The following is a 70884-nucleotide window of genomic DNA, read 5'->3' as shown; positions in this document are numbered from 1 at the left end:
CATGTTTTCTGAACTTTGTAAAATTCCTGTAAAAAAAAAAAAAAAGATCATTATTAAAAATGAAGTTTACAATTTAAAGAGCATTTTGTAACTTAAAAAAAAAAAAATCTGTTTTGTTCACTCCCTTCTATCATCTAACATTTTCAGTGTACCAGGCACTATGCTAGATGCATACCAAATTTTGGAATACCAAAAAGGGTGAGACCAATTCCTTTCCTGAAGAGTTTACAGTCTGGCATTCAGGTGAGGGAGGCAGAAACAGACAATTATAAGGCAATGTGGAAACAGGTGCTAAGAGCACAGTAGGAAGCAGGATGGGGAGAAAAAAATCAAGAAAGTATACTTTGAGAAACAAATACAAAAAAATGAACCCAAGTTAGAGAGACATGGGAGAGGCAGAAATAAGGCTAAGAACCATTAGGCCTAAGAGGAAAAGTAGGAGAAGGCAGAAGGGAAGAGCAGTCCAGGCAGAGGAGAAAGCCTGCTCTAAGGGCACCGAGGCAGGACAGCTCCATGGGCAAGAGACAAACTGCTCAATTTAAAAGAATCTGAAGAAGCTAGAGAGCTAAGTATACAGATGCACGCAGAGCCTTGAATGCCAAGGTAAGAGGCTGACGCTTTCTCCAGAGTGATTCAGAGCCCCAACTTAGAGCAGGTGGGGGTGGAAATCTTAGATTCCCCATTACCATTCCTGCAAAAGTCAAAATTGGGGCTCGGCGCGAATTAATGGAAATGCCAAACTTCAGATTGCAAAGTCCATTTTCCTAAATCCCGGAGCATCAGGAATCGAGACTGGCAAAATATGCTGGGATCAAGTCCTGAAGGGTCCACGGGCCCAAGTAAAAACTGTGAATTTTATCTCCCAAGCAATGGGGCTCAACTGAAAGACTGTGGGGTTAAGAGCCACAGGAGCTGGCTGGCATTTAGACACATCACGGCGGCTGAAAAGAGACTGAAGAAAAGGTAACCAGTTACGAGGCTGTTACAACAGGCAGGTGAAAGGTAAGGACGGCCCTGAACACAGCCTCCAGGCGCGACAACTTTCGAGTACTGACCCTCCCAAGCGACACCTCCATCCCGCCTGCGCGACTACGACCCCAGCCCGGACCCCGGCCCCGACGTGCGCGTGAGATCCAAGTATGGACCCCAGCAGGGCCTCTGCCCGGACGCGCGCCCCCCGCAGCCGAGCCCCACGGCGGCCGGCCGGTCGCCGAGGAGGCGGGTGCAGAGTCATGGCACCAGGGCGCCTCGGTGCCGGCTGCAGGCCGAGAGCGCTCCGCCGCGTCGCTCGTGGTCCCTGCCCGCAGGGAGAGCGGCCAGGCTTCCGCGGACAAAGGCTCACCCAGGGGCAAAGGCTCACCAGAGGGACACGCGGAAGAGTGGAGACCTACAAGGACACTCTCCTCGCGGGACACAACCCGCCGCCGCCGCCACTACCAACTCCGAGTGGCCGCTGCCAATATGGCGGCCACGCGTGCGCAGAGCGCCCCGAGACCCGGAAGTCCCGGGAGCGGGGCCGGCGCTGGCGGCGGGGGCGGGAGCGGGGTCCCAGCGGCTGGGGGCGCGGCCGGGCGGGGCGCCGCGGCCCCGACGGGAGGAAGCGTGGCCGTCGCGAATTCCCCTCTCTGAGCCCGGCGCCCTGTTTGCAGTGTGACCGTGGGTTCCAGTTCCGCGAGATCCGCCGCAGGCCTGGGACGTGCGCTGAACGGCGCCGGCAGCCCCTGGGGGCACCCCTCCCGGGCGGCCGCGCACCCTCGGGGCGGAGAGGTCGCGGGGCGGTGTGGGGGGCTCTGCTCGGGGCGTGGGGGGCCCGGGGCGGACTCGCCCGTCCTGCCGGCTTCCTCGGTCTCTGTGACTCTGTGCTGGTTCCGTAACTAACAGCGTGTTGGGAAAATAACTGGCTGTTTTGCTTTTAAGGTCACAGTAGCAATCGTGCGGACCTGTTAATTGCTTAACTATTCCTGCCCTGTTCTCAAATGGTGCCACGCTCGTAAGACTTGACCCTGCGTCCCACCTCCTTCCTGAATCTGTCGTCTTACTGCTGGCACAGGTGTTTCTGGACACAGAGCAAGTTCTGATAGGATTCACACCTTTGGGGAGAACTTTACCTTGGTCTCCTCAACCTTCTTCCTCGTGGAAAAGGATCCGCTGGACCACCCTAGTTAAGGCAATACCTACATCAACATGCATTTGTCTTTACTGACGCTGCCCTGTCCGTGTGTTCGTTACCCGTCTCTCCTCCCTGCCCTTTTTTCCATCCAGCTTCACTTCAGCCCCTCTGTAAACCACCGATTCACGCTTTAAGTTTCTTTGTGTTACCAGGTTGACCAGACCTGGGTTCACATGTAGTCATGTGCTCTTAGTCTCCTCCAGGAAGAGGCCCAGAGGACAGCGATTTTGTCCTCTTCCTGTTGGGTGAAAAGTTAATACTGGGGGGATCTTCACTTTTAGTTTTTTTTTTTTTAACATTTATTTATTTTTGAGACAGGGAGAGACAGAGCATGAACAGAAGAGGGTCAGAGAGAGGGAGACACAGAATCTGGAACACGCTCCAGACTCTGAGCTGTCAGCACAGAGCCCGATGCGGGGCTCGAACTCATGGACCGCAAGATCATGACCTGAGCTGAAGTCGGCCGCTTAACCAACTGAGCCACCCAGGCGCCCCTGGGGGGATCTGCACTTTGAAGAGGAGGCTGCCTGGGAATGAGTTGTATTTTGAGGCCTTTCCTGTCATTTCTGCTTCCTGGGCACACAAGGACAGGAGCCAAAATGACAAAAGGCCCCACCCAGACCGGTGGTGCTCTGAGGGCATCCTCAGGTGATGCTAACTAACTCAGAACCACCGGGGATTCCTGCCACCTTAGTTCATTCTGCAGAATTAAGCAAGTGTTAGCTCAGAGTTTTAAGTGAGAGGCAGAATCTCAGGTCAACAGAAGACAGATCAGTTGAGATAAAAAGGCAGAAGAAAGGATGAGCCTGACAAGTTTGGGATGGAGCAGTTCAGTCTGGCCAGAATAAATAGGACCAAAAAGGAAGTAAAGGCAGAAAGGCATCTGAGGTCAATTTAGAAGAGGCCTTCAATGCCAGAATTTTTTTCGTCAGTAAGAGGGAGGATCAAAGTGATGTTTTAGGATGGTGAGGCCCCACAATCTCCCAGCCCACGTGTTCCTCTTACAGCGTGGTGTGAATGCTTCCCATTCAGAGGTCCTGTGTCTCCTTGCCTTGAATCTGGGTGGGCCTGTGACTTACAGTGGTCGGTCATAAAAGATGATATATTTCTGCCTTGTCCTCTTGGGATGGTCATTCTTAGAATGCAGAGGGGTATTCTGCCACAAGCCGAGACGAGGTCCCAGGATTACCTGCCAGGTATGTGAGTGAAGATTGCTCCAGAAAGTTTTAGTCCCCGTGAAGTTCCCTCAACCATCAAATCTCCCTTAGTGCTCAAGTCTTCCCGACTGAGGGCCAAGCATTTGTAGAGCAGAGACAAGCCATCCCAGCGCCTGTCTGAATTTATACCTGCAGAATCCATGAGATAATAAAATGATTGAGATTTAAGCCTACGGTTGGGGTAAGTTCTTGGTTAGATTGTCACACGGTAGTATATGTAGCTAGAGTTGTTATCTGCCTCTAGGATGGTGGCTGTAGGCTGGAGAGATTAAGGATAGGAATATCGGAACGTAGGGTTCCCTTGCAGTACAAGAGGGTTTAAGAGCCTGGACAGAAAAAGACACTGGCAAGAGCAGAGTCTCTCTTGTGCATGTGGTACTGATCCCCAAATCTAGGAATGGGTTTTCTCCTCATGGGTCGAAAGGACCAGAGACTGGCACTTGTAGAAACGCACTCATTCCAGCCATTTATTAAGGGTGTGCTCTGAGGGTGAAATTCAAGATTCAGTTCATTTTTTCTGGTCCCTAATTTCCTGAATGTCAAGCTTGATTAACAAACAAACAAAAAATGGGAGTGCCAGTCTGGCTCAGTCAGTTTGATCTCAGGGTCTTAAGCTCGAGCCTCACTTTGGGAGTACAGATTACTTTACAAAATAAATAGAACAAAATCTTTAAGAAAAATACAATGCCTTAAATTGGGAAGTGTGAGTGCTTTCATGTAAGTGATCTCATTTGATCCCAACACAGTCGTGTTCACGCGCATGCGCTTGCATGGGGGGTAGGAGGAGAGGGTTGGGACCCTGGCCCTGGCTGTCTCTGAGCAAATCCCTCGTCTGAAAATGGGGATTAGAGGCGCCTGGATGGCTTAGTCGGTTTAGCACCGACTTTTGCTCAGGTCATGATCTCACAATTCGTGAGTTCGAGCCCCGTGCTGGGCTCTGTCCTGACAGCTCCGAGCCTGGAGCCTGCTTCAGATTCTGTGTCTCCCTCTCTCTCTGCACCTCCCCCGCTTACACTCTGTGTGTATGTCTCTCTCTCAAATATAAACTTAAAAAAAAATTTTTTTTAATGGGGATTAATCATACCACTACTTCTCTCATGGGTTTGTTATGGAGATAAAATGAGATAATGCATGTAAAATAATATGACATAGTAAGAAATACAGGTTTAGTCTTCGTCCAGGTTCTGGCACAAAGCTTCTAGAACCCTCGTAATCTCCGGAATGGTAGGGGATAAACCCCTATCAACTACACACTAATAGGGCGACTGCAGAGGCAGGGAAGCAACAGCTATTCATATAGACTGAAAGGGACAGCTATTGAACGGGGGTTTGCATGGCAAGGGTTGTAGACTTGAGTCGTCTTAGAGAACAGATAGTTAGACCCACAAGAATAAGTAAACAGACACTTAATAAATCACACTGAAGGAGACGTGCAGAGAAATCAGTGAAGGAAACAGTGGTATCATTAACATCAAGTATACAGTGAACCACGGTTCACCAACATCACATTTTCTCTTTTTTTTTAATGTTTTTTTAATCATTTTTGAGAGTGAAACAGAGCATGAGTTGGGGAGGGGCAGAGAGAAAGAGGGAGACACAGAATCCGAAGCAGGCTCCAGGCTCCGAGCCGTCAGCACAGAGCCCGACATGGGGCTCGAACCCTCATGACCTGAGCCAAAGTTGGACGCTCAACTGACTGAGCCCTCCAGTCGCCCCACCAACATCACATTTTCATGTGTAAAGAGCCACAAATGAGACAGGTTTGGGGGACATCTTAGAGACTTTCTTGGTATCAATCGAAAACTGACCGTTGTATTTGTGCCTCGGGAGTCATGGCCCTGCCTGCGTGCCCTCTCACCTCCTGGCAGGTCCAGTATCTTCCAGCATCGGTCTCTAGAGTTCCAGCTTCAAGTGTCCTCTCAAAGGCAGACTTTTTCTCAGGAACACCATCTGTGTTTCCTCCTAAGGCATCTTAGTCTCTGCCTTATCTTCTCCAACCTTTCTTTTAGCATACATGAATTTTGCAAATATTTTTTGAAACCATGGGGAAAGCACTGTATCGGGTGCAAAAGAAAAAAAGACAGGGGAGACAAAAAATTGTTTCACAGTCTCTGCCCTCAAATAGCTCTTGGGCCACGTGACTACGCAGCCATCATCTGTGATACTGAGTGATGTGCCATGGAAAAGACAGCACAGGGTTCTAGAGACACAGAGCAATAGGAGAAGTCTTCGCAGAATTGGTGATATGACAGTGAGGCCTCTGTGCTACACTCGGTAATTTAAAGTACGTGAACATGTCTATGTTTGTGTTCCTTTCAAAGCGTAAACAGTCATTGATCTTGGGGCTGGAATATATACACCTTGAGAGATTGACTGAGTCAAAACATCACTCTGTGTTTTATACATGAGGCAAGCGAGACCCACAGAAAGACACGCTTGCTCAGGGGGCACTTTCTTAGACTTAAAAAGTGGTTGTGAGAGTGCTCAGAGGGTTCATGTGCACCGATCAGTTCTATCAATTCATTTTTCGCTGTGCAGGGAAATCCTTCATAGAATTAGATTTGGTCCTTCTGGGTTCTTCACCATCCAAGCTAATGTGAAATTTCGCCTAGTCACATGGCGATCCCAGAGTCGTAGGACCTGGCAGTTTGAAACCAGATTTCTTCTACAGCTTCCTGGCCCATGTTGAACATCTGTTGCAGGTGCTTCCACCCGGTTTTGGCAGTGATCATGAGATATTCTTTGTTCTCCGGGTGTAGCTGGCAAGAGTGTGCAGCTATGACGAGGGACTGACAAAAGCGACCGCACACGAGGAGGAACAAGGCGCCCCTCTCCACAGGTGTCAGTGGGATGATGCTCTCAAATCCGGCAAGGACGTGGCCTCCCACGTGTAGGGGACTCTTGCTCTCAATCATCATGTACATGATGGTGATGGCCACCTCAAACACATAGTAGCCGTAGCTCATGTCACCGAAGTCTAAAATCCCAGACACGTGATACGTGGCACCTTCAGGGGCTGAGTTGATGGCCTCCACTAAAATGTTATGGTCATTAAGGTCTCCGTGATTGACACCTGAAAGGAGAAACATTAAGCCACGTGAAAACAGGTATTTAACCCCCAGTTCATTCTTCCCACTTCTCCTTTCTCGGGCATGGCCACTCAAGCAATGCGATGAGCAGTCAGAGGTAGAGCTGAACCCTATTTTCCCTGAAATAAAATAATTTCCTCTGAAAAGGAAAAAAGCAGCTAAATTCGGTGGTTAAATTTGCCTTTGCTTCTGATCAGTACAAGGCCAGATGATGGAGGTTATAGTCACTGCGAACACCTGTTAGCGTAAAGGGAGAGGCAGAACCACCCCAAACCAGAAATGTTTAAAAAGAATACATGTATGTTTGTATTATTATAAGAGGAGTCTAGGGGTGCCTGGATGGCTCAGTCAGTAGAGCATGCAACTCTTGATCTTGGGGTTGTGAGTTGAAGCCCCACATTGGGTAGAGAGATTAAACAATATTGGAGAAGAAGAAGGAGGGGGGGGAGGAGGAAAGGGAGGAGGAGGAGGAGGAGGAGAAGCCGCCACCAAGAGTCCTAGAATGAACTAGATGTGTCTATTTTAACTTAGGATTTCCAAAAAAATTTCTTATGACGGGGCACCTGGATGGCTCAGTGGGTTAAGCGTCTGACTCTTGATTTTGACTCAGGTCACAATCTCACAGTTCATGTTCCTTCCAGGATTGCGCTGAGTCGCACTTCCCTGCTCCTCAAGATGTTGGTGTATGGCCATGTGACTTTTTGGTCATTGACATATGAACAGAAGTGATGTCACTTTAGGGCAGAGATTTAAGGGCCAGTGTACAGTGCCCTACATTCTTGCTCCCCGTACTCTAGCAATAGTCCAATTGGTGAAAATCCCATCCATCTAAATCCCAAAGTGAGAATAGTAGAACAGAACTGTAGCCAACCCATGATAGGCATGCAGCCCGAGTTAGAACTAAACCTTTGTTTTTGTAGTCCACATGATTTGGGGGCTATTTGTTACTGCAGCATAGCCTTGCATAGCTGATACACAGTGTGGTATGGGAGGAGACCCAGGCAAATAGAACAGGGGAATAAAATGGAGCCCCAAAACATTTCATTTATAGCAGAGGTGTACCGCAAAACAAAGAGGAAAGATGGCTTTTTTTTTTTGAGAGAAAGAGAGAGAAAGGGTGCAAGTGAGTGAGGGGCAGAGAGAGAGAGAAAGAGAAGTGGGACTCACCTGAGGCAGGGCTCGTGTTTACCCAAAATGGGGCTCATGATCACCCAATGCAGGGCTCAAGCTCATGAACCACGGCATCATGACCTGAGCAGAAGTCAGATACTTAACCAAGTGAGCCACCCAGGTGCCCTAGAAAGATGGCTTTTTAATAAATGTTGGTGGAAAAAAATATCAGCCATGGGAAAAATTCACACCATATGTAAATTCCCGATGATTTATAGACCTATTATGAAATGCAAAAGCTATGACATTTTAGTAAGATCATATAGGAGAATATCTTCATGACCACAGGGTAGAGAAAAATTTCTACACAAGACACACAACACTAACCATAGAGTAAAAGATTGATGTATTTGAAACCAATAAATTAAGGATTGTTCATCAAAATATATCATAAAGAAAGTGAAAAGGGAACAGAATGGGACAAAATATTTGTAACACATATAACCACCGAAGGATTTGTATCCAGCAATCAATGAGAAAAAAATCCCAGTAGAAAAACTGGCAAAAGACTTGCATAGGCACTTCACAAAAGGGTTTACCCAAACGGCCAATAAATAGGGAAATGTATAGTAAAACCCCAACAAGAAATCATCACAGGGGTGCCTGGGTGGCTTAGTTGGTAGAGCCTGTGACTCTTGATCTTGGGTCGTGAGTTCAAGCCCCACATTGGGCATGGAACCTACTTAAAAAAAAAAATCATTACATTCTATCAGATGGGCGAAAAGTAAAACATCTGATGATACCAAGGGTGTAGAGCCATGAAAACTTTCATCCTCTGCCGGCAGTAGCATAAAGTCAACATACAACCACTTTGGAAAACAGTTTGACATTATCTCATAAAGCTGCATAGAGACATGTCCTATGACCCAACAGTCCTACCCCAGGACCCATGACGTCACACACTCAGTAATCCAGATGAGAAATGAGGGTAGATTGGAACAAGTGGTAGTAGTTAAGGTGGGGTAAAGTAGGTAAAAATGGGGCACATTTGAAGTTAGAGCTGGTAGAATTTGGATGTGAGGCGTGAGAGAAAGAACAAAGTCAAGGCTGCCAAGTCCTAGGGTTGTGATCAGACCAACTAGTGAGTGGTGGGTACATTTTAATGAGACGAATATGAGTTGTCGGGGCAGATTTGAGGGCAAATCAACTCTGTTTTCCTGCTACCACCTCGCACTGCGTGTTTGATTTTTTTTTAAGTAGGCTGCACGCCCAGCATGGAGCCCATCATGGGGCTTGAACTCATGACCCTGAGATCAAGACCTGTGCTGAGATCAAGAGTCAGATGTTTGGGGCGCCTGGGTGGCGCAGTCGGTTAAGCGTCCGACTTCAGCCAGGTCATGATCTCGCGGTCCGTGAGTTCGAGCCCCGCGTCCGGCTCTGGGCTGATGGCTCGGAGCCTGGAGCCTGTTTCCGATTCTGTGTCTCCCTCTCTCTCTGCCCCTCCCCCGTTCATGCTCTGTCTCTCTCTGTCCCAAAAATAAATTAAAAACGTTGAAAAAAAAAAGAGTCAGATGTTTAACTGACTGAGACACACAGGCGCCCCACCCCCTTGCATTATGTTTACATAAAGTAAACGCTATGGATTGAAATGTGACTGCCCCGCCGCCCCAACAATTCACATGTTGAAGCCCCACCCCCCAGTGTGGTGGTATTTGGAGATGGGGTCTTCAGGAGGTTGACGGGGTGAGATGAGGTCATGAGGGTGGGGCCCTCATGATGGGATTTATGCCCTGATAAGAAGAGACACCACAGAGCATGCTTGACACCGAGAGAAGGTGGCTGTGAGCCAGGAAAGAAACTGCCCATGACGGCACCCCAGATTTCCAGCCTCCAGGACAGTGAGAAATAAATTTCCGTTGTCTACACCCCCTGGTACTTTGTTAACGCAGCCCAAGCGGAGGCCACAAGGGACACATACTGCCGAGGTTAGGCTTGCTAGAAATGCCCCTTACTTTCTTGTCCTTTGACTAAGGCTTCACGCTCAGTCAAGAGGCTGGTTACACCCTAGAGAAACTGTTCTCCGTGTCCATGAGGAGATATGGACTAGCATGCTCACCAGAGCCCCGTGATGTAGCAGAAAAAAAAAAAAAAGGGAACCCACACAAAATTCTATGAACAAAAGAACAAACCAGGCCAAAAAAATTACAGTATGTTCGGGGAGCCTGGTGGCTCAGTGGGTTTGGCGTCTCGATTTTGGCTCAGGCCGTGATCTCACGGTTCATGAGATGGAGCCCCACCTCGGGCTCCGTGCTGACAGTGTCGAGCCTCTCTCCTCTCGCTCGGCCCCTCCCCTGCTCACACTCATTTTCCCTCAAAAATAACTAAGTAAAAATTACAGTACATTGAAATAAATGGTGGTACGCACATACTCTGGAATACTATTCAGCAGTTAACAACGGTGAACTAAATGAACTGGAACTACAGGTCAAGTGGATCAATCCAGAGACAACACTGAATAAGAAACGCAGGTTGCAGGGGCACCTGGGTGGCTCGTCGGTTAAGCGTCAGACTTAGGCTCAGGTCATGATCTTGCAGTTCGTGGGTTCGAGCCCCGCATCGGGCTCTGTGCTGACAGCTCAGAGCCTGGAGTCTGCTTTAGATTCTGTGTCTCCCTCTCTCTCTGCCCCTCCCCTGCTCATGCTGTCTCCCTCTCTCTCAAAAATGAATAAACATTAAAAAAATAACTTAAAAAAATAAACTTTAAAAATAAATAATATAAATAGCAAAAAAAAAAAAAAAAAAAAAACTTATTTGATCAGAGGAATACTCACATTCTCGAAAATCACCTAACTTGGTCAGGACCTCGCCCTTGAACAGCTGAATGACCTGTGTGACGATCTCTCGGTTTCGGCTCTGGCCCAAGGCATACAGGTACTTCTCCAGAAGAGGAACGTTTTTCAGATTCCAAATGAAGTTTTCTCGACGGAGGCAACTTAACTTTGGGTGATGGAATTTCTAAATCAAAGGCAAGAAACTCTTTAGAGTCTGGAGAGTCGGAGCGACCGCTACCTCGAGCTCCACAAACCCCCCCCCAGTGCTGGTCCCAGGAGCGCACGGGAGGGGCGCCACACTCAACAACTCGCCCCATTTAATCCCCCCACAAAACAATGACTGCATATTTGCACAGGGCCTCGTAGCTCTGAGGGCACGTGCCCATCTCCCTTCGCACCCATGATGGTGTGTCAGGGATTAGCCACAGCCTATGGCAGGGCCGGAGGCGGTTACAGAGAACTCTATTCTCCCCACGTGACCTGCCGGCCCCTCATCACCTCTCTGACTGACTTCACCTTCTGCTGCTTTTGCTGACCGGTTGGAGAACACGCCAAGCACGGCTCCACCTCGCGGCCTCTGCGTGTGCTGTTTCCTCCTCGTGGGATACTCTTGCCCAGACCTCCGTTGGTCCAGGGTCTTCATTGCTACCAGCTCCTTACTCAAAAACCACCTTCTGTGGAGGGCGCCCTGACCAGTCCATCTAAAATCTCAGCCCTCTCTCCAATGCTTCAGATCCCTCTTCTCTGCTTGTTTTTTCTTCTTAAGGTGCGGCACATATTGCTAACATCCACCATACTCCACCCTCGCGCCTGCCTGTCCTCCCTAGAACGTAAGCTCCACAGAGAGGAGTTTTGTGCTTGGTCCCTACGCCTGGAATGGTGCCTGGTGCACAAAAGACACTGCTCAAGCAGTATTTGCCGAATAAATGAGCGTTCTTACAACAGAAAATTCTAGAACTGCCAGGGCCTTTAGATTTTGACCACTCTATCTGAGGTTTGAAATGGCTTTGACCATCGTTGCACAAAAGGGGAAAATGAGGTTTGGAGCAGGATAATGAGTTACTAGTGGGGGGCTGAGGGAGGGCTGACCTGTCCCAGAGTGGGGGGATCACCGGTGGAATAGTGTTTCTCCTGTGAGAAATACACTTTACATGACAACCCAGGATACTGCCAACACATAGAGAGGGGAAAAAAAGTCCATAAACGATACGTAGACTATTATGTGTGAGATATTCTGGTGTTCTCCATTGTATTCTATTTCTTTAAAAATGTGCCTCTAAATTCATTCTAACGTCCGCTCTCGAGACCTGGGGTTCCAAATCCTTCCCCTGACGTCCCTGCTTTTGCCACCACGTCCTTGAAGTAGCCTCGGTTTCAATACCTCGCACAGGAGGTACTTTTTACCCTTGAACGGTTCTGCCCTCTTCCTTCTGCTGAGCTAAACTGTCTCAGCAATAGTGTCCCTGCCGTGGGCTGTCACTGGGACATCCGTGCCAATAGTGTCCCTGCCGTGGGGTCTCGCTGGGCCGTCTGGGGCCGTCTGGAACACGGTCAGTGCTTCTCCCACATGACTGTCTTCCATGTACTCCCGGACAGGGCTCCTCCCCCTCAGAGCCTTCTCTTCTGCAGAGTCAACCTTTCTGGTTCCTTCCGTGAGTCCTCACATGACAGGGTTTTGAATTCCTGACCACTGGTGTGTTAAGTGCCACTGCAGATCACAAAAATACTCTGCATAGTAAGCACTAAAACACTGTTAGAAGCTGTGCCTTCTGGGGGGTAGCACTGGAACTAAGAATGGAGATGATAGGGAAGAGAAACAAATGTTCATTTTATGCCTTTCAGTACTGGGTGAAATTTCCACCATGCATATTTCTTACTTTCATTTTTTTGAGTTTATTTATTTTGAGAGAGAGAGAGAGAGAGAGAGAGAGAGAGAGAAAGCGCAAGCATGGGAAGGGCAGAGAGAAAGAGGAGAGAGAGAGAATCCCAAGCAGGCTCTGTGCTGTCAGCTTAGCACCTGACGTGGGGCTCGAATCCACGAGCCATGAGATCATGACCTGAGCCGAAACCAAGAGTTGGACGCCCAACTGACTGAGCCCCCCAGGCGCCCCTCTTACTTTCATTTTTAAAGAAAGTAAAATATAACACTCTTGCCGAGCTTCCAATGGAGCAACGGTCCACTCAGGAAGGCTCTGAGTCGGCTCCTAAAATGGTGGCACTGTTAGCCATGCAGCCCACAGGACACCCTCTCGGCTCCGGCAGGAGAAGTGGGAGACCACCCGGAATCCAGGCCAGGAGTCACACACGGCTGGGTTTCAACAGGCTCTGCCACTTAATATCTCGGATCTGTTTCTTGACGGTGAAATCAGAGTATCAACACCAGCTTCCCAATCGTCTCTGGTAAACTAAGACGCGAAACAAATCAAGACCTCATATGTAGCGGGTGCTCAGCAAAGGTTTGTTGAACATGAATGTTGCAGCCAATGCGCCCGACTTCTCTGGCCTTTCTCTCCTGGCTCCTCGGTGCGCCATGCCGAGCTCCTGAGGGTTTCATCACTACTGCATTAAATGTAAACATCCCGACTGAAGGGCACAGATGGTTAGACTAGATAAAATAGCAAGACCCATGTACACACTGCTTGCAAGAAGGACCCGTAATATAGAGGCTGTGGGCATAAAGCAGCCAAGCATTTTTTCCACTCAGTCTCAGGAGATTGTAAATATCAAGTCTCTGGGACAGAGGGCATAAAAATCCCCTAAATCTTACTGTTGGGTGTTCCCAGCCCCGTCCCATCTCTTAGTTCCTGCTAAGTCTCCACCTTACTCTTCTCGCTAAAGCACCAGCCGGATGGAAAGAAACTGTGGGCAGAAGCAAGGAGTGACTCGGGCAAGCTGACCACAGTAGCCACAAAACGGGCACAATGTGAGGTCAGTGGAGGCTGCTCTGCTTCGTCTACGGCAAGAAGCCTTTGCCGGCACAGATCTCAGCAACCACCAGCCCCCATCTCTGATAGTTCTCCTAGTTCTCCCCCTCTTCATCCCTCCTGTCCTCTGCTCCGGGCTACAAAGGCCACCTCGTGACTGATGTCAGGGGAGAATGCTGCCTACTTGTGCGCGGGGCTGTGACCCAGCAGACACAGGTGCGAACCCACGTCTCGCTCAGCCCCTCCCTCTCCCACAGGCTTCACATTAAATCAATCACCAACTTGGCTCTGTCTCCAAAAGATATCTTGAACCTTTCCTTCAAGCTTGAGGAGACCTTCAAGCTCTCAATCCACGTTTATCTGATTATTCATTAGCTTCCTAGATGCATTCCCTGCCACCATTCTGGCTTTCTGCCAATCCATCCACCACACTGATCCACAGAGTGCTATAAACTAGAAATCTTTGCCTGTTTAAAAACCCTCCAAAGTCCCTAAGCTCCTCAGTATCGTATATGCTGATGTATCTTATAATCTGACCACGGGATGTTTCCAACTTTATCTTCTGTCTCCCTCAGGCTTAACCCCTGTATTCCAAGCATAACGAATTACCAGAAGTTCTGGAACATGATCATTTACCGGCATGGCTGTAGCCTCTAGCTAGAAAGCCCTCCCTCCTTCTTCTCTGACTGATGGGTTCCTAACTTTTAAGAACCAGCTCATAAGTTGCTTCTTTTTTTTTTAATCCAGTCCTCCTTGAATACCTGCTATGTGTTTCACACTGTTAGACAGCAAGGGAAAAAGACGATTAAGGCATAAACCAGGGGCTCCTCGGTGGTTCAGTCAGTTGAGTGTCCGACTTTGGCTCAGGTCATGATCCCGTGGTTTTGGGTTCGAGCCCCACGTCGGGCTCTGGGCTGACAGCTCGGAGCCTGGAGCCTGCTTCGGATTCTGTATCTCCCTGTCTCTCTGCCCCCCCCCACCTCAAAAATAAATAAACATTAAAAAAAAATTAAAAAAAAAAAAAAGCATAAACCATTTCTTAAGAAGCTCACTGCTTCTGGGGCATCTGCGTGGCTCAGTTGGTTGAGTGTCTGACTGATTTCAGCTCAGGTCATGATCCCAGCGTCATAGGATAGAGCCCTGCGTTGGGCTGCGTACTAAGCATGGACCCTGCTTGGGATTCTCTCTCTTCTTTTCTCTCTCTCTGCCCCACCCCCTGCTCACGTGTGCTCTCCCTCTCTCTCTCTAACAATAATAATAAAAAAAGAAGCTCACTGCTTCTCATGAACCATACGTAACAGGAAGTGCAAATATGCAATAATTACGATACCATATGTGGTAGACTGTTGTTCTGATGTCCCCTATGAATCATGCTTCCTTTATTCACACCCTATGTAGCTTCTCCCAGTTGACTTTGGGATTAGACACGTCACTTGCTTTGGCCAATGAGACACTAGCTAGCATGATTCAAACAGTCTCAATAACTCAATAACAGGCTCAATAACTGTCTGTGAACTGGGATTTGTCCCCTCGGAGCACTTTCTCGGAAACCAGCAGCCATGTTGTAAAGATGCTCAGCCATCCTGAAGGATGAGACACCATGTGACAAGCAGAGGCCACATGGAGGACTGAGCTCCCAGCTGAGTACAGCTGCATGAGTGACCCCAATCAATACCACATAGAGCAGGAGATCCACTCAGTCAACCCATGGAAACATGACAAATAAGTCATTATTGTTTCAAGCCAGTAAGTTTGGGGATGACTTGTTACACAGCACTAGCTGACTGGAACATAGCCCAATAAGTACAGTGATAGAAGGATGTCCAAGTTCAGAAGTAGCAAGAGAAGGAAGTGGTCAATTATGCACAGCACAGGAAGAGAAAAGGTCAGGGGAGATTTCACAGACCTGGGCAGAAAGGAGCCTTACTGTCATAAAATTCATGCATCTAAGACCCTATTTCCTTCATCACAAACCTTAGGAGGCACCACACATAAAAAGGGAGTCTGACACTGGGTCTATCTTTTAAGTAAAATAAATCAAAACTAGGGGCGCCTGGGTGGCTCAGTTGGTTAAGCATCCGACTTTGGCTCAGGTCATGATCTCACAGTTCATGAGTTTGAGCCCTGTGTCGGGCCCTGTGCTGACAGCTCAGAGCCTGGAGCCTGCTTCAGATTCTGTGTCTCCCTCTCTCTCTCTCTGCCTCTCCCTCACTTGTGCTCTCTGTCTTAAAAAAAAAAAAAAAAATCAAAACTAAACAAAAAATTCTTATAAATAAGATAAAACCGCAAATCTTACCTCCAGTGTCTTATCCAAGTTGCCAGCTAGCCTTCCAATTTCATACAGTAGCTGGGGGCTGATGGGAATCTCAGCTATAGGCCTTCCTGGGAGGTAAGTCAGGAGCCTCACCAAGTAGCTTGCGATTTCGGAGCCACTATCTAGATGGATGAAAGGTTATATCCTGTCAATTATTCTCCAGAAAATGGACTTTCTGGCTTTGTAATTATTATCATAGAGAATAACAGAAATCACAGAAGAAGAGAAATGCATGAGCTAACCTAAAACCAGCCAGCAGGATTTTATGAAGCAGGACTGAGCAGATCGGCGCAGACAGAACAGACAAACCTCACAGCCCCGGAACCAGGCACTTACACACCAGCAGTGCTCCAGTCCCAGCTTTGCCGGCCTTAGCACTAAACATAAATTGCCTGGTTTGGCAAATGGACCTAAAACACGTTTTCATAAGTTTATAATTGAGGAAAGCGTGATATAGAGAAATGACAGGTTCAGAGGCTTCTTCAGGGGCAAACGGGGGGGAAAGCCTGTGTGTCGGGGCCTGGATGGGGCCTCACTTGTTTGGAGCCATGCAGATTATGACAGAATGGGTGATCGTATAAGAGAGAAATAATGGTCAAGATTTAACCTTTAACAAATTCCAGGGCTGAGCTGATTTCAGGCTGCTGCTTAGAGAACTCTACAGGTTCAGCTTAGAATTTTGGCAATATTAGAGGGAAATGGGCCAGAGTCTCACAGACGAGGACTCCAGTCTTAGGAATATGAAGCAGTGGGTCCCAGGTTACCATACACAGAAATGACAGAGCTGGGATCTAAAATCCCTGATTTCTAGTCCTGTGTTCTTTCTTCCACACCACAGCACCAAGATACACAGCTGGTCTGATGAATAAAAATCTTTCATTATTTTTCTGTTAAAAAAAATTTCCCCTAACTCCACGTGTCCTTAGTGCCTCATCCATCAAGACCTTCCTAAGGGGAGGAGTTACACCAGATCCCAGCTCTAACCACTTCGGAATCAGAGCCCCTGATCTGCACTTGGGTGATGCTGTGGCCTCCCCCAGCCACTGAACAAATAACCACATCCACGCTGGGAGCTATAAACCTGTTCTTGATATTCCCACCTGTACCCAAAATGCAGTAATGTACATGCACAGGTGATGACGAGTGACATGGTAATTTCTTACCTGTGGACACAAGAGAGGTTAGGTTGTCTCCTTTAGTGCGACACACAGAGGCTGTTGGGAACCCAGCGGCTCTCAGAAACATGATGATGTGACTCTGAACTTCAATCAGCTCTGGAGTTTTGCTCGACTCAGTGTTGCTTATTTTGAGGACATACTCAGTCGGGCCATCTGTAGTGTCTTTGGTTCTTGAAACGCATACGTGAAAGTTTTGGTCATCGTAGCTAGGAAGTGGCTGGATCTTGGAAACTTTTAACCCAAATACCGATTCCACTAATGCAGAGGCTTGGGTTTCACTGAAAGCGGGCTTGGTGAGAGCCTGTGACTGAAGATCATCTCCACGTGACATTATGTCTAGAGAAAACAAAAAAACTAGGAAGAGACATATAATGAATATATTTAATGAAGTGACGTTTCTTAAGACAGACCAATAATGTTGCTCAATATTGATTCTATAGTTCTTACTATTTAAAAAATTTTATTTTGATGTTTATTTATTTTTGAGAGAGAGAGAAACAGAGTGTGAGCAGGGGCGGGGCAGAGAGACAGGGAGACACAGAATCCGAAGCAGGCTCCAGGCTCCAAGCTGTCAGCACAGAGCCCGATGTGGGGCTTGAACCCACAAACCATGAGATCATGACCTGAGCCAAAGTTGGACGCTTAACCGAGTGAGTCACCCAGGCGCCCCAATATAGTTCTTATTATTAATTTTCACTCATAAAGTTAAAAAATCACATCAGCAAATGAGATAAAGAAGTGGGTGTTTTGGCAGGTGAATAAATTTCCTTGCACCACAAATTACTTTTAAACTCACCTTGCAAACAGAAGGTATGTTTCCAGGGACAGGATACAGATGAAGAAAGCGCCTGGTATCACCTCATCCAATTCCTGCTCTGCTCCCCCACTTTATTTATGGGGAGATTTGGGTCCTGGGAGGTGAGAGGCCTCACCCAAAGTGACATACGATGTAACAGTAAGGACTCGGCTCTTGACACTCCTAAGCCAGGGTTTTGTCCCTTTGACTATGTTACCATCAGTTTGGGGCTAAAATATAAGCTGAAACACGATGGTCTTACTCTCCTAGCCCCACTTGGAATTCTAAGGCTCACCCTCCAGCTTACCACGCATGCTCCCGGTACGCCAGTGTGGGCTGGCGCGCAGAGCATCATGGGAGGCACAGGTGGCGATGTGAAAGCGCCCCTAGCGGGCTCTGTAACCCCAGAAACGTGAACTCTGGCTTACAAATATCCGAACAATAAAAAACTTAAGAGCTATTCAAAACAACAAGTTATAAGGCAGTAAGTTATAAACGGAGGGTGCCAAAGAAACCCTGGGTTAAGTACAAACCTGACGTGTCTGAATTGACACTGAATGACTCCATTTACCTTAACTCGTAAAGAATACATTTTCTCCGGCTAAGAGGAATAAGGGCTTGAAATAAAAATGTTACGTGGGGCACCCGGCTGGCTCTGTCAGTGGCGCGTGTGACTCTTGATCTTGGGGTTATAGGTTTGAGCCCCACGTTGAGGGGGGAGGTGAGTAGAGACCACTTAAAAATAAAATCTAGAGTGGGGGCGCCTGGGTGGCTCAGTCGGTTAAGCGTCAGACTTCGGCTCAGGTCACGATCTCACGGTCTGTTGGGTTCCAGCCGGGCTTCGGGCTCTGTGCTGACAGTTCAGACCCAGGTGCCTGCTTTGGATTCTGTGTTTCCCTCTCTCTCTCTGCCCCTCCCCTGCTTGCACTCTGTCTCTCTCAAAAATAAATAAACATTAAAAAAATTTTTTTAGTTAAAAAATAAAATAAAATCTAGGGGCACCTGGGTGGCTGTCGGTTGACTGTCCAATCCTGATTCTGGCTCAGGTCATGATCTTACGTTTCATGAGTTTGAGCCCCACATCAAGCACTGTGCTGACAGTTTGGACCTGGTTGGGATTCTCCCTCCTTCCCTCTCTCTCTGCCCCTCTCCAACTCTCAATGTCTCTGTCTCTCTCAAAATAAATAAATAAATAAAACTTAAAAAAAAAAAAATCCTGGGATGCCTAGGTGGCTCAGTCGGTTAAGTAGCCGGCTTTGGCTCAGGTCATGATATAGTTTGTGGGTTCGAGCCCCACATCGTGCTCTGTGCTTGACAGCTCAGAGCCTGGAGCCTGCTTCAGGTTCTGTGTCTCCCTCTCTCTCTGCCCTTCTCCCGTTCATGCTCTGTCTTTCTGTCTCTCTCTCTCTCTCTCTCAAAAATCAATAAACATGTTTAAAAAATTAAAAAAAAAAGAAATCCTTTAAGTTCTAAAAAAAAATTATGGGCAGTTACGTAAAATGAAGTTACAACTGAGTTTCTGAAATGGTGTATGAAATTAATATATGATAGCAATTCGAAGGAGAGAGAACTGATACAGCCTGAGGAAGATATTCTTGACAATAGGGATCTGAACTGAGCTACTGAGTATGACTTGGGCAGACAGGATGGGGGAGAGCGTTTTCTTCTCCTTGGTGACACGGCCCTCTGCTCACACGCCCGGCATCCCCAAAGCATCTCGTGACACAGATACAGCGATGTGGGGCTTCTGAACACACTTCAAGGGCCAAGTAGCTAGGGTCCTTGTATCCTCCCTCCCCTCTTTTTATAAAATAGTTTTATTTCAATCCTCCCTTCGTACTAAGTTGTAAATAATTAATAACATCTTGGGGTAGGTTGCATTTTAGGGCACGATTCTGACTGTTGTTCAAGGGATGTAGTGTCATATAAAAAGAATCTCATGGGGGCACCTGGGTGGCTCAGCCGGTTGAGCGTCCGACTTCGGCTCGGGTCGTGATCTCACGGTCCGTGGGTTCGAGCCCCGCGTTGGGCTCTGTGCTGACGGCTCGGGGCCTGGAGCCTGTTTCCGATTCTGTGTCTGTGTCTCCCTCTCTCTCCACCCCTCCCCTGTTCATGCTCTGTCTCTCTCTGTCTCAAAAATAAATAAACGTTAGGGGCGCCTGGGTGGCGCAGTCGGTTAAGCGGCCGACTTCAGCCAGGTCACGATCTCGCGGTCCGTGAGTTCGAGTCCCGCGTCGGGCTCTGGGCTGATGGCTCAGAGCCTGGAGCCTGTTTCCGATTCTGTGTCTCCCTCTCTCCCTCTGCCCCTCCCCCGTTCATGCTCTGTCTCTCTCTGTCCCAAAAATAAATAAACGTTGAAAAAAAAAAATTAAAAAAAAAAAAATAAATAAACGTAAAAAAAAATTTTTTTTTAAATAATAAAAAATAAAAAGAATCTCATGAACAGTTAGCTCTTATTGATAGAAATAAGAAGCTGTTGCTTCTGGCAGGGAGGTGGCAGGAGAAAACTTTCTGGAGGAAAATGGCTATATTTTTACTGTGCTTTGGTTACATGGGTGTATACATTTGTCAAAACTTAGCTTAAAACTTAAGTGAGCGTAAGATCTGTGAATCTCACCAAATGTAAATTTACATTAAAAAAAAAAAAAAGCCTGTGTGAGAAACTGGCTAGGAAGAGGGTTGAAGGGGCCTCTTAGAGCTTTCTCAGAGTCCCCAAATCACCATATGCCTGTTAGTGTGCAATCACTTCAGATCTATGAAACCCAAAGCCCAGCCCACCGCGGTGAGGACAGCGAGGTAAAATTCAGGGAGGCACACACAGGATGTGACCCCTTCCTGCCTCAGCCCCACACTGTTGCCTGATGACTCCAGCGATAACAGGAATATTCGTCTAACACGCCATTCCCCTCCGCGTCCCCGCCTTCCTCGACCCTCTTTCCCGCACTGATTTCTCCCACCTCCAAGCCCGCCCCAGCTGCTCAGTTTCCACCACCTGTTATAGTTCCTACGGTCTTGCTAATCACTTCTCATGTTTACTTTCTGACCAGAATATTTGCTTTCAGATTTTGTTCACTAAAGATGTTGTAAAAACGCCTGAATGGGGTTTCGAAACTTAATCTTTGCACCTGAAACCTCCGGGAACCAATATATCCTACCACACTGCGTTTGAGCTTTAAAACTACATGAGATTTTGAAATTCCGGACGAAACAGGGGAGTTATTCTGCATTTTCCCTCCTCTCCAGACGTTACCCCAGCGCGCCCTGCACACACCCCCTCCGATTCCTTCTGCGCTGTCCTCGCGCCAGGCCCCGTGCAGCTCTGCACCCCAGCACCCAGCCCAGCCCCACAGCGCGCCGCCGGGGATTCCGGTGGTCTTCCCGCTGCGGCAGGGGACTGGTGGGGGGCGCCGGGGCCGCGGAGGGGACGAGGAGGAGGGGGCTGCAGCCCCGGACCCCGCCCCTCCGCCAGGGGGCCCCCGGAGCCCCCAGTGCACCCCCAGGCCGGTGCCTCGGCCCAGACCCGTGCTCTCCCCGGTCGGCTCACCCGCAGCGACCCCGGGTCCCGAGAGGACACAGCTGACCCGCACCCCGCGGTCCTGAGGCGGCCCCGGCCAGCGCGAGCCTGCAAGCCCCAACTTCTGATTGGCGCCTCGCCATCCCCCTCCGCCAGTCAGTACACAGTGCTGGGGGGCGGGTCCGCCACGCCCCGGCCCGCGCTATCCGGCTTCTGATTGGCCCCTCGCGATCCCCCTCCGCCAGTCAGCGCAGAGTGCTGGGGGGCGAGGCTCGGCCGCCGGCCGCACCGCCCCGGCCCGCGAGATTCGGCTTCTGGAGTGGCTCTCCGCAGCTCTGTCCCGCCTTCCCTCGGTGGTGACCCCACTCAGAATCCGTCTACCTCTCACAGAACGGCATCTCTTGTTTCTGATTGGCTTTTGTGGATTCCGCCCCGCCCCCTTTCTGCCCCGGAAGAGCACCTCGCAGTTGGGTCGAGTCCCTCCGCGGCTCAGAGCGCCTTTTCCACCAGACTTCGGGGTAATCTGCTTTCCCTTGCCTCGGCCTCCGTCCAGCTGCCGCCGGAGTGCGTTCCCGCGCGGCCCGAAGTTACCTCCCTAGTGCCGCGGGCCCACGCGCCCCTCCGCCGCGCGCCGACCCCACCTCCGGCTGGACTCGGGCCGCGGCTCCAACTTGCACTCGCTCCCAGGCCCGCGGTCCGAGCAGCGGATGGAGGGGGCGAGAGGGCGGGCCCCGGCTTCCCGCGGCTGGGCCCAGGTCGGGCCTGAATCCCCTGCAGGAAACCGCCGTGTGCCCGCGGAGTGGGGATCCCGGTGGTCGGGGGCGCCAGGCAGGACTTCTCGGTGGGTCGGGGCTCTGGCCTGCTGCGCGGCCTCCGTGGTTCTATGCCCCCTCTTGCCCCCTGCGGGTACCGCACCCCTCTCCGTGCGGGTACAGCATCATCCCCCCTCCCCCGTGTAGGTACTGCACCCCCACTTTGGGTACAGCACCCCTCCTCTGTGCGCCTACAGCATCCCCCGTACAGGTAATGCACCGCTCCGCTGTGCGCGTACAGCACCCCGCCCCCACCCCGTGTGGGATGAGGCATGGGGATGAAGACTGAACCGCCAGAAAATGGTGACAGATGAAGAGTCAGGGCTACTAGCTCCACAGTGGCCTCCTTTCCACCCACAAGGTCTTCTTTAGAAACACTGTATTTTGTCATTTGCCCTTTCATTTTGGGGCTTGAACTCACAACCCCAGGATCAAAAGTTGCATGCTCTAGGGACTGAGCCAGGCAGGTGCCCCCGCCCTTTCATTTTAAATGAGCATCTTTGTCTTTAATAAATCCTCATACATAAATCTTTTGTGCATTTCCATTTATGTCCTTAAAATACCCTGCTCGGTCCTATCACTGGGTCTAAGAGAATGAACATTTCTAAGGCTTTTCATATATGCTGCCAAGTCATGTTTTTCCTCAAAATGCCAGTACTGGGTATCATAATGTAAAAATCTCCACCAGTCTAATAAATGTCATGTCAATGTTGGATGAACAATGTTTTTCATCTCCACCTGGCCACCTGGGACACTTAAGGTAGTGGCTCTTAGAGTTCAGTGATCAAAACTTGGAAGGAACAGAATGAACAATCTGTAGGCTGAGATTGCAGGCACGATTTTGTATCATAAGATGTCCTGTCACACATAATAGCCGTTTATGAAACTTTCTTTACAGTGTATTGCAGGTTGTTAAAAATGTTCAAAACTCCGTGACCACACAATCGTCACCACACAGTCACATTTTGTGGGGATTACGTAATACAGCTGCTTTTGCAATACATGTTCCAATTTTGAAGTACACTGAACACAAGCCTAACGGTTTGGTATTTTGAAAAATTATCAAACAACTCACATCAAACCAAAACAAATAGGCTGGAGCTCACTAATTTATAATTTAAAACCTGGACTGGCACCAAGTGGAAACTGGCAACAGGCACACTGTGAGACTCCCTTTGTGCTCTAGTATCCAAACCGCCAGCCTGTGCCTGGGTGGGATGAGCCTTTGTAATGCAAACTTCACAGAACGCTGAAATGGAACCTTCAGAACATCTCTAATCATGTGCCAATCTTGGTTCCTGAACACCAGATCTTAATAAACTTGACTCACTCACTTGGGTTGCTATTAAGAGTGGTAGCAAGGGCAGGTATTTTTATTTAATTTTTTTTTCATTTTTTAAAATTTACATCCAAATTAGTTAGCATCTAGTGCAGCAATGATTTCAGTAGATTCCTTAATGCCCCTTCCCCATTTAGCCCATCCCCCCTCCCACCACCCCTCCAGCAACCCTGAGTTTATTCTCCATATTTGAGTCTCTTCTGTTTTGTCCCCCTCCCTGTTTTTATATTATTTTTGTTTCCCTTCCCTTATGTTCATCTGTTCTGTCTTAAAGTCCTCATATGAGTGAAGTCATATGATATTTGTCTTTCTCCGACTAATTTTGCTTAGCACAATACCCTCCAGTTCCATCCACGTGGTTGCAAATAGCAAGATTTCATTCTTTTTGACTGCCGAGTAATACTCCATGGTATATATATATACCACATCTTCTTTATCCGTTCATCCCTCGATGGATATTTGGGCTCTTTCCATACTTCGGCTGTTGTCGATAGTGCTGCTATAAACACGGGGGTGCATGTGTAAGGGCAGGTATTTTTAGACCAGTGGGCAGCTGACCATATTTACAAAACATTGCTCCAGGACAGAGGCCCACGGCCCCGGCTCCCAGCTCTGGATGACCTGATTCACGGGTCACTAACGAGCGGCCAGCAGAGGGAAGAGGTGTCACCGTCAGCTGACCCTAACATAGAAGCCGATGAAAACACAGCATCTCCATCCTGCATCAAGAGAAAGCCATTTCTGGGGCACCTGGGTGGTTCAGTCTGTTAAGGGCCTGACTTTGGCTCAGGTCACGATCTCACGGTTCGTGGGTTTGAGCCCCGCGGTGGGCTCTGTGCTGACAGCTCAGAGCCTGGAACCTGCTTCAGATTCTCTGTCCCCCTTCCTCTCTGCCCCTGCCCTGCTTGCACTCTCTGAAAAATAAACATTAAAAAAAAAAAAAAGCCATTTCTTCCTATAATAGTTTATAGCATGAGACCACCAATTCAGTCCTAAGCCTTCACTTTAACATAAAATACCTCCATAATGAAAGATGTATAGCATGAAAGTTATGTGCACAGGTCCAACTCCTTCACTACTATGTATTTAATGTTTACTTTATACATAAAGTGCTTTATGAGGCATAGACGAATCAGAGAGAACCAGAATCGGTAGGTGTAAGTTACATTTTCAGCTTGATATCAAGACTCAGTCAACCGGACAGGGTTGCTTAGCACAGCGGACAGTCTCCACCTCATGAATGTTCAAGAACAGGTTGCCCAGCTGGCTGTCACTTGTAGAAGGGATCCTGCTGCCACTCAGAGTGCAGACTTCTCAGGTATAAAATGTGATTCCATGAACTTATGTACCTGTTGAACAACCCCCAGATCGAGGTCAACTTCACCGATTGTTCCCACTGGCGGGCTATGCCCACCGCACACTGTCACCTTTTCATTCTCCTTGGCCCCAGACTAGAAAGGAAGGCTGGACAGAGGGACGAGGACGACCGTGGCTCACGCTCTGGCAGCCACACTGGGAATGACTAACATTTAGGGAACATCCTCAAAGAGGAATTTCTGGATGCCATCCTATTTAAGTTACGGTGTTTTAGTTTTAATCACCACAAAACATTTTATAACAAGAGATGTGATAATACAATTTTCTTTATTAAAAATAATTTACAGCATCAATAACATATACACAATTGTCATCAACTGAACTTTGCCTCCAATATATTTTTATACAATACTTAACATTATTGAACTTAAAACTGTTACACTGTTTTGTTGGCTTTAAATAATAGACAATGATTTATAGTTACTTGAGATACGTGGTTTCATAGCCATATATGTAAAATTGATAGAAACATCGGCACTATCACACTTCAGGGGAAAAAGCCACTAACAGAGCCTAAATCTCTCCCCCTCTTTATTACTCCAAGTCAAACTAAGACAGAGTCAACACCCAGGATCTCAGTACCTTCTCCTAAACCTAAAGGCAAAAGACAGGTGTCTTTTAAAACCACAGTAAGACGTCAGGTCCTAGCGTCGCGTCATCCTGTCACCCACCACCGGGAAGGCGAATGCACGTGACACGGTCACCATGTGCCGGCACCCTCTGCTCTGGCTTCCTCTTAGCTACGTGCACTCTGCCTTTGGAGCCAGGAGGTCAGCTGCCCAGCAAACACTGAGTCGCCAAGGCGACTGGCATCCCTCTCATTCAAGTGTCAGCCTAGAGGCAAAAGACGTAACAGCAACCACCGTCACCTTGGAACCTTTCCAGCTGTGATAATGGCCAACTCCATGGCTGGACGGGAACCCCCACGCACTTTGCTGCACAGGAACAACGACCACTGAAGGCAGGAAGTATGGCAATGGCAGGTGGCGTCATTTTTTTAAAGATGAAAACAATGCTGCTATTGGCAATACCTTTGAAAATTGTACTTGAACTTACAACACTGATCTGCTGCTCCCGTGTGCCTATCATACTTCCTTTCCACAACACTGTGCATTTTTTTAAACAAAATTACTCAGAGATAGTCAACAAAGGAGGTAAACGAAACAACAAGAGCCAATAGATGTCACATCTTTGCCAACAGAGGGTGCGGCCAGAGGCAGGACCACGGGGCGCACAGCCGGACTCTGCGCCGAGGGTGGCCGCGCTCCAGAGCCTTCTGCCCGCCGCACGCTGGCGCGGGGCTCAGAGCCCGGACAAGGCGGGCTGAAAAGTGAGCGCTCGGTTCACAGGGACCACCTGTGTCATCGTGACCTTGCGTCTCGGCTGCCGCTGATGACATCCAGGCCTCTGCCCACAGCTACGTGATACAGCGCGGCTGAAAAATGACACAGAGGTGTCTCCACGGTCTGGAGTCACCACTTCTTCCAAGCACGGAACAGGTACTTTAACAGTCGACGTGTAAACCCTCCCTTCCTAATTCATGTTTTCAGGTAAATTAAAAACACATGCACCGACAGATACACAGGCATAATAAAATATCGCGAACACAGTATGAAAGTACCAAAGAAAAACAGTTACAAAAATTTAAATAAAGAAGAAAAATCATTCTGTCGGACTCCAGTCCATGTAATTGTCTACAGACAATTGGCAGAATATTTTGAAAAGATTACAACTGTGTGATTGTTCGTGTGCAAAGCTCTCCACGGTCACACCCGGCCTGGCGGTTTCGGCACCCTATTGACACGGCTCCTCCCGTGTGACAGGAGCCGCCCCCGAGCCCCAGAGGCCTCACTGGGTCAGAAGAAGAGCCCCATGTAAAAAAACACCTCTACAATTAAACTTTCGCCTGCTAGGTTCAGTTTCTTAATTTAAAAAAAGGCATAGGACTTTCTAGAATTAATTACCCAACCTTTTTCTTAAAAGTGGCCAAATGTCTTGTTGACAGAACACTTGCTGTGGCGAACAGACACGTACAGAGAGAAAACGGGATATTCAGACAGCAACAATTTACGTGTTTTATCCTGATAGTCAGCTTTGGTTAAAACAAAAACATAATTAATAGAATCATGCATCCCGGATAAAATAAGGATTCAAAAAGACACAAAACCAATTTAAATAATTAAGAAATAACCAACATTTAAAATATTCTTAAGAGTTGAGCAACCATATAATTTAGGGTGGATAATTTAAAAGTCTAGAGGAAATAATTTCAGCATTTAACAATTAAGTAAAGTTCTCTTTAACAACTACAAGAGTGTGGAATTTTGGTTAATGATACCTAAAGTAATAGGTTATAGGAAGTAACAGTATCACATAAAGTGAGCAAAATAATCTAATCCAATTAATATAATACCATCTGAGGCCGGCCAGAGGGTCACAGGAGCAAATTACTGAACGGTATGTGATCTGTAGTTTCGCCGGTAACACGTGATGCTATACAACCAGCTCCGTCTTCGGGCCTGGAGGAACCCTTGGTAACACCGGACAGGGTGATCTGGTCAGGGACAGGTTCTGTCCCTTGTGGTTTGACTGGGACTAGGATGACCCTGGCTTATAGTACAAACATGAATGCCAACTATGTCCAGTTCAATTCTGAAAAGGAATTAATGTATCTGAAAAGTCCATTTATGATCAGATTCCGATTTCCACAATTTTAGAGTCTAATCTGGCTTCTTACATTTCAACCCGCTGGTCTTAAACCAACAAACAGTAGTACACAGTTTTGTAGGTGCAAAACTAAACAAACAACTTCAGGAAGGTTATTCATATAAGAATCTTCAACACAAATTCAAATTCTGCCTTTATTTACAAAATGGTCTGATAAAATACCCCCGTACTTACGGCCTCTCCCACAGCACACCTCACACGTTGATTTTAGCAATGTTAATAGCACCATTCGTATATTATTTAAAATCAGAAAGATTTCATTTCAGTCACTATGTTGATTCATGATCATTTACACCCACGGTGAGATCGGGGAGCGCACGGGACCGTCTGCGGCTCCACGGCCAGGATTCCTGGATCCAGCACAAAAGGCTTTTTGTATTTGCAGTTACCAGTTCGGAAAGGTATCTGTGTTGAGTAGATACTATGAGAATTTTCGTGCCACAAAGTTTAATAATCCTCCATGTTTGTATAATGTTACTTCCACATCATTTTCAAACGAAGCAATCACGCCGAATACTTTTCCAGTGCTTGTCTTTAAACAAACAGAAACATCTCGTATGAGCGGTGAAACCTTCCACGTGTCCCTCAGACCAGCTGTCCTCACATTCAATGACTGTACCTGCCAGACTCTGTCTGAGAAACCTCCTGCCTGGAAAGACCTGACATAGCTAGCCACGGGCTTCATGGCCAAGTAGAAAATCAGGTCCTCTTACCCATATTTCTACGTGACAGTTACCGTATCATCCAGAACACCCAAATGACATAGATTTTGACTTATAACTCGAGAAATGTTACTGTTTATTTTATTTTTGAGAGAGAGAGACAAACAGAATGTGAGCAGGGGAGGGGCAGAGACAGAGGGAGACACAGAACCCGAAGCGGGCTCCAGGCTCCGAGCTGTCAGCACAGAGCCCGACGTGGGGCTCGAACTCACGAACCTCGAGATCGTGACTTGAGTGGCTACTTAACTGACCGAGCCCCCCCAGGTGCCCCATTCATCGACATTTTATATTAAATATTCGTTGCATGTTACATCGGCCACTTTTCTTTTTTTCTTACTTGTAAGGTCTGTGTTTCTCTAACCCTGAACACTCAACTCTGGCTTCTCCTGCAGCCACGTATAAGCCCGGATTAAAAGCAGATCAGGACAGGGGCGCCCGGGTGGCTCAGTTAAACGTCTGACTCTTGGCTTTGGCTCAGGTCATCTCACGGTTCATGAGTTCTCACGGTTCATGAGATCTCACGGTTCATGAGTTCAAGCCCCGTGTCAGGCTCTGCTCTGTGAGGAGCCTGCTTGGGATTCTCTTTCCTTCTCTCTCTGCCCCATCCCCATTCACACACTCTCTCAAAATAAATAAATAAACTTGAAAACAATTAAAAAAACAGATCAGGACAGAAAGAGCGGACAACCAAGACAAGGGAGCGGGCACGTATAACTGGAAGCCCACGTGTCTCCTTTTTTTCTGGACCGTCTAGTGCTTTCTCCTTTTCCTCACAGAATATCAACTACATTAACGTGGGTCTGAAGAAACAGGAAACAGTCATCTTAAACTACAATTCACGCTGACATTAGTATACAAGACACGATGATTGTTTTTATTCAATTTACAACCATCTAGTTAGGTATACACCATGTAATCACGTACTTGAGGATCTTAGAGATACCTTTATATTTAACGTAACTCCAGGAGACAGTTCTTCAGGAAACGTTAAAGAAAATGTTTCTCTGCCAGAGAGGCCCAAGGAATCTGCATTTTCTCCCGGAAGGAACTGAAGCGGAGCTATGCCAACTCCAATCAAGTGGTCTTTGTGAATTTTTTCATAACTTTCAGCCAAAACAGCTTTCACACCCTGTAACAAATGTGCATTTTATTTCTTCCAATCATCTCTTGAACATTGCCTTCTTGGAGCATTTTAAAGGGAAAAAAATTCTACCTGTAGCCTATGAAACTTTTTTAACTGAACACTGCATACTAAAGGACAGTAATGTATGAAAGTATTTACAGATTTTTATGTATCTTTAAGTAGCTCCTTAACTTCTACCCACCCCTCTGCCTTGCCAGGGCTGAGCTCGGCCAGCATTGACCAGAGCGAGAGCCCTGCAGTGGGGCGGCTGCTGGGACTCCAACAGGGCTCAGGAGGGTCTGTTTGATCCTGGCAGACCCCACGTGCATGCTCCCCAGCACTGGCTCTTAAACAGCCCCTAGAACACAGGGGTACACAAGGACGTCCCCACAGCAACAGGGAAACCGGGTGCGTGAATTCTGGACATGATTAGAAGTTACAGGTAAGTGACTCGTTGAAACCACAGAAATCATCAAGTGTAACATTTAGAGAGTGACACTGATAAGGCTCAAGTCCATTCTCAACAACTAAAAACCTATTCTCTGGAGAAAATAAGCCGGAGAGGCTCCAGCTCCAAGTTGCCCAACTTTTCCACCGCTGTCCTCCTAAGGAGCTCCTCACGGACACCCACCCCCAGCCGTGACCTCCTCCTCGCCGCCCTTCCCAAACTTGAATGCCTCAATCGCAGCCCGTGGATCTGTTTAAGAACCATGTGGCTTTACACCGGGGCTTTCCACACAGGAGGAGTACAGTTCCCACCCCTCTGTGGCTGCTGTCACCCTGTGGAGAACAGGTGTCCTGGACTGAGGGGCACCGGGCACCGGGGTGGGGGTGAGAACAGCATCAGAAACGGGAATTAGCTGGAAGTCTGTGCCCGGAGTGCTGCTCCTTCTTCGGGAAAACTGGCCTCAGAGAGAACACCTGCAGGCACGGACATACGGGGCTCTCCCAAGGAATCCAACCATCGATGCCAAGGCCCGACAACTGACAAAACCCAGCCCGCGCCCCTAGCTTGTAATCAGTGTTTCAATGTCTGACCGAAGAGACAGCCTAGGATCAAATACGAGGAAAGCCTCCAACAAAGAAAACGACGACAAGAGACTTCTGAAAAAAGGGAACCTGTACTTATAATTACTATTCATATTAGTTATAATTAGTATCTCAGAAAGATAAGACAATTGGGCTCATTCCTACAACTATGAGTATTCACATTTTTAGGGGGGAAATTAAAGATTCAAGAAGAATGAAGTGCGCGTGACCATGACAGCTATGAGGGCTGTCCTGACCGCCTCTGTGCGTGAGAGCCGGGCAGAAAGCACCCGTCCGGACCATCCTCTCCAGCGGACCCCCATCTGTGCTTCGGCAAAGACACAGGTGCACGAGAAATGCCCTCCTGGCAGGCAGGCAGCCAGGCGCCATCATCTCCTACTGGTACAACCGGGCCACTTGGCCCACTGTCTGAGTCTGTAAATGGAAAGGGGGCCCGTAAACTAGCAGTGGGCACACGTAATCCGTTACAGAGCACCCGCCAGTTTCAGACCGGATCTCCTTTCCCTCTACCACACCGACTTCTTCAGGAAGCTTGATACAGGAGTATTACGATGCAACCAGGTTGAGTACAAAATGATTACTTAAAAAACCCCACGGATATGAGATCCAAATAAGCATGAGAAATCCAAATGAGCAAAATATACTTTGATAGTATGTTACTGATAAAAGGGAACATCTGAAACTCAAGTTTAAGAAAATAAAACTTAAGGGGCGCCTGGGTGGCTCAGTCGGTCAAGCGTCCAACTTCAGCGCAGGTCATGATCTCACGGTTCGCTGGTTCAAGCCCGGAGTCAGGCTCTGTGCTGACAGCTCAGAGCCTGCTTGGGATTCTCCCACCCTCCGTCCCTCCCCCGCTTGCACTCGGTCTTCAAAAATAAATAAATAAGCTTAAAAAAAAAAAAAAAGAAGATAAAAGTTAAGAATCAATACCAGCAAATATGGTCCTTTGGCAGCCCAGTCTCTTGAATTTCCTGAACCATATTTCTTTCCTGCTAAAATAATCAGCGGGACACCTTCTTTCTGGTACAGCTCTGCCGCCTCAAACACATCTAGCTGTTTAGAAGAAACACAAAAATCTGTAACACAAATTCGGATCTAGTTAGCTAGCAGTTGCCTAAATGCTTTGTAAACGTCCTTACCGTCTGCCCCGATGGAAAATGAACTGTTTTGGGAGCCGGTTTCCCAATGAACTTATTGAACAGCTTGATGTTTGCAAAAGTGCCTCTCGTCATGACCGCGTCATTGCCCCTCCGGGCTCCATAGGAGTTGAACTCACGAGGAGTAAGGCTACAAGAGAGTCGTGAAGTGGGTTTCATTCCGGATGGGAAATAATCACGTTACTGATTTTTAAAACTTACTCAAAAACACTTCTTTTATGATGGAAAATTTCAAGCGTGTGCAGAAGTAGAGAAAACAGCACGGTGAATGCCCAGCTGCCCATCATCAAACTATAGCAACCAACCCACTCTCCCCGTCTCCTCTATGATCATCCCCTATTAGACTACTTTGAAGCAAACGCACGTAACATATATTAACACTATATACCTCACTATTTTTCTTTGAAATATATGAACGCTCAAAAAATATTACTCAATACCAAAAAAAATAGCACAATTTCTTAATATCAATCGAACAGCCAGTCAATATTCCAAATGCCTCCAAATCTGGAATCAACCATTTCTCCAAAAAACGGTGGCTTGTATTGGCTTCCCTGCTGAGAACAGAGCACTCCTATGAAACCTCGCCTAAGTCGAAATGGCATAAAGGAAGATTATCCACCTCCTTCCAGAAATTCACACTGTGCTGCTCTGCTTTTACCAAAGACCTACATGATATGTGGGTGATAACGGCCTTTCGCCGTAAAAGCAAAAACCTTTAGATTTCTTTCAGTTAGAGAAAACCGGTACTACCATCGGTCCTTCCTACAAGCGAAGTGCAATGCCAGCTTGCAGACGGCGGGGACAGCGACACTAGGAAGCAGCAGACACCGTAACCTGGTCGCTATGGGTGTTCACTGCTGCTGGACTGGTCACAACACATGTGACCTAGGCACAAGAAACGACTCAGTATAAGGAACAACCAGCAACCGACTTTTAGGAGCCTCTAACCTGGTTTCTTACGTAAAGGCAATACGTTTTGTAAACCTGTACATTTAAATTTCTTACTTCAAAATAGAGATGATGAGAGTTTCGAAGGATCTTAAAAACAACTCTAACTGATGAGAACTATTGGATTAAATGCACTGACAAACTCATACCAGAAACTAAAAAACACGTAAAAGTTATGTATCTGAGAAGAGTGGGGACTTTCTTTTGGTGGATGTTATGTCACAATTGTGACCAAGACAGAAATGACGACCAAAAAATATTTAAAAACTTATATTTCACACCACTATAAATAAAAGCCATGTGTGTAACAAATGGATTCACCTTGATCAAGTTACATCAAATGGACTTAACAACTCCTACCAAAAAGTGGCTTTTTAAAAACATTATTTTTATTTTTATTTTATTGGGAGGGGCAGAGAGAGAGGGAGACAGAGAGAATCCCAAGCAGGCTCCATACTCAGTGCAGAGCCCAACACGGGGGGCTCGATCTCACGACTGTGAGATCATGACCTGAGCCGAAATCAAGAGCCAGATGCTCAACTGACTGAGGCACCCAGGCGCCCCCACAAAATGCATTTTAATTCATACCAAGCTTAGTTAATCAGAAAAAATTTAAACACAAAAATATTTAAACACAAATTTCAAAATAGCACTGGTGAGATTAGAGTAGGAGCTTTGCAGCATCACTACATGTGCAACCAAGCTATACGGCACTGACGTTTACACGATACTTTGACAAAAAGCCGGCTCTTGAACAGCTCAAGCATCTAAAGCTAATCAGGCACCAGTACAGAAAATTCTGCCCTTACCAAAACTCTGTCTCTGGTGTCTAAACGGTTCTGGATAAGAACAACACTATAGGGGCGCCTGGGTGGCGCAGTCGGTTAAGCGTCCGACTTCAGCCGGGTCACGATCTCGCGGTCCGTGAGTTCGAGCCCCGCGTCGGGCTCTGGGCTGATGGCTCAGAGCCTGGAGCCTGTTTCCGATTCTGTGTCTCCCTCTCTCTCTGCCCCTCGCCCGTTCATGCTCTGTCTCTCTCTGTCCCAAAAATAAATAAACGTTGGAAAAAAAAAAATAAAAAAAAAAAAAGAACAACACTATATTATTAATCATGTAGAAATGAAATAAAATTTTTCTAGGTTTAGATTTCCATCTCCTCTATCAGTGATGTTTACATCCACTTTTAGTAAAAATATAAGCTCAAGGAGCAGAAATTCATTGTCTTTTGATCTGACACAGACCAAGCCTAGCTTCACGCACACAGGTTTCAGAGTCCACAAAACACACGCTTAAAAATTCTGCACTCCGGCAACGGGAGGGTGCTCCAACCAAACCATCAGGCTTCGTGTGGTGGGTCAAACCAAGCTGACTGTCTGGCAAAGTAGTACTGAAAAGACAGTTCTTGCTTCCAATCAGGTGTTCATTTAGACCACAAGGGCTTAACTTAAAACAGCAATTTCCACTCCTAAAGTTAAAAGCAAGAACAGGCCAGTTCCTGCTGAAGTCAGATACGGCGACGAGACACGGTCTGTGGTGATGTCTGTGCAGCTGAGCCCTGGACAACAGGGGGGCTGGGGAACCGACCCTGCACAAAGTCAAAAGTCTGACTCCCCAAAACTTAACACCCTTCTGTGGACCGGAAGCCTTACTCTAACAGAGAGTCGATGAACACCTGTTCTGGGATGGATGCCTTCTCTCCACATTCTTACAAGGCAGCTAGGGAACAGGAAGTGCTGCTCAGAGCGTCCCAAGCAAGAAAAAGGCACTTACGGTGCTGAACCATGTTTATCAAAACAAATCGGAGCCGTTCAAGGGTCAACTGTGTCTACCGGGCAAAGGAACGGGCCCAGTACGTAAACGCTCTTCGTCAGCGAGGCGGCTGAGTGCGCGCCCGCGGCCACACACCTACCCTCTGTGGGTCAAGTACTTGGCCGCCGAGCTGCTCCTGGCGATGCTGCCCGCGGGTGAGATGTGATCTGTTGTCACGGAGTCTCCCAGATACAGGAGGACGTGGGCATTTTCAATAGGCTGGAGGGCAGCTGGCTCTTTGGTCTAAAAGGTGAAAACAGTTCAAGGCATTTACTCCTGATGAGGTCTTTTAGTTCGTAACAACCCTGAAAAGATCAAATAGTAAAATCGTACTCACAAGCTTGTCGAAAAATGAAGGACATCGGATATAAGTAGACTTCGAGTCCCACGGGAACAGAGTGGAATCCGGTGCCTCTAAGCAGTTCCACCGCTTGTCTCCCACCTGTGAACGTGGTTTGGCGGGTGAACAAAGAGCAGAGAGAAAATGGAGTCACAGAAGAGAGGTTTATGAAAATGACTGAGAGAATTAAAAGGTACTTACATTAGAATGACCAAAAAAAGGCCTCATTCATTTGGAAAGGAAGCTAAGATAGTGCATTCTATAAAATTAAGACATTTTCGGACAGAATGAATGAAAATTTGCTCAATGAATTCCAGCACTCTGGATTTTCATGAGTACCTGAAGACTAAGTTTTAATATAAACTGGACATCGTTTATAGAATCCAAACAAAGGTAGAGGATTTAGAAAGAGTCCTATGTGCAGCTAAAGAGAGACTGTGGTGGGCACACTGCTGGTCTTTAAGAACATCATCACGGGAAGGCCTAGGGGGGCTCAGTCCGTGAAGCGTCCGACTTCGGCTCAGGTCACGATCTCGCGGTTCGTGGGTTGGAGCCCCGAGTGGGGTTCTGTGCTGACAGTATGGAGCCTGCTTGGATTCCCTCCACCCCCCACTTCTCTCTCTCTCTGCCCCTTCCCCATTCTCACATGTTCTCTCTCTCCAAAATTAACAATGAAAACTGTATGTTCAAAATCATGTAATTTTAATTTTTTTTAAAATATTTGAGAGAAAAAGCACAGTGAGTGAACGAACAGGAATACAGGGAGGGGCAGGGGCAGAGAGAGAGAGGAGAGAGAGAAAGAGAGAGAGAGAGAGAGAGAGAGAGAGAGAGAGAGAAGGAGGGAGGGAGGGAGGGAATCCCAAGCAGGCTACATGCTGACAGTGTGGAGCCCAACGCAGGGCTCGAACCCACGACTGTAAAATCATGACCTGAGGAGAAACTAAGAGTTGGATGCGCAACCAACTGAGCCACCCAGGCACCTCATAATTTGAGTTTTTATTAAATTCAGAAAGACACATGAAATAAATACTGCCATTTATTAAACTATTTAAGAAACAGATGAGCCTCTTACCTCTATTTTCTCTTTCAATGTTTTAAACATGGGCAATATAACACGCTCTTCCTCCATCTGATGAACTTCCTCTCGACTGGGCCAAATATCCTGCAGGTAAATGTTCCTGCCGGTAGCGTCAGTCCCTGGTGAAAAAATTGTGATATGAAATTTGGTATAAAAAGCAATTCCCTCGGGGCGTCTGGGTGCCTCAGTGGGTTGGGTGTCTGACTTCAACTCAGGTCATGATCTCGCGGTTCATGGGATTGAGCCCCCGCGTCGGGCTCTGTGCTGACAGCTCAGAGCGTGGAGCCTGCTTCGGATTCTGTGTCTCTCTCTCTCTCAGCCCCTCCCCTGCTTGCGCTCTGTCTCTCAAAAATAAACAAACATTAAAAAAATTAAAAAAACAAAAACAAAAAAGCAATTCCCTCAAGGTGTTCACATCTTCTTACCAATCTATCATAGAAACCAAGTAAATTATTCAACACCAGAGTGAGTGCTTCAGACATAAGCAGCTAAAAAAACGAATTACTTGCACATTTTATTATGTATTTATTTTTTTAAAAAGTAGGCTCCACGCCCAATGTGGGGCTTGAACCCATGACTCTGAGATCAAGAGTGGCACACTCGACCCTCTGAGCCAGCCAGGCACCCCTACTTCCACATTCTGTACTCTTCATGAGTACAGAAATGAAGAGTTGCATGATAAGGTTTCCTGAGATAATTCAGAGTGGACGGTCTAAGGAGCATTTCAGAAATACGACGTGTGGAGGGAAGTGTGCACAGGTATGTACGTAAAGGCAAAAGGATACCTAAGGGCTCCGTCTGGAAATCTATATTCACCGTGCCGGCGATGGCGTATGCCACCACTAGGGGTGGGGAGGCGAGGTAATTGGCACGCACACAATCACAAAGCCGACCTTCGAAATGTCTGTTTCCAGATAAAACTCCGCAAGTGACCAGATCACCCTGAAAAAGAAACGTATGTAAACAAATACATGTTCAACTCAAGACATGGTAATCTATGTTTTGGATGATCTATGTATAGAAGCAATCGAAATATTGCACGTGTGAGGGCAAGATAACCAAAAGCGTATTACCACAACTGTTATGTACGGAACTACCGAATCCTGTAACTGAACTAAAATAATTGCTTACATTACCGAGGGATTATTTCAAGTACCTAAAAATGATTTTTTCAATCATTTTAAGATGGACTCTTCCCAAGAGGTGCAAGGACTACAGAAATACAAATACATCAACATATATATTTTATAATTTAATAATAAAAGATAGTTATGAAAACCCCTCTCCGTGTCTTACTGATCCATGGATAATTTTACCTGTTTTATTGCATTTAAAACTGCTTCTGATAAGGGTGCTGTATTCCCCACACATGTTGAACATCCATAGCCAACTATTTCAAATCTGCATTTCAAAAAATAGATGTTATTGAAGAGAACATTCCAACACTTGTACCGAAAGCACAGGTCTTCATCTCCATCACTGTAATGAGATCACCTGAGAGAACGTTCCTGACCCTCGGATTACCCCGTGTCTACCTCTGTTTCACGGCTTCTGAGCAATCCAACCTGACCCTCAGGCATGCCGCCTGTACTGGACACCCGAACCCCGATATTTAGAACATTCCCGAGATCTGGTGACCTAAATCCGCCACAAAACCTGCGCCTTGCACAAGACAATTATCCAAATATCACCGTCAGGGCTCTAAGTTGACCGTTTAAAAACTGATACTGTACTTCTATCCAAAGTCCTAAGAGGGACTGGTGGGGAGGAGTGCAGCAAGGCCTCGGAAGGGACACCATGACGGAAACCCCAAACAGTAAACCGCTTGATTCTCAACCAACCAAACTCAAAGAAAGTCTCTGACAAAAATCCCAAAATGACAGAACTAAAAACTTACAAGCAAAACCCTCAAAATTACTCTCAGCCGCTCTTCTAAAAGCACAATTTTTAAATTTATCACTCTTGCAAAGGAATTGATCTCTGTAAGTTAACAGGTTCCAAAATACACCCTGAAAACAGAGGAGGCCTCCGTTATTTTTTTTTTTTCGAGTATGTAAGAAATGAACGAGTTCTCTATGAAGTTCAGGGACAGACGAACCTGTGCTTCACAGGGCCAATAACCTCACAAAACGCCAACTAAGACAACTTGCCCCAGTAACAATGCAGCTGGGATATTTCACTCTTTCCGAAACTGACCCGCCCCTCGCAGAAACTATGCACACTCGGTGCCATTCCTCAAACCACCCGTTACTTGGTCTCACGTTTGTCTTCCCACCCTTCAAGGAGCTAGAGACCACGCCTCCGACCTCTTGGCAGCCTACACGCTGCCTTGTTCCTGGAGTCTGCCCAGCAAATTTCTGCCGAGGGAGAAGGCATCAAAGACTGTGTGGGATCGGCAAGGTAACAGGTAGAACAAAGCGTATTCTTTCTATCTTCTCTTTGCCTATGAAAGGTTCTAACAAGTGGCTCCGATCACTGCTGAACACAAGGTCGATATAAATAGCAGACTGTCACTTACCCAAGCTTACTGAGATATGGTAATACTCCGCTCGAACTGAGGTAATGTGTGACCATCCCACTGCCTGGAGATAAACTTGTTCTTATGTAAGGGTTAACACGCAGACCAGCATCTACGGCCTTTTTAGCCAGGAGACCTGCACAGTAAACAATGGCGTATCAGGGCAGCACCCACAACCTCCAATTCGTGTGAGGGTAAAAGTCCGAATTCATCAATTCGCTGTCATTATTTTGCCCATCCTATTATGTTGAACTGTTTCATTTAAAACAAATAAAAACCCTTAACACTGTAAATTATTAAGGTACAGCCTGATATCATGGCATCCTACACACACATACACACACACACACACACACAGAAAAACAGGATACGTAATTAATATGACACACACAGGTAATACCTATCACTAGCTGAACCATTTGTTTACTTTCTACTAAATGAACCATTTTAAATTCCCCTGTCAGAAATTAAAATTTCACATTTATTACACAGGAATCTGTACAATTAATGAACTGTTTTATGAACATACAACTGATTTCATTTACAATCCTTGTCAATAATCTTTTACTTCCTCTACATTCTCAGTGGAATCTAGCACAGTGCTATGGTAAACTTCTAGTAGATTATCAAGAGATTTGTTAATTAGCTATACTTCTAAATTAACAGAAGGAGCAGATACAACCTAAAACTAACAGACATGTAAGTAATAATAAAAAGAATTTACCTTCTGTGTAATAAAACTAATAGCATAAGTCAAAGTCACTTTTTTTTTTTTTTTTAATATGAAATTTATTGTCAAATTGGTTTCCATAAGGTCAGGCTCCTTAAGACCCAATTAAAATCTCAGAAAGTCGGTTGAGTGTCCTACTTGGGCTCAGGTCATGATCTCAGGGTTCACGAGTTCGAGCCCCAAGTCAGGCTCTGTGCTGAGAGCTTGGAGCCTGGAGCTGCTTCAGATTCTGTGTCTCCCTGTCTCCCTGTCTCCCCACCCCTCCCCTGCTCAAACTGTCTCTCAAAAAATAAATGTTAAAAAAAATTTTTTTTTTAATCTCAGAAAATCTCTCAATATCAAACACAGACAATGATATACATGCATAATCTACGACACAAAGCATCACAGGAAAGGAACAAATGGCCGCAAGCGACGGCCTACCTGCAGCGAGCATGACGGACGGGTTGCAGTTATTGGTGCAACTGATGACCGCGGCAACGACCACAGACCCATGGCACAGCCTGAACTCGCTTCCTTCGTACTGAATACACACAGTATCATTCTGCTTTTCAGCTGCAATCTGGAAGCCTTTAAATCCGACCTACACAAATGTGCACATAAATACAAATACTCTGGGTATGTATAGAAAAAAAGACTGGTAGAAACTTCAACAGATTCTTGACAAATGACATTTAACACTTTAAGTTCTGACTACGTGTGAGTGGTGTCGAAGCTGATGTTCAGTAGTTGTAATTCAGCTGAAGCATGAATGTGACAGTCACGATGGAAGTCTGCGGGCACTCGTAACCACCCGGGATCCAGCTGTTTTTCTCTACTCCTTCCCACTTACGATAATCCTCAAGAGATGATGCAAGGTCTCTGTTAAAATGGCCCTGACAACTGGATTCAACGTGATCCTCTGGGTGGGAATGTGTGTGGAATGGATGAGACAAGACTGCCTATGACTTGGTAACTATTGAAGCAGGTATGTAGGAATCCGTTAGACTACTTTATTCCTGCACAAGTATGACATTTTCCGCAATAAAACAACAACAACATAATTTAAGAAATTATAAAAAGAGGGGCGCCTGGGGGGCTCAGTCGGTTAAGCATCTGACTCGATTTAGGCTCAGGTCATGATCTCAGTTTGTGGGTTCAAGCCCCGCGTTGGGCTCTGTGCTGACATTGAGCCTGCTTGGGATGCCCTCTCTCCCTCTGCCCCTCTCCCCATTCGCTTTTCAGACAGAAAGTACAAACCCAGAAAGTCAAAGAGGTCACGTGCCATTCAGTTACATTTACCAGATTTTATGAGAATAACTACACAGTTCAGAAGTCGAGAACAGTGTGTCCAACAGAACTTTCTGTGAGGACGGACACACTCACGATCTGAGCTAACACTAGAGCACCATGACCACAGGTGGCTAATCAGCGCTTGAAGTGAGGCGACCAAGAAACTCCATCCTTAACTCGAAATAACAGAATCAGGGTCTGATCGGCACAGCAGGCCTGGGACCGAGCTAATCAAATGACCAACTCGCACATGGGACGCCAGGAAACCGAGGGGGCTGCCAGTGCCAACATGCGAGAGCACAGTGGCCGACGGTGGTTCCGGGCCACCGGGCGGATCTTTACCCCTGAGCACAAGACGCACAGACAAAGACAGTGGCGAGGAGACCTGCCTTTTCATTCAAGCAAGCCTGGAAGTCACGTTTCATATCCGCCACGGCAACTCTGTCCTGAGGTCTCTTTGGACCGCTGACGGACGGAACTATTGAATTCAGATTAATCTGGATCACCTAGGGAACGAGAGAGAAGAGGAAGACGAGGAATTAGAATCTGTTCAGTACAGACTGCAATTCAGCACTACTTTCTGAAGCGCAACAAGTCCGTTCGTGTTTGCTGTAACAGGACACACACCTCCAGAAATAAAGATTTGAAAACAACCCAATTTATGAAACTGAACATACAAGCATCTGCTAAAAGCAAGAGTAGCAGATCGGTACGCAAACCACCCCAACACGAATCAGCCGGTCTACACAGACTACGGCGTCCCTCCCCATCTCTCTCCTCTGTCATCCAGATGCCTGATGATTAAGACATCGCCTGTGCCAGCCACTGATCTGCTGCCTCCAAGCTCCACACGCACCCTTCCTTGCTCTGTGACGATGAAGGTGGCTCAGGAAGCACTGCTGCTTCCTCAATGTGCTCAACACAGGCTGCTGGAGGGACACAGCGGGACTTCTCTCTTCCTGGTCCCCAAGTATCTAGCTGGGCAGGCTCCTGTGAGACCATGCTTTTATTGCTTGGGTTAAAAAATGGTATTTTCTTAAAACCCAACCTCCCAACTAGGTTCCTATGCGTTTCTTCTGGCATTTCTACCATTTTCCTCTGTCCGTTTGGGTCTTATCAGTTTAAATGAAGTTTCCCTACACTATGCCTTTCTCCAAGATTTAACCGCCCTGCTTACCCTAATCAATCACAACTGCTACGCCGCTTTGCTTGTACATCACTTCATGGATCCAGTGATTCTCATCTTTACATACTCAGCAAGTTTACCTTGAAATCAACATGCTAATGGGTTTTATTTTTTTAATTAATTTATTTTTTAGTTTACATCTAAGTTAGTTAGCATATAGTGCAACAATGATTTCAGTAGTTGCCTTAATGCCTTCACCCATTTAGCCCATCCCCCCTCCCACAAACCCCTCCAGTAACCCTCAGTTTGTTCTCCATATTTAAGAGTCTCTTCTGTTTTGTCCCCCTCCCTGCCTTTATATTATTTTTGTTTCCCTTCCCTTATGTTCATCTGTTTTGTTTCTTTAAGTCCTCATGAGTGAAGTCACATGGAGTTCTCGGACTAATTTCACTTAGCATAACACCATCTAGTTGCATCCACGTAGTTGCAAATGGCAAGATTTCGTTCTTTTTGATCGCAGAGTAATACTCCATTGTATATATATCTACCACATCTTTATCCATTCATCCATCGATGGACACTTGGGCTCTTTCCATACTTTGGCTATTGTCGATAGTCGGGGTGCATGTGTCCCTTCGAAACAGCACACCTGTATCCGGTGGATAAATGCCTAGTAGTGCAGTTGCTGGGTCGTAGGGTAGTTCTATTTTTAGTTATTTGAGGAACCTCCATACTGTTTTCCAGAGTGGCTGCACCAGCTTGCACTCCCACCAACAATGCAAAAGGAATTCTCTTTCTCCGCATCCTCGCCAACATCTGTTGTTGCCTGAGTTGTTCATGTGAGCCATTCTGACAGGTGTGAGGTGGTATCTCATTGTGGTTTTGATTTGTATTTCCCTGATGATGAGTGATGTTGAGCATTTTTGCATGTGTCGGTTGGCCATCTGGATGTCTTCCTTGGAGAAGTGTCTATTGTTCATGTCTTTTGCCCATTTCTTCACTGGATTATTTGTTTTTTGGGTGTCGGGTTTGATAAGTTCTTTGTAAATTTTGGATACTAACCCTTTATCTGATATGTCGTTTGCAAATATCTTCTCCCATTCTGTCGGTTGCCTTTTAGTTTTGCTGATTGTCTCCTTTGCTGTACAGAAGCTTTTTATTTTGATGAGGTCCCAGTAGTTCATTTTTGCTTTTGTCTCCCTTGCATCCGGAGACATGTTGAGTAAGAAGTTGCTGCGGCCAAGGTCAAAGAGGTTTTTGCCTGCTTTCTCCTCGAGGATTTTGATGGTTTCCTGTCTTACATTTAGGTCTTTCATCCATTTTGAGTTTATTTTTGTGTATGGTGTAAGAAAGTGGTCCAGGGGCGCCTGGGTGGCTCAGTCAGTTAAGTGTCTGACTTCGGCTCAGGTCATGATCTCACGGTCCGTGGGTTCGAGCCCCGCATCAGGCTCTGTGCTGACAAGCTCAGAGCCTGGAGCCTGTTTCAGATTCTGTGTTTCCCTCTTTCTCTGACCCTCCCCTGTTCATGCTCTCTCTCTGTCTCAAAAATAAATAAATGTTAAAAAAAATAATAATAAAAAAATAAAGTAAAACCCTCAAAAAAAAAAAAAAAAAAAAAAAGTGGTCCAGGTTCACTTTTCTGCCTGTCGCTGTCCAGTTTTCCCAGTGCCATTTGCTGAGGAGACGGTCTTTATTCCACTGGATATTCTTTCCTGCTTTGTCAAAGATGAGTTGGCCATACGTTTGGGGATCTATTTCTGGGTTCTCTATTCTGTTCCATTGATCTGAGTGTCTGTTTTTGTGCCAAGTTTTATTTCTTAAATTTGGTCAAGTCTTTAATAGGTCAAATTATTCTTTTTTCTTATACAATGCAAGGTTTTTCATTTAATTTTTCTTATTCTTTCCCTTTAGGTCTTTAAAAAAAAACAAAAACAGGGGCGCCTGGGTGGCGCAGTCGGTTAAGCATCCGACTTCAGCCAGGTCACGATCTCGCGGTCCGGGAGTTCGAGCCCCGCGTCGGGCTCTGGGCTGATGGCTCAGAGCCTGGAGCCTGTTTCCGAATCTGTGTCTCCCTCTCTCTCTGCTCCTCCCCCATTCATGCTCTGTCTCTCTCTGTCCCAAAAATAAATAAACGTTGAAAAAAAAAAAAATTAAACAAAAACAAAAACAAAAACATGGCACTACAATAAACAGAGCTGAAAGGGACCAGAAAACGAGGAGCTCACACAAGTGCGCTCCCTATGATCTGCTCTGGCCCTCCACACACCTAGGTGGGCTCACATATGCACCCAACAGTCAGCACTGTGCCAGGCGCACCAGGGCGGAGGGCACGGCACCACACAAACTGAGCATGCCTCTCCTCTTACTGGCATTCTGGCAGGGGAGACAGGCAGACACGTACAGAAATTAATACATTTCAGGCAAGGACACATGCTATGAAGAAAAATAAAGCTGGGTTGAGAAAGTGGATAACCAGACCTATGACAACACCAAGTGCTTTTCGATGCTTACCACGCTCCTAGAAAATGAATTGTATTAAAATTCAGACTTCCCTGAAAGTGAATTTTACTTACTTCAATATAAACTTCCAAAAGGTAAGAAATATTGGCTTAGATTCATTATAAAATATCTTTAACATGTAAGACCATATAACTGTATACCCCTTTCATAACATATTTTTATAAATACAGACATTAACCAGATGCAGGCCTCATCAGAATTGATATTTTCAGAGGGTATCTGACTCTTTTCATAAAGTAGAAAAAAAATTAGATTTGATAAAATGTTGTAAAACTACTGAGTAAAATCTAAGCAGGGTCATAAATAACATTTATTCGTTAAATGTTAAATAATGATAGCTGACACTGAGCACTTTCTGGGTCCCTAAAACCGCTCGAATACATTTCTATTTAATCCCTTAAGAATACCTTCCTATTTTAGAGGTGAGGAAGCTGAGGCAGAAAGGCTAGATAACATGCCCACAGCCGTCCTGCCGGTAAGTCCCAGAGCTGGTACTCAAACCCGGTGGCTAAGCTACAGAACACACACCCTGACGGCGACAAGGGGCCTCTCTGCACACACCTGGGAGTACTCAGGTTCTCCTGAGTTCTTCTGGTCATTTCGAAACAACTTCACAGCTTTAAGGTATGTTTCCATCGACTCGAGTTTGGCTTTGTCAAAACCTAAAATGAAGATTAAGAACAACAAAAATACAGTAAGAGAAATCTTTGGAGGTACTGAATTCCAATGATGAGCAAGAAACAGACATTACACATTACTACTCAGAACAGATTTCTTTACAAACTACCACTTGATGTTGTTCTCAAGAGCAGTAAAAATTTTGCCCTTGGTGAAAACTCTGCTTTATAAAACACACACCAGTCCCCCTTTAAAAGTTACTCAGAGACAAGATGAGAAATACGGAGCCAGTTCTAGAAAACTCACAAAAAAAGTTTGCAGAAGATAAATCGATAACTACACTGAATATAACAAATGATCACCCACCACGAAGGACACTCATTACTTTTCCTAAAAAAAAAAACACGAATAATCAAAATGAAAAAATAAGTGAATGTTAAGAAAGGGTTCACAGAGCAGTGAGAGAGATCTAACAGGATCTTCCAGAAATCAAAACCATCAGATGGTTAGCAATAAGAGCTCCAGTTAAATATTTGGGCAGCTCTCAGCCAGCATGACTAGAAGTAACTGTGGCCAACTGCATTTCCACCGACTGATGCAACAGCACACACCCAAACCGTGTGCTCACAATGTGCCAATGACAGCCCTCCATCAAGAGGCAGAGATCGGCCCTTGAAACTGAGCCATGGGACTGTCGACCGGCTGGCAAACACTCTCTCCCAGGTCAGCCGCCCTTGGAAAGCCACCATGTAAGTGAGCCCAGGTTACATGGAGAGAACACACATGGAAGCTGTGGCTGACAGTCCCCGCTAAGCACCCGCTGATGGCCAGCATTCAGTGCCAGACATGCGAGCTCGCAGTTGTCAGGACTGCAGGCCTGAGCCGCCAAGTTTTGCGTCTGACACCCTAGACGCCACGGAGCAGAGACAGGCGGCCTCTCCGTCTAAACCACGGACTTGCTGAAACCACGCGGCCACACGTGATTATTGCCGGTTTGAGCCACTAAGCTTTAGGATAATATCTTACGCAGCAACACATCATTACTACACAACTCATATTAACATGTGGGAAGGAGGCATCTCAACCATTTCACTTTCAAATGTTCTAACAAACCCAGTTTAGAGAAAGCTCTGCATTCAGTAAGAATCGTTCCCTCCAACATTCCAAGTGACCAAGTGTCCATTTTGCCATTTGACTTACGAATTTATAAAATCTTCCCCCCAACTGAAGAATACTAGACCTCACCCCCCAAATACCCTTATGACGAGAGATTAGTTCAGCAATGGCCTCTTGAAAAGGGAAGTGGACCACATAAAAAGGAGAGCCGGGGTCTTAAGAAACATGAGCACATCCTGGTCTTACAGGTATTTCTACATTAAACCTTCAATAGAAGACGGTCAAACGTCTTGCTAATCAAGCTACAAAAAAGATTTGGAGCCTGTAATCCTAGGCTGCTTTTCACAAGATTATGTGCTTAGTCTTCAGACAGGGCACCGGTCCCCAGCCTTTGTGTGGTGGCTCCTCTGTTCCTGTTAAGGGGACAGCTGCACACATGCGCCAGCCTGACTTCCACTAAACTGCAGCCTTTGTCCCTAAGAAGGGTGTGGTAGCCGTCATTCCTGGAACAAGTGAGGTAAGGATCTGCAGTTTGAGTAATTCCTTTAAAATACTGTAGACGGGCCACAGGGGACCAGGTTTTGAGAACACAATACTCTTTCAAGAATGTGAGGCAGTTTATTTGAAAGCCAGTTTCAACATCATAATTTCCTGAATATCCAATAACCTGCACAAGGTAGTTGTTTATTACAAGTTATTTCAGACAAACACACTGGAGACAGTAACACGCTTACCCTACCGATCTGTCATCTTACCTGTATGTTCTAAATGTTTTAATGTCACATTGTCAACAGGGAAAAAGCTGAGGGTAGCACCGTACTCTGGACACATGTTTGCTATTGTAGTCCGATCCACTATAGATAACTGTGAAACTCCACTTCCAAAAAACTCAACAAACTTTCCAGCCACTCCTACTTGCCTGAGGTGCTATGTAAAGGGATACACAGAAACGCACACAAAATTAGTAATGAGAAGATTGGCAAGGATTCTCTGAAAACTGCAAAATCTAATGTTTAGCCCCTACCAGTGACAGTGAACGAAAGAGGTTCTCTGTTGTTCTTACCAAACATCAACTCGTTCTGGGTCTGCAGATATTTTAAGCAAAAAGTCAACAGAAGAGTGGCCCGGTGTCACTGTCAGGCAGGGTCAAAAGGTCTTACAAGCTGAAAATGGCTAAGATCCACACGTGCACGTCCCTGAAACGGAGGTGCACTCTGGACTCGGCGCGGCTGTTAGCTTGGCAGCCCTCTTTCTTTCACAGCAGCACGTAAAACCGTGGTGCTTCTAAGTGTGGATGGCATCTCGCATTTAACGGAACACTAACACACTGATAAAACTGTGTATTTAAATACAAAAATATGGGGGCGCCTGGGTGGCTCAGTCGGTTAAGCGTCCGACTTCGGCTCAGGTCGTGATCTCGCGGTCCGTGAGTTCGAGCCCCGCGTCGGGCTCTGTGCTGACAGCTCAGAGCCTGGAGCCTGTTTCAGATTCTGTGTCTCCCTCTCTCTCTGCCCCTCCCCTGTTCATGCTCTGTCTCTCCCTGTCTCAAAAATAAATAAACGTTAAAAAAATTAAATTAAATACAAAAATATGTACTGGCTATAAAAATTCTTCAAATTCTAACCTTGGTCCAAATATTTACAGCTTCGTTAATTATTGGTAAGTTTCATTCTGACAGGACGTCACATGTGGCTTCAAACTTCGTTCCTTGTCAAGCCATGTTTGTGAGTTATCACCAAACAGCAGCAGCCTCAGCCTGGACGAGGACAGCGCCCAGGGAGGGAACTGGGGACAACCTTCAACCCGTGAGTGATACTCAGTCCTAACGGTCTAGAGGTGCTGGGGGCCACTGCATCCAGACTCTTTCATAAAAGGCTAAGATGCTTCTTTACGTCGCTGGCTACAGTTGTGAGGATCCGAGCAACACAGGGAAGATACACCAAGGCAACCGCTGTCACCAAGTCAATGAGGCACAACAATATACATGTGGAAAACAATACACGACTCATCCTATAAAAATCACGAATAGAACAGAACCTCAAAACAGAAATAAAGTATTTAATAAATGAAACATACAGGAAAGATTTAATTCTTGTATTAATATACCCAAATTTAAAAACATATAATACTGTTACAAGGAACAAAGCCAGGGGCGCCTGGGTGGCTCAGTCGGTAAAGTATCCAACTTTGGCTCGGGTCATGATCTCATGGTTCGTGGGTTTGAGCCCCGTGTTGGGCTCTGTGCTGACAGCTCAGAGCCTGGAGCCTGTTTCAGATTCTGTGTTTCCCTCTCTCTCTTCCCCTCCCCCACTCATGCTCGGTCTCTCTCAAAAATAAACATTAAATTAAAAAAAACAAAAAACAAAGCCAGAGGGGTCTAAAAAGTGGCATTTATTTTCAGGATGTCCAGAGGAGAGTGTGGATTTCTCTAAATCCATAATGAGATATTCCTTTTCCTTTAGAAATGATCCTGCAATTCTCAATTTAGCTTCTTGATCTTCTGGGGCCATACACTGAATCAATCATTTCTGCAAGGCGTCAGATTTTTCCTAATTAGGGAAGAAGGATCAACACTAAATGCTAAGAAGGAAGCAGACCATTTTCTTCCTCTGCAGAGAATTTCGAAAGCCTTCAGACCAGCAATCTAACCAGACAAGTGGCTGCTCCAGGATCTGAATTGGAGCTATAGGTGGGAGATTTCCCATGTGCATTTATTTAACAGAATGGACTTAATCATTAAAATAGAATTAGTCAAGGGGCATCTCGGTGGCTCAGTCAGTTCAGCGTCCCACCTCGGCTCAGGTCATGATCTCACAGTTCATGGGTTCGAGCCCCTCATCAGACTCTGCTGACAGCTCAGGCTGGAGCCTGCTTCAGATTCTGTGTCTCCCTCTCTCTCTGCTCCTCCCCTGCTCGCACTGTCTCACTCTCAAAAATAAGCGTTGAAGAAACAATTTTTTAATAAAATAAAATGTAACTAGTCAAAACCAGAAATCTAGGGGGCACTGCCTGGGTGGCTCAGTTGGTCGAGTGTCCAACTTTAGCTCAGGTCACGATCTCACAGTTCATGAGTTTGAGCCCTGCATGGGGCTCTGTGCTGATAGTTTGGAGCCTGGAGCCTGCTTCTCATTCTGTGTCTCCCTGTCTCTCTGCCTCTCCCCTGTTCACACTTTGTCTCTAAACGTTAAAAAAAAAATTTTTTTTTCAAAATCAGAGATTTAGGATGGACAGTTACAAATTGCTGTTCACTAGGAAACTCTAGAGTACATGTACTAAATGCACGCAGCCAATATTTTTAAAATTCAGATGAAGTTTTTATAAAATCCTTCTAAAGTGTTTAAACAGCCAAGAGAAAATCTTGACCCTCCCACACTTCTACAGTCCGTATTATCCAGTAGAACAGTTTCTTGAGGGCAAATGATTCATTTAAGTATTAAAAGAGATGCGGGGGGCACCTGGGTGGCTCAGTCGGTTGGGCATCCTACTGCAGCACAGGTGATGATCTCACAGTTCATGAGTTCAAGCCCTGCACTGGGCTCTCTGATGTCAGCACAGAGCCTACTTGGGAGTCTCCGTATGCCTCTCTCCCTGCCCCTTCCCCGCTCACACACGTGCGCTCTGTCACTCTCTCTCAACCATTAAGAAATAAATAAAATTTTTAAAAGCAGCATTCAAGGAGATGCAATTATTTTCCTAAATACGATTTTCTAATCCAGGGGCAACAAGCGCTTACTGAGGCAACATGGCTGAGAGCCCAGGGCCGAGGGCCTGGCCGGCCTGGTAGGGGCCTTACTCCACCTCCCACTGCTCGGCCCAGTGTCCCTTCCGCGAGTCACTGAGCCCAAGGGTATGTCCATTTTCTCAGAATGGAAATGGGGACAGTCCTAGGACCGACGCCACAGGCTTGTAATGAGGAACACGCGAGTCAACGTGTCACGTGAACAATGGTCCAACACCCTAGACAAAGGGAGGGTTCCCGACCGCTGCCGTGATTGTGAGGACAGCTGCGAGGCCACGGCCAGGGAGGCCAGAGCCCTGAGGATGCGGCAGCAAATGCAACCCTGCTCTCGAGGGGCCCCTGTGATTCACGCCCACTGAGTCACACAGGTGCCACAATTACCTTCGTGATGCCAAGAACAACATCTATGGACGTAACAAAAGGGTTTGACGAGCCAGTTAGCTCACATCCCACCACCTCCGGCAACGTAAGAGAAACGGGCAGGCCAAGCATAACTGCTTCTGTCTCGATGCCTCCGACCCCTGAAGTGACAAAGACAAACGTTAGCGCGGCACAGTTCAACTGTGGTTCTCTCTGGGGCACCGAGCGCTCTGAGTGCTTGAGGAGCTGGTCTGACCACACTCGCTCTTACTGTGCATGTGGACCCAAGTCCTAAGGAATGACTCCACTCACGTGGTTGAAAGAAATTGGTGCTCACCTTCCTATTAAATTCAATAAACAGTCTTTATTACGCTAAGTACCGCGCTAGGCTCAAGGCATAGATATGAACGGAACCCAGAACCGCCAACCTCAAGAGGCTCCGGCCAATGACAAAGACTTCTTGACCCGGCAAGGAGGGCATGCGCCCTGCCAGAGGGACAGCCTGGGCAAAGCCACGAGGCGTCCAGTAAAAGCACAGCCCACGCTGGGCAGTAAACACTCGTGTGCAAGACACACGTGCACGAACGGCCGGGAGCAGTCACACAGGCCCAGAGCACAGGCCTAGGCCGCATCGCCTTCACAGACAACGTTCCACCACAGCTGCTCCACAACAGCAGTGCCTGGCCGGGCGCCGCACACCGTGTTCATAAACCCTCCCTCACGCCACACTGTCCGCAAAGGCTAACGCTCGTTTTTGTTGCTATGACAGATGAAGAAACAGCCTCGAAGAGGCCACAGAGCCCGCCGACCTGCTACGTATGCTCTTTTGCAGTGTTCCTGAATCATCTCCCCCCACCCCCAAATTAAATATATTTAGTCATCTACTTACCCCACCCCAAAATCCCCAATCCATTCACCATGGTTATATGAGAGTCTGTGCCGACGACGCTGTCCGGGAAGAGGAGGTCTTTTTCTTCGAAAACCACTCTTGACAAATACTCTAAGTTAACTTGATGAGCCATCCCAGTTCCGGGAGGGATTACAGCCACATTCTTAAAAACTCTTGAACTCCACTATATTATGTTTGCATTTTAAAAAATCCAAGCGTTAGTACATCACCTTGTGCTCACAATCAAGATGCAATATTGACACAAAAAATACTTTACCGACGTTCAATATGGTCAAAGTTGATAGCATACACGTAAAAACAAGTATGTAAATACTAACCCTAAACATATTCATTTTGCAGATTATTAAATCAAAATTAGGTCAAAGAAAAATGATCTAGTAAGTCCAGATAAATGGTAGGAACCACAGTGAATTACAGTCACTTAGTTTTTATCTTGTTTTATACACTGGGGTTTCCAACAAGATCTTATCTGAAGGAGGAAAGGGGTCCACTGCTACAAAGCATTTAAGGACTACTAAAGGACACAAAAACCGTACTCATCACTATTTTATAAATTTAAATATAAAAATTTCCTCAAATCATGTGTACCTTGAAAAACTGAAGCCTCTCTCGATTTCTGCCAAATTCTACTTCTTGGTTTTTTAACACTGTTTCGGGTCTAAAAGGAAGAAAAGCCAGCATTACACGTATGTATTACACAGAAGACTTACCTTGTTTCTAAGAATTCATTCTCACGAGCACACACACATCTTAAAAACTCCTGGAACAGCAATTTACCAGAGAGACTTCTCAGAATCAGCTGCTTTCTCGCAACACAGAAGTTCTGTTTTAAACACCACACCAGAAAGCTATTCCATCCCAGTGTCCCGAACCGTACTGACTCACTGTGTGAGCTGGCTCAACGTATCAAAAAGAACAGAGCAACCTTTGCTGGATTCCCCTCAGCAGGAAGAGGGAGGGCAGTGGTGTGGCCTGCACCCAGCACGTGCACTTCCCTTCCCCCCGCTGGGCCCCGGTGCCAGCACGGCCGGGCGGCGTGGACTAGTGTGGCACAGCGGTGACCACGGTGCGACGCCACTTCGCGCCTAAGAAACTTTCAGCAAAAACCTTGTATTCAACTCACCCAAATTGGAAAGTTCTATCTTATGTAGAAGTATATGGACTATAAACATATCTTACATAAATTATTTAAACTAAGAGATAAAAAACAATCCACCTCCAAACAGTAAACACTGTGCCACTTTTAGAAAGCTATTTTTATCTAACGGACATTTAAAAAATGATCTCTAGGGGCGCCTGGGCAGCTCAGTCGGTTGAGCGTCCAACTTCGGCTCAGGTCATGATCTCACGGTTCGTGGGCTTGAGCCCCGCGTCAGGCTCTGTGCTGACAGCTCAGAGCCTGGGGCCTGTTTCTGCTTCTGTGTCTCCCTCTCTCTCTGCCCCTAACCTACTCACATTCTGTCTCTGTCTCTCTCAGAAATAAACATTAAAAAAAAAAAATTTTTTTTTAAATGATTTCTAGCAGTGTTAAGGTACTTCGCCTGCCAGCTGGCGATTGTTAACTAGAGTATCAATACGACTTAAATTATACACGTTCTCCAGGGTCCAGAAAATTACAGTTGTTTGTCAACTTAAAAAACAAACAAAAAGAAACAGGGCTCCTGAGTGGCTCAGTCAGTTGGGTGTCCAACTGCGGCTCAGGTCATGATCTCATGGTTCATGGGTTCGAACCCCACGTCGGGCTCTGTGCTGGCAGCTCAGAGCCTGGAGCCTGCTTCGGATTCTGTGTCTCCCTCTCCCTCTGCCCCTCCCCTGCTCACACTCTGTCTTTCTCAAAAATAAACTTTAAAAAAGTTTTTTAATAAAAAAATGAGTAAACATTAAAACCAAAAAAACGGGGGCGCGTGGGTGGTGCAGTCGGTTAAGCGTCCGACTTCAGCCAGGTCATGATCTCGCGGTCTGTGAGTTTGAGCCCCACGTCAGGCTCTGGGCTGATGGCTCAGAGCCTGGAGCCTGTTTCCGATTCTGTGTCTCCCTCTCTCTCTGCCCCTCCCCTGTTCATGCTCTGTCTCTCTCTGTCCCCAAAAAAATAAATAAACGTTGAAACAAAACAAAACAAAACAAAACCAAAAAAACAGACGGGCGCCTGGTGGCTCAGTCCGTTCAGCGTTCGACTCTTGATCTCGGCTCAGGTCACGGTCTTGCAGTTCATGAGATCGAGCTCTGTGCCGGGCTCTGTGCTGACACTGCGGAGCCTGCTCAGGATTCTCTCTCTCTCTGACTCTCCTCTGCCCACGCTCTCTCAAAATAAACATTTTAAATTAATAAAAATAAACAAAAATAAGTAAAATAAAACAAAGGTCATGTTGCTGCATGGTCACTCGAAGCCACAGTGCATGTCTATGTGCTTCTTCTCAGGGCTCAGGGAGCACAGCTCAGTTCCCACAGCGAGCAAGGCTCCAGAGCACCCCCCTCGTTAGCTCAGAGCCGGACTTCGAGTTAGGCGGCAGTTTCAAGGGCCTAGTGTACACTCTCAGCTCTCTGGCTGGGCCTGTGAGAAACACCTCCCTGGGACACCGACGTGCACAGAAGAGCCACTATGTTCATACGGCCAGGGACCACAGTCAGCCCATCCGAATGCTGTATAATCTGGACTCAAAACTGAGGGGAAATGTTACAACAGATTGGATTTTTAATTAAAAACAGACCATCTCAGCACTTTGTACTGTGCCAATTACAAAAAGGCAGTCCAAAAAAAATCAACGGTGTTTGAATCAGGAAGTCTTCCTTTTCAGGAAACTGATTTCTGTGTAAGAAGAGATGTTAATCTCAAAAGTCAACCCGTATCTCACCATCAGGACAACTAGGTAGCAGGAACAAGGACTGATTACATAAAACTGTCATAACCTGATGGCAAAGGACCCACGGATCATCCTGAATTCTTAGCAAGGAAGAGGTCACTATTGACTGGAGGCCTCATTAAACATTGAGCGCCAACTTGTACAACTACCAAGAATTTGAAAGATCCAATTTAACGTATCAGTGGTGCTTAGGATAAAGTATGTGTCGATATTTTTCTTAGCTATTTTAAATCTTAAATGTGTTAAAATTTTTAAAATTTGAAAAAGTATGTCATTTTTTTTAACTAAACTAAAAAAAAAAAAAAAAAAAATTTTTTTTTTCAAGTAGGCTTCAAGCCCAGTGCGGAGCCCGACGCAGAGCTTGAACTCACGACCCTGAGATCAAGACCTGAGCTGAGATCAAGAGTCAGACACTTAACCAACTGAGCTACCCAGGTGCCCCATAAATTAAAAAAATTTTGACAGTCTCTTGACAATGGGGTAAAACAACTCTTAAAAGTAAGAGTTCAACTTTGAAAATTTCATAGCATATAAAAACTGAAGTATAGTTTTTTTTAAAAAAATTACCTATTAGGAAATTTTATCAACTCCTAAGAACAGAATTCTTTCCTGGGCAGGTCCACTACTTCCCACGGCACCATACAGGCAATTATTTACCTCAGAAGGCTCACTAAGTTTGTAATCTACAACAATCATAATATTCTTAACACCGAGCTCTTTATGCGATTGGAAAAAGCAAGAAGTCTGAAACTATAAACAGGGAATTCACAAAAGAAACATGAACGTATAGTGAGCACACGAATGGTACAAATTCACTAAAATAAGAAATTCAAAGTTTAAGACGAGATCCCATTCTTCTGCCTGCATTACTCACAAAAATTAAATATATTTACAGAAAAACCTTCAGAAAGGTTCTGTTCTTCCTAAGGAGAAGTAGGTACTGGTCTTCAGAGACTACCATTTTAATTAACTTTGCTTCTCTCAGCACAACAGGAAACACACGTATGGAAGTGAGGCTACCTAACAGGGACAGAAGGGAAGGAGACTGGTGAGATTTCCTTAACTAAAACATAACCTGGCTCGGATCAGTATGTTTAGAAAATCCCATACTCAGGCACTGGTTGCAAATGAAAAGGGCATAGGATGGGTGTGTTCTCAATCTGCGAAGAAAATTTTCCTGAGCTCCGGCCTGGTTCTCCAGAATCACAGGATCCTCGGCAGGCGGTCTGGCCTCTGCAGGGAGCCTTCTTAGGCTGCGCTTTGAGTGGAGAGAGCTTTCCTGCTTTCTGCGGCTCACCACCTCCAGGATTTGGAGCATTCTGTATTGCACTAGCATTCCAAAAGAGGAAACAGAATAAAACCATCGGAAAGTGACACAAATGTAGCTTTTCAAAACGCACACAGTTTGGCAATGGTAGGTGGAATTAACTAAATGTTGTTCAATGTTAATACGGCATTTAATTCAGGTTTCAAAAGCAAATCTCAGATTGCAAAAATATAGTAATAATAAAATAAAACAAAAACAAAAAACTCAAATAGGTCATTTAAGTTTACGGAGATGACAGCACAACTCCGCATGCCCAATAAAATCATCTCACACACTTCCGTAATAATCGAGCTTCTAGCAAACACCTAACTAGGTCCTTTTCCCATCTATCAACTCAAGAGCAGCACAGAGCCACAGTGCTAATCTCAAGGGCGAGAGCACTCAGGGGCTGGGACGATCCCGTCTGGCTACCAGGCTCCAGGGGGTGAGAAAGCAAAAGCCAGCACATCGCAACACAATCAGGTCTTCTCCAGTTTGACCTTGGTCACGGGGACCTTTCACGCAGAACATACGTATTTCAGGGGAAGGAAACGGAGTTTTAGCAAGCTCTGTGATTTTAATCACCAATTACCTAAAGACATTCATGGTTCACATCTTTAGGTTCTCTCTCGAAGGCCAAGTAGGTTAAAAAACAAAAGAAAATGAAGATGAATTCAGATGGGCACTCCACAAAGCAGGTTCTAGGCTCCAACGTCTCTATCAAAAATGGCAGAATTCTACAAACATGAGTATCATTTGAAATTCAGACTGAGTTAAACAAATGCACCAGTACGTACACTTCACCAGCTTTTCCTTTCATACACGAGGGGATACTACCTCGCGCCCCGTACTCAGGCTTCGCTGTCTCTACTCCCCTTCTTCTCACCACACAGCCCCAGCGGGCTGGCTGTCTGCACAAGTATCTGCTCTTACCATTTACTGAAGTCAATCTGTAAAGAATGGTCAACTGTGAGATCTGTCGGACGGGCAGGGTGGACTTTCCTAGGGTCGCCTCCAAGAACCTTCACTGCCTCCCTCATAGCAGCAAAGTCCACCATTGCTGGTATTCCACTACAAAGTAAAGAAATGAAAAGTATGGCTCACGCTCCTCTTTCGTATGCTCAAATAATACACATCTATTCACTTTTACATTTGAAAGTATCCCTTTCTGGTTTGCATTCGTGTTAGATCATGTACTTGTTACCCAAAGTTAGACGAATCCTGTTTAATGAGAATTAAACATTACCTGAGAACTTGAGTGCTTGGGGGCAGACACACCAAAAATAACGAGACATGATTTTTAGAGACGTGAGGCAACTTCAAGAACTGTCTACGGAATTCTCTCCCTGTCTTAGATTCTGACACCCCGCTCCCTCCCTTCGCCCTGGCCCCATGCCCTTCCTCTCAGTGCCTGTCTACTACTCCAAAGCTCTCCACGAGACATACGTATCTCCGGCTGACCACACAACAAGCATTCACCACATGCCTGCAGGGTGCCAGACACCAACGACACAGGCTGGAAAGAGACAGCGCCTCCTCTCAGGAGTCCGCACAACAGTAACACAAGGACTAATACGGCAGCAAACAGAGGGTACGAAGCAGTGGCACACGAACCAGACTTGGGTGGGGGTGAAGGAGATGTTCTTAATTATCTAGCTAACTTCTATACCTCCCTTGAAACTCAGTTGAAGGTTAACTCTTCCAATTACTAATCCCTGGACACCCAGATCAGGCAAAGTCTTTCAAGCCGGGGTCAAACGTTTTCGCTTGAATTCTAAGTGTGACGGAAACCCACTAGTATACGGGGGCATGACGCGGCCCTAGTTAACATTTTTAATTAAATCACAACATGCTGTGCAAAGACAACTACCGACTCGGAAGTGTGCAAGCAGGGACACAGGCTAGAGACTGTAACAGCTGTAGTCCAGGTAAGAGAGAACGGGGCCAGGACCAGGATAGTGGTGGAAATGGTAAGAGGACACGTCTGAAACGTAGAGTCCGTGGAACTTGTGGACAGCGTGGATTACACACAGTGGGAAGAGAGGGGTCAAGGTCAACCCCTGGATCTCTGCCCTACATGCATGGAGGCTATAGGGCATTTCCTATGACAGAAGAGACCTGGAAAGGGACAGGTGTGGCTGCTGGGCAATCAATCTCTGGATGTGCTAAGTCTGACAAGCCACTCGCTAGCTAAAGACAAGCAGGCAGTTCAGCAAAAAGAGTTTTTCGACAGAGTGTATAAGAAACAAGTGCCTACTTTTTAATGAATTTATTTAGTTTAGAAAAGACAATTCTTTAAATTTACAGACTGATCTTCAGAATTAAAAACTGCAGAGCCAACCATCACGGAGTTTGAATTTTAAGAAGGAAATGTTCAGAAGGCCTGGATGGCTCAGTCGGTAGAGCGTCCAACTCTTGATTTCAGCTCACGTCCTGATCTCATGGTTCATGGGCTCGAGCCCCACATCAGGCTCTGCACTGTCAGCTCAGAATCTGCTTGGGATTCTCTGTCTCTCTCCCCCCCTCCAACCCCCCTCCCAGCGCATGCTCTCTCTCTCCCTTTAAATAAATAAATACTTTTTAAATAAATAAAAAGGAAATGCTCTACCACTCACGTAAAATCTTGAAGAAGAACACGGGCTGGGAAAAAGGGCACTTCAACATTGCGTTGTTTGGTTTTCCAGTCTAAGATGTTCATGACATCCTGTTCTTTCATCAGAAAGCCGTCACAGTTCCGCACAGCAGCTTCCAACAGGACCCGTATTGAGTAAGGCAGGACATCTGATTCAGGAGAGAAGATCACTATTAACAAGGGAACAGTCTTACCTACGTACTGTAAAAATCACAACAGCAAAAAGTTAAAGACAGGGATGCGCTGTTTTCTCAATTAAAAAAAACTGAGTAAACACGGAGGAAAACACTGTTCACGTTAATACCAGGCTTTCTATAAATTCAACTTTCCTATATGTAAGCCAAGGTTCTGAAGAAACTCTTCATACAAGAGTTGCACTGATTTGGGTACACGAGCCAGACAAGTATCTAATATTCAGGGAAGACCAAGAAAAACTGAAAAGCACAGAAAATCAGAATTAAATACAATAATTAAAACATCCCTAAACTGTGTAAAAGTCTTTAACAAATTTTTAAAAATTCCCATTGAGGGGCACCAGGGTGGCTCAGTTGGTTAAGTATCTGACTCTTTTTTTTTTTTTTTTTTTAACGTTTTATTTATTTTTGAGACAGAGAGAGACAGAGCATGAACGGGGGAGGGGCAGAGAGAGAGGGAGACACAGAATCGGAAGCAGGCTCCAGGCTCTGAGCCTGACATGGGGCTCGAACTCATGAATCATGAGATCATGACCTGAGCTGACATCAGACGTTTAACCAACTGAGTCACCCAGGAACCCTACTGAGAGTATTACCTTTTAAGGTCCTTTTCAAAGGTCAGAGATATAGGTTACACAAATGGTGAAATATTTTAAACAAAAGATCGGCAAAATGTCAATAGGGAGCTGACAAATACATACTGGGTTACTGTTTTCTCCCTACTTTTAGGATTGAGATTTTAACTCCACAAGTTAGAGATAAAGAAGTTGTAAGGGAAGAGACAAGGGCCACACGGCCAGAAACACAAGACTGAGAGCCTGTATCCGCTCTTACTATAGGTCTGACCTGAGGACAGGGACTTGAGCGGATTCGTGTTCTGCCTGACAACAGAACACCAGACATCTAACAGAGATGTGGGCATCAGGCTCACGTGCAGCCCTCAACCCTACAACAAAGAGTAGTTCTGGAGAAATGTTAGTTCTCATCCTACCTCAGTCAGAAACAGAACAAAGACCCCCAAATCAAGAGAACTGCAGGGGAGAAAATTTTCTATTAGAACATTTGGAAATAATGAGAAGGGAAACATCACAAAAGCAAATACACAAGATCAGTCTTGGATATGGCTAATTATTCTGGAAAAACAGTATCAGGAATATTTTTTGTTTGAAGATCTTCATAGAGAGCATTTAATCACATTTGTAACAACATGTGACAAACTCCAGCGAAGTATCTCCATTTCCTTTGAAACCCGCTGAGATAATAATAAAGAGATAAAATTACGAACAGGAACAAAGAGAGAAGCAGAACCGAACAAATTCACGAAGACAGCGCAGGGAGGATGGACAGACCCAGAGGAGGGGCAAGGTGAGCACTGGGCCGCAGGCAGCCCGGGCCTTCCCAGGGGCAGCGTGAGGGGCTCAGAGGCAACGGGACAGAGCTTTCCGAGCTCCCAGTGAGGATGGTCTCCGACCTAGAGCTCTCTGCGCAGGCCAGCCCTCAATCAAGTGTGCAGGCGCCAGACGCCGTCCTCCCCAGGGGAACACAAAAGCACACGGTCCGGGATGTGGGTCTGTGGCACAGGCAAGAATGGGGACCCTTCTGGGCCAGGCTGTGGCCGTGCAAGTCGCTTGACTTGCGGTCAGTGTCCCGTGGGGCAAAGAGCAAGGCCGGGGGGGGGGGGGGGGGGGGGACGCTGCCAAGAGGAGGAGAAAACTGGGGAGCCTGGGTGGTTCAGTCGGTGAAGTGTCTGACTTCAGCTCAGACCCTGATCTCGCAGCTTGTGGGCTTGAGCCCCACGTCAGGCTCTGTGCCTGTTTCAGATTCCGTGTCTCTCTGTCTCTCTGTCCCTACCCTGCTCATGCTTTCTCTCTCTCTCAAAAAATAACAAAAAATAAGAAGAAGAAAATTTAAAAAACGAGAGAGAGAGAAGGGGAAAAATTAACTGCCAGGCCACCTAAGGGTAGGGTAGAGGGTAGAGTTCTTCTGGAAGTTGTGGAGAGGAATTATTGACAAAGACTCAGAAAACTCAGTGAACAAAAAAAGACCATCATTACTTCCAGGAAAAAATACAAAGTCGCAAGAGACGAGACGCAGTCATCACCTGCTACGTGGCCTGGCCGGAACATTTACAGCCGTGATAACCTAAGTGTGGACTACAGACTTGGCCAAAAATTGTAACTGTAATAACTAAGAAGTACATGGGATATATGGAAAATAAAAGTGCCAACTTCTTATTTTCCCCAACAGAAAGTTAGTGAAGTCTAAAACTGGAAAATCAAAAACCAGGGGCACCTGGTGGCTCAGTTGGTAGAGTGACTCTTGATCGCACGCTTGGGAGTTTGAGCCCCACGTCGGGTGTAGAAATTACTTAAAAAAAAAAAAAAACTTTAGAAAAAAAAGAAAAAGAAAACAGCTATATAAGCAAGGCGATTCAGTAACGCGGAGGAGATCATCGTGAGAAATAACCATGGGAACGAAAGATCTCTGCAGAGCAGAAATGGAGGGCGGAGCAAGGGGCTACTGTTTAGTCATGATCTTAGCGACCTCCAGGTTTTTGATTCATCGTTCATCATTTGAACGTTAACATTAAATTTAAAAGCAGCTGTCAAGTAAGAGTGCTTTAAAAACAAAAGGAGTCACAAACATCAACTGGACAATTGTCACTAACAAGCACTAACTTGCAAATCTGCCTGAATCTGTAGTAAGTACCAGCGGCCGACTGTGAGAAAGACAGGCGCATCCGACCCGTCCCTCCGACAGAAACAAATGCTCATTTCTCTCCGGCCTCACTTCCAGCTGGTCCCCAAGACGGTACTAGGATCTCCCCCCCCCCCCCCCGCCGGCATCCACTGTCGCGCCACCTTCCACACCGGAGACCGGCTGTTGTGTGAGCGGCAGAGCGTGGCGGAGGCGACAGCACGGACTTCAAAGGCCACCTACGAAAGTGCTCCAGCCTCGGCCTTGCTCTCCCGGACTCACTCCGGGGGAAGCCAAAGCCCGTTCCGAGGGCAATCCCGCGGCAGCGAGGAGAGGCCCGTGAGGGATAAAACCGGGGCCCGGGGCCAGCGTGCGAGCGGGGCTGCACTGTCCCGGGGGCAAACCCTCCGGCCCCAACCTCCTGAGAGGCCCCGGCCACAACCATTCAACCGCGCCACCCTCAGGTCCTGACCCCCAGGAGCCAGGAGAGGTTAACGCGTGTTTACACACGTCGTCCTTTAGGCACGACGCTTTCGGGCTGTTAGGCAGTAAAAAGTCCTACAATTCTCTTCCTCAACTACTCTCACAATGACACATGCAGTTATTTATTTAGGACCCACCAAGGAGAGGTTGAGGCGCTCTGCCTACGTCATCTCGTTCAATCCTCAAAGCGAGCCTCTAGGTAGACAGCCCAGAGCCAGAGCCACAGCCACAGCGGGTAGCCTAGCTGGTGTGGAAACCCGGGTGCAGACGCTCTAGTTAACCCCACACCCCCCCTCTGAAGCAGGTGCAAAGTTCAGGAAGGCCCCCAGGGTCTCCTGCCCTTTCTCCCTACCCCCTCCACGTGCACACTCCTGCTCCGACCAAACCATCTTTAATTAAAGTCCGCGCACCTCAGGGCCTTTCTGATCCCCACTCACCCGGGCGGTTCTCCAACACGGTGGAACTTCACCTTCTCTGTCCCCCGCGCCGCCCACCCACGGACCCCCTCACCTTCGCACTTCAGGCCCTACTCGCTTCCCAGACCCCCACTCACTCGCCCCTTCGTTCTTTCATCCTAGCGGCCGCCAAAACACCAACGTGTCCTTCGGGCAGTGAACCCCACACCACTTTCCTAAGAACTCTTCTTTCTGTTTCAAAAATAACATCACCGGTGGGGCGCCTGGGTGGTTCGTCCAGTCGGTTGAGCGTCCTACGCTTGATCTCGCCTCAGGTCATGATCTCAGAGTTTGTGAGTTCGAGCCCCGTATGGGGCTCTGCGCTGACAGCGCAGGCTGTTTGGGATTCTCTCTTTCTCCCTCTCGGCCCCTCCCCTGCTCACACGCTCTCAAAATAAACTTAAAAAAAATAATGTTACTGAGGCATATTTTGCCCATCGTGAAAATCACCCTCTCCAAGCACACAATTCAATCCTAGATTTACGGAGTTGTACAATCAGCACCTGTTCTAGAACATTTCATCACTCCATCGGCCCCTCCCACCCATTGGCAGTCCCTGTCCTCTCCTCTCCCACCTCAGGAAACCACACAGCCACTTCTGTCTCTAGCTCTGTTGTCTCTGGCTCATTTCATACTGACAGAATCATACAATCAGGTCTCTTAGGGTGTCCGGCTTCCTTCACTGAGCGTGCTCCCGAGCGCGTCCACGCAGTAGCACGTTACGTTGTTTGCAATTTTTAGCCATCGTGAATAACGCCACTCGGATCATTTGCAGATCTTTGTGTGGATAACTGTTTTTATTTGTCTTGAGAAGATTCCTAAGAATAGAATTGCTCGGTCATATGGTACATGTATGTTTAACATTTTAAGAAACTGCCAAGTGGTTTTCCAAAGGGGCTGCACCACTGTACGTTCCAACAATGTACGAAGGTCCTTAATCTATTTTTTATGGAATACCCGTTCCAGGGGGTGTGAAACAGCTCGATGGGGTTTTAATGGCGGTGACACGTGAAGGAGGGAGAGAAGAAGAAACCCACAGTAACGGGATAAACTGGAAGCAGCGTGAATACGTGCTGCAGCCTCGGCTGGGTCCTCCCTGCTCACCCAGAGGTTCCGCCGCGTCTCTCATGCCCGTCTCCCCGGTCTCCCCAATAATCCGCACGTCGTCCACTCTCCTCGTCCAAGACCCGGCCCCACACCCCACCGCAACCCGTCCCGCTGCACCCACGCGCACGGCCACCTCGGGGTTACTCCTGCCCCAAGAAGACGGCCGCGCAGCTCCCACTAAGTGCCAACCTCTCTGGAGGAGCTCTGCCTCCCGTCCCTGCGGGCACACCTCAGCACCCTGAGTCATCCGTCACCCCGTCTCCTTCGCCCGCGATCTGGCCCTTTCTTTCGGGTCCTTCCAATGAACAGCCTCTAGCTCCAGGTCACACACACACACACACGGCCTCCAGGTACTTCCTTCTTCAAACTCTCAGTGAAGCTTTCTGAGAGTCACTTAGATTCCCATCATCCGCTTCTCTAGACTTCCACACACTGTTCAGCCCACGCCAATCCGATTCCTATCCTCGAACGCCAGCAAAACAGCCCCTCTCAGCAACACTCGACACGGCTACTCATCCCTCCCTCCTGAAACTCTCCGGGACTAGTTCAACACCATTCCGCTCGTCTGTGTCTCCCGCCTCACATTCCAGCATGGCTCTCGAGCACACGCAGTAATAGTTCCAGACTATTCTTTAAACAACGGTGAAACAGTGAATAGCCCTGGAAGACAGACAGCGCCTCCTTCTGGAGCAAAGGGCAGGCATGCCTACTCTCCATTACAACAGACCTGGGTTCCCTAAGTCCGAGCTCCCGTTTTGTAACACAACCATTCCGTGTGCGCGCATCACCTGGCCCTCTTCAGAGTCACCTGTAAGAACGGGGGCCTGCATGCTGGTACTAGGGATCCCGCTTTGCTGTGGGTAATAAGCCACCCGTGGTCTCTGTCTCGTGTCTTCCGTCAGCATCTATGAAAGTACGTCAGGCTAACTTGTTAACTTGAAAGGAGGGTAAATTTTAGATCCTTTCCAGTCCTTAACACCTTCTGGCAGGACTGTGTTTCCTGGCCAGACTCTACTCCTCTGCCTGATATATATATATATATGTATATATATATATAATATATATAAATAATATTTATGTACGTATGTATGTATGTAAAGCAAGCTCTGGGTACCAACATGGAGCTCAAACTCACAACCCTGAGAACAAGAGTCACATGCCTGGGGCGCCTGGGGGGCTCAGTCGGGTAAGCGTCCAACTCGTGATCTCGGCTCAGGTCGTGATCTCATGATTCACGGGATCGAGACCCGTGTCAGGCTCTGCGCTGACAGAGGGATTCTCTCTCTCTCTCTCTGAATAAGCAAATAAACTTTAAAGAGTCTCACGCTCTATTCGCTGAGCCAGCCAGGCCCCAGTACTTTAGACTGCAGTCCAGACTGAGAAAGAGGGCTAAGGGGGTGGAGAACCCACTGGAGTGGCTAGGGGGTGGACCTAAAAACCCTGGTCAAGGCCAGAGGCCTGGACCAGTTCTACGAAGTCTTGTAACCCCCTCAGATCTGGCAACAGGATTAACTCCTATCTGTGTCTGATTAGAGTCAAGGTATCGTTTCTGTCTCTAACTAGTACTAGGCGGGACAGATTTCCAATAAAGAACTGTGACCTTTAAAACACACGCACACACTACTGCCATGAATGAAATTTAAGAAGGCAGAGAGAAGATTCCTGCTTCTTCAAGACTATTTTCGCCCACTAACTGACAAGGTGGAGAAAATAAGAAAAGCAGCACCTACTATGGAGGAAAGCGCACACACATGCACTGTCCTCAGGCACCCCTGGCAGGCACACAACCCGGCACCAGCTGCTAACCCAACAGACACGCTCCGTGACACTGTGCAAACCGCCACCCGTGGTGCGGACGGCCCTGTGTGTCCCAGGACCTCCCTGGCTGCCACGCGCAAGCGAGAGCCAGGGCCGGACAGGTCAGTGACCTACAGCCTGAGGAGAAAAAAATACCCTAGGACAATGATGTCCCTGTCCCAGGGATTTGCAATCAGGACACAGAGTGACCAGAAAGGTGTTAAGAGCTAACCTAGAGACTGAGGCTGCCATTTGGGGCCACATCTAAAGTTAGTGGGCAAAGGACGCTGGGTTGCAATGAAGCAGAGGGGGCAGAAGATTTGAGGGGGCAGAAATCTGAAGCCCTGAGAGGAAAAATAAAGAACTTCCTCAATTCTGGCCCATGTGCATTTTCTTCAGATACAGCCACCTTTCACCGGCCAGGGAGCTCTGCACTATTACGATAAATCTTTCTTCACTTGAGGTAGCAGGGGTCTGTTCTGTGCCACCCAAAAGGCCAAATCTAGAACACAAAACGTCAGCAAAAGCAAAGTTAAAATCAACAGGCCCTTGGACAAAATGTGGAGGGGGAGTGAATACGCAGCTGTACCTGAACAATAGTCAGGTACAAAAGTCATAACAAAAGTCATGTTAGGTAAAAGTAACCCTCAGAAAGTTCTGCACCGTGTGTAAACTTTACAAGCAAACTATTTTGCTGCTAACCCAACTCACAGCCCTTTCCAGAGTCCAGTGCAGAGACAAGATCAGAAAACACGGACTTGTGTCCCTTCTAGCAAGAGAACTACTCCAGCAACAGACCTGTGACAAGCCAGCCAAGCTAGGTTAAAACCATAGGCGGAAAAAGTCAGCCACAGGTACAGTCTTAACTGGCTGGTAAAACAATCCTAATGTAATGACCAGCAGCGGCTACACTGGGCATCACATAAAATGAGTAAGTGGGCTACAGACGACCAGAGGGTAGACATTCAAAAAGAAACACAGATAAAAAGACTGGCAGCCTTCAAGTGACAAGAACAGCCTCTGGCTTTAGAAATCCTGGTTCCCGTGAGGACTGACGGCTTTCTTCCTTCGTCTTTGGATGTGTGGAAACCACATCTTTCCTTGAGTTTTTGTTCCTTAAATCAAGGGTAAAGCCTGGAACACGCAGTACACAGTGAAAAAGAAAAATGCTGATGAAGGTGGAGGGAATGGCACGCTTTCAAACCAATGAAGCTAATGACAAGCTTGCATCAAAATTTAAATATCACACACACACACACACACACAGCAGCTTTATTTATAAATAGGGAAGAGCTGGTGAGAAGCTCACCAAACTATTATGCATTCACACAGGCAGTACGGTGCAGCCGCCGGAGGTTGCTGAGGAGTATAGGTATCCTTGCTACCTGAACTCACGCTCCCAGACTCAGAAACCAGAGGATCAGATAGCAAGGGATACTCGTATTCCAAGGCATGGAAAGATGCTCATGATACAGCAAGTAAACAAACAAAAAAACGTTACGAAACCACACACACCGTATTTCTCTTAAAAGTAGCACATTTATATGTATCTGTACCCACAGGTTAAAATGACAGTTTCTGCACTGCCTGAAGTGTTGTCTTCTTGCGTTTCTCATACCCAGTCTAATTTCTTATAAACAATAAAAACTCTCCTAAAAAATAGGCTTTTTCAGAGGCTAGGTTAGGATGTGGAAAAGTAAGCCTCGGCTCTACTACAGGACAGTAGTGAAGCAGTCAGGAAGGGAAAGAGGGTGAATGAGCTGGCCTGAAATAAAGAAGGGGCCCGGGGCTCTACTCCAGCCGAACACCCCGTGCTCAGCGACAGCCGCTCTGGAACACTCACCACCGCCAGGCCAGTCTTTGCACTGTCCTCCCCCTTCCTCAACACTTCCCCTTCCGTTTGTTCTATTAACTGCTGACCGTTCTCACTCCCTATGTGCTGACTGTCCTGCATGACCCGTCTGTTCAGTATTAACTCAAGTCCTAGTTCCTTCAGAAAGCAGTCCGACTGTCCCAGGGAACAGTGATTTCTCCCCTCCTTGGAAACATCCAGAGATGTGTAACAGAGTTACTCAAAATCTCGAAGGCTGTAGTCTGTGCATCGGAGCGCCTGACAGGCAGCTCCCGATCACTAAAAAGGCGATTTGCCAAGGAACTTATAGAAGATCGAAGTGAAATCAATGTGCAGGATGTGTCCACTTCCATAAAGACACCATGAGTATAAACCTGGGAAGCAAAAAGATCAAACGGCAATAAAACAAAAAACAGCCCACAGAAGTGAAGTCATTTATGTTGTGCTCTATGGAAAGACAGACAGAGTAAGGAAGAATCCAGGCTGGCTCACTCCCCAACCACTTCAACCCTTTCTCCCTTGCCGCATCTACTGTAAAAGCCGGAAAGCCACCTATTCTGACCTTCAGCCTCCCCGAAGTGGACAGGGGCCACCGACCTGGCCAAGGAGATACAGGCAAAAGCAGAGGGCTTTTCTCCCTCTGCTGCCCTTCAAGCTGCCGAGGACATGGACAATGTCTGGAGGTGCAGCGGCTCTTTGTGACCAAAACAACGAAGGCAAAACAGAAAAAAAAAGAAGCCTGGATCCCTGCTGGCACTGGTGCTATAAGGTCCCCGTCTGCCCAAATCTAGAGTTCCTGTTACACGGGAGAAACCACCTGTTTGCTGAAGTCACTGTACAGCAGGTTCTCAGCTCGACGCAGGCATTCCTGACACAGCATGCAGGGAGCTCAGGAGAGGGGCTCGCAAGAGTTAAGTCATTACAGCTGTCATGCTCCACCTGGCAGGCATCAGAATGAGGGACAGGAGCAGAGAAGACCGTGGTCCCAAACCCCGGTGACTACAAAGCGGGGTCCCCTAAGCACATCTCTGGAAGGCCATCCAACATGGTCCCTCCAGAAGTGCAACAAAGACTCTTTGTTCTGATGATAAACAAGCAAAACAACCCTCCACTGAAGCGACTCCTGTCTTCCCAAGTCACTTCTTTCCGATTTTATTCCCCCAAGTGAGGACTAAGAAGGTACTAATTATTAATAAACCTTTCCTAATAACCACTCCGTGAATAAAACAGAGCTTTAATCCCATGGAAATAAAAACCAAATTTCTGTTTTGAAGGCATTTGTATTTACAGGTGTTTTATTATTTTTTTCATGGTTATAACACCTCGGTGTTCTGGAACTCAGTTATCCGGATGGCCACGAAAACTTATTTTCCAGAGAAAATTTAGCTTTTGTGTTATTAACCATTCTCTTTCAAAACATTTTAGTTATTTTTGATAGTTTCCTACTGATTGTCTGCATTTTGGAAATACAGGCCGTTTTCAAATGGGCACATTCCCACATATTATCCACAGAAAGAATTCATACTTAATTTTTAAAATATCCGCACATATGTTCTTTCAATCGTTAAGCTATAAAATATGGGTTAAGAAACTTCTAGGCCAGAATCACTAGATATTTGAAAGTAAAGGGAAATAGAAGATCTTTCTTATACATAAGCACTTTAGCTGTTCCCTGTTCAAGATTTAAAAATTCACCATCACTGAAAGAATGAAAGAAATGTGAATTAAAGACATACGACACTAAGAAAACCACCAGCCTCTCCTAATACAAACCACCGCACCCAAAGATGTAAGGTAAAGGGTACTGCTCCCATTTTGGAGAACCTTTTATTTTTAAAAGGCAACCTAGTTCTAAGATAGGTTCCTTCTCCAAAAATTGAAATATTCTCATGATGTACACAAAAAACTGCCAGTGGCAGTCTACAATATTTAGACACATCAAAATCTACAGGAAAATCACAAAAGCAATCTTCTTAAAGACTATAAGAAGAAAAGATTAAAAGAAAAGCTCCCTCCAAAACGCACTGCAATCGATTTCGCATTTATCTTTTCAGTAGTTTTCACTGAAAAATCCAAACAAAAAACACTCTTCCAAACAGGTCTTCTCTTCATTGGCTGGTTCAGTTTTCAATTGTCCATAGAGTCAAGACTTCCATCAGATACCCTAGGGTTGAGGCAAATTCAGTCTTCTGAGCTCTCAGTGAAGGGTCTGACCGTGGTCAGGCACCTGCAAAGGTCTGGCAACGGTGCTGGTGCACAGGCCAGGGCAAGCCATGCCCTGGAGAACAACTCACATCAGCGGGCCCTGTTGACGGTTCCGATTCAAGTACAGCAGGTAAAGAATGGTGGGCACTGTTCACGTGAAAAACTAAAGCATGGGTATGATAGGTATAGAATATCATCAGTCAGGTTTTGTTTTGTTTTTTAAATAGTTTCTCTGCGGAAAAAAAAAACCCCTGCTAAATGAACTTACATTTTTAAATGAGAAGTTAAGATATGGACTTATACCCTCCCTCAAACAAAAGTCCCAACAGGAGATTTTAAAATGTTACAGGTATGTGTAGGCTTACCTGTTACAACATGGTGGGAGTAAATTTAAAATTTCTTCAGCTGAGCTTAACAAATGCAGTTTTATTATTGGAAACTAAATCCCTCCCCCCCACCCCGAAAATTTAAGCAACATTACCATACTTGGTGCCTCCAAGTCTAGGTACATTGAAGAACTTCTTACGTGAGCTGTCATTTAATGTTTCGATAAGGTACTCAAAGGCGTATCCTGAAAAAAAAAAATTATAGTTTCATGAAACACAGCTACTAAGTACCTTAATACAAAGTGAAAACAAACAGAAACCAGCTTTGTCCATTAAAATCTTCTGCAATGGCGGAAACGTTCCCTATTTGCAGTGTCCAATAAGGGAGCCAATCAGCCACATGTGGCTACCTGAAATGCAGCCATAGCCATAGAGGAAATGAATTTTAAAACTTAATTTTAATTAATTTCAACCTAAATAATCACGCACGGCTAGGGTCCACTGTATTGGACAACAAAGTTCAAAGCATGATTCTTGTCACATAAAAACAGCTGAAGTAACGAACTCCTGCAAGGTGGCAACAAAGAATACCCAGAGAGGAGAAATAAGAATGATTTAAATGATGTACAGGCGTTTGTTTGGGGGAGGCCCTGTCCTGAAAAATGCTAAGTACAGACAGAACACTCTGAGAACGCCACAATGACAAGGGTTGGGGTTTTTTGGTTGTTGTTTGTTTTTTTTGTTTTTTTGTTTTTTTTTGTTTTTTCAAATAATCGAAAGAGATTTTTACAGACTGTTGGGCAACATGGATAAAATCAAAACCACACGAAAACAAGAAACTTGTCCGGTAAGACCCTGCCAGGTCTGCAGACCCAAAGTACAAACGAACAACAGAATTTCCCCCTAAAGGAGAGTGAAGCGAACCAAGAAGTCAGAGACCCGGGGGTCTCCGCGGAGCGTTCCCAGCTCGCAGCGTTCCCGGGAGCAGAGCCTGCGGATCTTTTGTGCAGACTCATCGCGGTGGGTGGGCAGGACCCTCGGCGTTAGCACCCCGGCCCACTGTGGGAGCGGGAGCGCGTCCTCCCCCGTGGAGGACGAAGGTGGGGGGTGGGGGGGACCCGCGCCGCAGTGGGTGCTCCGGGACCGGCCGACCAGAGCCCGGCCTTGACCGCTTTCCCCTCCCCCCACCACCACTCCGGGCCGGGGCCCGCGGCACAGGGAGGGGCTCAGCCGAGCGGCGGGGGTTCACCCGCGGAGGCGCGAGCCCCCGGCAGGGAGACCCCGCCCCCACCCCGGCTCCGCGGCCGGGGGCGGCCGGAAGGCAGGCGGCCCCTCCCGACCCCGGAGCCGCCGAGCAGCGGCCTCGGGCAAGCGGCGGGCCCCGAGCAGGCCGGCCGGCCGGGGCGAAGGCAGCGGGCCCGGGGCGCGCGGCCCGCCGGCCAGGCCCGGGCAAGCGGAGCGGGGAAGCGCGGCCGCGGGCGGAAACTGACCTGCAGCTGGGGCGTCCATCGCCGGCGACCATAGTATCCCTGCGAGGAGGGGGCCCGCGGGGGAAGGCGGGGGAGGCCGGGCGGGGAGAGGGAGGAAGGCGGGCGGGCCGGCGGGGGAGCAGGAAAGGGGCAGTCTCGCGCAAACACCGCGAGAGCCGCAGCGCCGGGCCGGCCAGCGCTCGCGGGATTTGCCGCCTAACTGTCGCGAGATCTTCGGACGAGGAAACAAAGAAAGACAAGGGGGCGGGGCTCCCGGAAGGCGGTTCTCCCGGCCCCGGAGCTAGAGTTACAGGGTTGTGGCCGCCTCGGGTGTCCTACTGGGCTTGTGGGGTCGAGCGGCATGCGGGTTCCCGTGGGGAATCCCGGGAAACCCCGGGACACCAGGCGCAGGAAAGCCGCCTTGCCCTGCACACTGGCCTGGCTTCACCTGGGCGCTCAGGTGGAGCCCGCGCGCCTTCCAGGAGCCCCGGCTCGGCCGACTGCGGAGCGAGGTCTCTCCCTGCGTCCCTCCGCCTCCGCTCCTCGGGCTCTTGGCCCCCTCGGCCGCCGTACCAGCTTGTGGCAGCCAGGGCGCCGGAAAGGGCTGCGTGGGCTCGTACTGCCTCCCTCGCCCCCCCCCCCCCCGCTACGCCCCCCACCCCCGGAACTGCCGGGTCCAGGTCGCGTGGCTGCACGTGCTGACCTCGGTTCTCCAGCCTTCCTGTCCTGAGGGGTGCCCTTTCTCTGCCCAGCTACTGAACGTCAGGGAATAAACAGACCCCAGGGCCCTGCTCTTGCGCCCCTTCTCTGAGCTCCCTGACCCACCTCACCGTTTCCCTTCCATGCTGATGCTTCCCAGTCCACCTATAACCCAAACACAACTCCTAAGCCCAGAGGTGTGTATACTAGTACCTACTGGACTCGTCCACAGACACCCCAGACAAAATCTCCAAAACTAAACTC

At 47.0% G+C, this 70884-nt stretch overlaps 3 protein-coding genes across 4 annotated transcripts in view; all 3 read right to left on the bottom strand.

The window, feature by feature from the left end:
* PSMA4 (proteasome 20S subunit alpha 4) overlaps positions 1–1497 on the bottom strand; it is a 7451-nt gene extending 5954 nt beyond the window's left edge. The window contains exons 1-2 of the mRNA XM_025918481.2: positions 1361–1497; positions 1–26 (exon numbers count right to left, since the gene is read on the bottom strand). Coding sequence (XP_025774266.1) covers positions 1–3 — 3 coding nt within the window. The 5' untranslated portion in view covers positions 4–26; positions 1361–1497. The remainder of the gene's footprint in view (positions 27–1360) is intronic.
* Positions 1498–3837: 2340 nt separating this feature from the next.
* Positions 3838–21328, bottom strand: HYKK (hydroxylysine kinase). Of its 2 annotated transcripts, none has more exons than XM_086711792.1 (5): positions 21174–21328; positions 16819–17187; positions 15638–15777; positions 10418–10601; positions 3838–6460 (listed from the first exon to the last, which is right to left on the bottom strand). In XM_086711792.1, exons 2-5 carry the CDS (start codon positions 17162–17164, stop codon positions 6000–6002), a joined length of 1131 nt encoding a protein of 376 aa, XP_086567918.1. In that variant the 5' UTR covers positions 17165–17187; positions 21174–21328; the 3' UTR covers positions 3838–5999. The 2 variants fall into 2 exon arrangements, with proteins under 2 accessions (XP_086567918.1, XP_025775735.1); XM_025919950.2 differs by having other exon boundaries at positions 16819–17169; positions 21174–21315.
* A 3591-nt stretch (positions 21329–24919) lies between these two features.
* Positions 24920–70099, bottom strand: IREB2 (iron responsive element binding protein 2). The gene is made up of 22 exons (XM_086711791.1): positions 69943–70099; positions 68608–68697; positions 57320–57485; positions 55638–55775; positions 54509–54727; positions 51126–51195; positions 50517–50700; positions 49649–49788; positions 46284–46455; positions 44356–44456; positions 40538–40654; positions 39300–39459; positions 38147–38282; positions 36945–37029; positions 36414–36570; positions 35623–35747; positions 34548–34652; positions 34311–34453; positions 31433–31580; positions 31224–31346; positions 29064–29249; positions 24920–27930 (listed from the first exon to the last, which is right to left on the bottom strand). Exons 1-22 carry the CDS (start codon positions 69959–69961, stop codon positions 27820–27822), a joined length of 2895 nt encoding a protein of 964 aa, XP_086567917.1. The 5' UTR covers positions 69962–70099; the 3' UTR covers positions 24920–27819.
* Between the last annotated feature and the right edge of the window lie 785 nt (positions 70100–70884).

This window comes from Puma concolor, chromosome B3, assembly GCF_028749965.1.
Source record: "Puma concolor isolate L17-30 chromosome B3, mPumCon1.1.hap2, whole genome shotgun sequence".
Lineage (NCBI taxonomy): Eukaryota > Metazoa > Chordata > Mammalia > Carnivora > Felidae > Puma > Puma concolor.
This window is presented reverse-complemented; position numbering and strand designations above follow the sequence as displayed.

Bases quoted from the DNA above. Each gene is read 5' to 3' on its own strand.
- HYKK (XM_086711792.1), bottom strand. From the start codon at position 17,164: ATGTCACGTGGAGATGATCTTCAGTCACAGGCTCTCACCAAGCCCGCT. The intron at 15,778-16,818 runs GTAAGAAATTAC...TCATCCATCTAG, and splicing joins AACCTCTCTTGTGTCCACAG to ATAGTGGCTCCGAAATCGCA. The intron at 10,602-15,637 runs GTAAGATTTGCG...CCTTTGATTTAG, and splicing joins ACTTGGATAAGACACTGGAG to AAATTCCATCACCCAAAGTT.
- IREB2 (XM_086711791.1), bottom strand. The intron at 40,655-44,355 runs GTGTGTGCAGAG...CTCGTTCCCTAG, and splicing joins GAGAACCTGAGTACTCCCAG to GTGATCCAGATTAATCTGAA. The intron at 34,454-34,547 runs GTGAGTACGATT...TTCACCTTTTAG, and splicing joins CTTCATTTTTCGACAAGCTT to ACCAAAGAGCCAGCTGCCCT.